Raw genomic sequence first — 72,089 nt, 5'->3', positions numbered from 1 at the left:
AATTTGCTGTAATTTGAATTTTTAAGGAGTTTAAGCAATTTCCACTATAAATAAAGAACCCCTGCCTCAAACTCCACAAAAGTTGCTAGACATATTTTGCCGTTGTCATGCCATTGCTTCGTTTAATAACCAGTTAATCAAATGCCTAATTGACAGGAGAAATTCAAGACCATATTTAAATGGTAGTATATATTGTCCTCAAAATTACTCTATCACGGCCCAAGTACTCATTGCCTTCAGCAATACTGCTTGTTATTATTATTATTATTTTGTGGTTTCCAAAGCTTACATAAAACGAAAAGACTAACATTTTGACAAGACAGGAAACGCCAGCTGAAAGCAATATTTACAACGAAAACATCACGAGATTTCTAAAAGTTAACAGTATTTGCGAATAGAGGTCACTTTCGCATTTCCGAAGTTATTTTGTGAACACTTGTCAAGGAAGTGTTCGAAGATTAAAGAAAACTCCTCAGGGCTTTCATTTCATTCTCTCCATTGTACAACATACATTGTGACGCAAATAGATACCAACTTTCCGATGCTGCTCGTCGAATTATGAGATAAAAAAGTTACAACAAGAATACCCTCCATGAATTGAAAAGATTACAGTAGCGTGTAGTTGTGACACGAAAATAGTTTGCAGCAATCTGTACTATCTGACCGCACCAGCTATGCGTGTAACAAAATTATTTAATTGTCTCAAAACTGAGTAACCAGCACTATAGCGTTAAACTCCTATTTTGTTAAGAAACGACGAAATCATCTCAATTCCAAGCATTCTTCAATATGCTCACGGCTATCTATTGTCTTCAGTTTCACTTTGCTGCAATCTGCAAATATCCGACAATCTATGACTCGGCTCCGAGTAAGGCTTCACTAACGTTAAAACCCCGTCTAGGCTAAAAAAATACCAATCCGTTTCAGTCTGCAGCATCCTCCAATACACTCAGGACTCTATGAAAGTCCACACATAAGAAAAGTCAGCACTTTGCAGCTATCTGCAATATCCAACATGTTAAGTGTAGGTACAAAAATTATTAAAGTCTCAGCTCGGAGCAAACTGCACTGACGTTAAACTCCGTCAAGGCTGAGAAATTACTGATCTATCTCAGGCCGTAGCATTCTCCAATACACTCAGGACTCTATCAAAGTCCACAGATATGAAAGTCAATCACTTTGCAGCCATCTGCAATATCTGACAAGCTATGTATAGTACAAAATGAAATAATGTCTCAGCTCAGAGCAAACTGCACCAAGGTTAAAACTCCGACAATGAAAACAAATTTCAAATCTATCGCAGTCTGTTGCATCCACAATAAACTCAGAACTCTATCTACAGTCCATGGATACGAAAAGTCAATAGTTTGCAGCAATCTGCAATATGCAATACGCAGTGTGTATGGAGAAACGGTCAAAATGTCTCAGCTCGGAGCAAATTGCAGTAACGTTAAAACTCCGTCCAGGCTACGATATTACAATTCTATCTCAGTCTGTAGCATTCTCCAATACACTCAGGACTCTATCAAAGTCCACAGATACGAAAAGTCATTCACTTTGCACCAATCTGCAATATCCGACACACTATGTGTAGGTACAAAAATTAGTAAAGTCTCAGCTCGGAGCAAACTGCACTGACGTTAAAACTGTCCAGATTAGGAAATTCCTAAAATATCTCGGTCCGTAGCATTCTCTAATAAACTCAGGAATCTATTTAATGTGCACCGTTAAGAAAAATCTTTAACTTTGCAGCTATCTGCAATATCCGACACACTATGTATAGGTACAAAAATTAGTAAAGTCTCAGCTCGGAGCAAACTGCACTGACGTTAAACTCCGTCAAGGCTGAGAAATTACTGATCTATCTCAGTTCGTAGCATTCTCCAGATACACTCAGGACTCTATCAAAGTCCACAGATATGAAAAGTCAATCACTTTGCAGCAATCTGAAATATATGTGTAGTACAAAAATTATCAATGTCTCAGCTCAGAGCAAACTGCACTGACACTAAAATTCCGTCAAGGCTGAGAAATTACTATGTATCTCAGTCCGTAGCATTCTCCAATAAACTCAGGACTCTGTCAAAGTCCACGGATATGAAAAGTCATTCACTTTACACATTCACAATACCCAATACGTAAAGTGTAGGTACAAAAGTCTCAGCTCGGAGCAAACTGCACTGACGTTAAAACTCCGTCCGGGCAAGGACATGACTAATCTATCTCATTTCGTAGCATTCTCCAATAAACTCAAGACTCTATCAAAGTCCACATATATGAAAAGTCAATCACTTTGCAGCCATCTGCAATATCCGACACGCTATGTATAGTACAAAATTATCAATTGTCTCAGCTCGGAGCAAACTGCACTACGTTAAAACTCTAACAATATTAACAAATTTCAAATCTGTTTCAGTCCTATGCATACACAATAAACTCAAAACTCTATCTACAGTCCATGGATACGTAAAGTCAATAGTTTGCAGCAATCTGTAATATGCAATACGCAATGTGTACGAGGAAACGGTCAGAATGTCTCAGCACGGAGCAAATTGCCGACTACGAAATTACCATTCTATCTCAGTCTGCAGCATCCTCCAATACACTCAGGACTCTATCAAAATCCACAGATACGAAAAGTCATTCACTTTGCAGCCATCTGCAATATCCGACACATTATGTGTAGGTACAAAATTATCAAAGTCTCAGCTCGGAGCAAACTGCGCTAACATTAAAACTCTATCCGGGTTAGAAATTACTAATCTATCCCAGTCCGTAGCATTCTCTAATAAACTCAGGACTCTATTATATGTCCACCGTTACGAAAAATATTTCACTGTGCAGCAATCTGCAATATCCGACTGTCATGAAGTTGGATTATTGGTAATGCCAGTGAATGTTTATACAAATATTAATCAATGTTTGATTGTACCAGGTGTATGAGTAATACTTTGGCAACTTATGATTATCTTAAAAACCCAAAAGCTTCTTAAGGTAAACACCTGGTAATATTTTAATCCTTTAATTAAGGTGCATTGTTTCATGATTTCTTAGAAGTGATCTGATGATCAGCTTAGATAATTGCAAGCTGCTTAATGATGTTATCGCAATCTTTTAATTATACAACTTAGAAGACAAAAGAAGCCAAAGAGATTCTACTAGAATGTAATGTTAATGTTTAACTTATACAATTATATTTGAATATTTTGTATCTCTGACGAATCCATGGCAATTATTGTGTCATATGACTATGGCTAGCCAATTAGACTAGCCTTTGAACTTATTAGGAGGAGCTTCTGTGTTTTGGCATTATAAATTTAGTAGTTTTCTGTGGAATTGTTAGATCTCTGGTTAGACGCAAGTGCGGCGTAATAAACAAGTCTCCTTCTCAAGAAGTACTGTCTCTGCATGAGTCTGTGTTGCTGCTGTGTGTTAAAGTTACGTCCAAGTCCAGCCTGAGCTACAAGTCCTACAGAGTTAGTAGAAGTCCCGACTTCTGACTTCGTTACATGGTGGCAGCGTGTTGGATCCTCTACTAAGCTACTCAGCACCTGAGCTCATCGAAAGCAGTGGGTCTGATAACAGAAGAGCAGCTGGAAGAACAGCACAGAGGAACTGGGAGGAGACAGCTTGAGAAGTAAGTCAGCACGATTGGTAGTATTTGACAGAGGTGAAGTGAACCTGCTGTATCAGACTACAGAAGCTGACAGGAAGGACGCTTGGAGAAGTGTTGGAAATCAGCGTGATTGGTAGTATTCGACAGAGGTGAAGAGGACCTGCTGTATCAGACTACAGAAGCTGAAAGGACAGACACTCGGAGAAGTGTTGGAAGTCAGCGTGATTGGTAGTATTCGACAGAGGTGAAGAGGACCTGCTGTATCAGACTACAGAAGCTGACAGGGCAGACGCCTGGAGAAGTGTTGGAAGTCAGCGCGATTGGTAGTATTCGACAGAGGTGAAGAGTCACCTGCTGTATCAGACTACAGAAGCTGACAGGAAGGACGCCTGGAGAAGTGCTGGGAACAGAACCGGTGGTGGAAATCAGCACAAGTGGCACGGCAAGAGGTTGTGGTGAAGATCAAAGTCAAAGAACAGAAGCGGTGAGTGATCACATATAGAGTCAGTAAGAGATTTTGACGTGTGATTTATTGCTTGTATTGTTAAATTGTGGGAAAATGTCTATGGCCTTAAGAAGTAGTACAGCTAATGTTTCAGCTGACAGGGATGAAAGTACAAGGACAGAAACACTAGAAGACCAAACTAGCCCAAAACTTACAGCCGACCAATTATTTCAATTGGAATTGAAAAAGTTAGAGATAGAAGAAAAGCGGGCTCAGAGGGAATGGGAGAGGGAAGAAAAGGCAGCACAAAGGGAACATGAAAGGCATATGGCAGAACGCACTGAGACTAGGTTTGTCAATTTGCCAGCTCAACGTATAGATAGTAATATCAAAATATTACCTCTCGATGAGAAGGATGATATTGATGTGTATTTACGTACATTTGAACAAATAGCTAGGACGAGTATGTGGGCTGAAGATACTTGGGTGGTTAGATTAGCCCCATCCTTGACTGGGAAAGCCAGGGAGGCATACATTGGGTTATCCCCAGACGATGCTACAAATTATCCAAAACTGAAAGAGGCCATATATAAGCGATATGAATTGAATGCAGAAGCCTATAGGCTTAAATTTAGAACACTGTATCCCATGTCCCAAGAGACATACACAGAATGGGGAACAAAATTAAGGGCCATAAGTAATCGCTGGTTGGAAATAGAAGAAGTTAAAAGCTTAGATGATTTGAAAGGAGTTCTGCTGAAAGAACAAATTTATGCTATGCTACCTAAAGATCTGTGCCTCTGGATAAAAGACAAAAAGCCAGCATCAGTTCAGGAAGTTCTTGGCCTTGCTGACGATTATGTTACAAATAGAGGAGGCATCAAACTAAATTCTAAGCCTGAAACCAGTTCTTATAAACAGGGTTTGAAATTCAGCAACCAAAATAGTTATTCGGAACCAAAAGTGGGAGAGAGGGATAATTGCCAGGATAATGGAAATTTCTCTGGTAAGTGTTTTAACTGTGGGAAAACTGGGCATAAATCGGTACAGTGCCCCGATAAAACTACTAGAGCTGAAGCAAAACCTGTCCTAATGTGTAAAGATTCTAATGCCAATGGTAAGGTCCAGCTTAGCCCGTACGAAACATTTGGTACAATAAATGGACAGAAAGTTCGAATCTTACGTGATACAGGCTGCACCCAGACAATTGTTAATAAAAATTTGTAACCCCTGAATCTTATACAGGTAACTCAGTTCCAATCAGTGGAATTGATGGTATTCCCAGGGAATATCCATTAGCTAGAGTTTTCTTGGACTGTGAATACTTTTCAGGTTGGATATGTGTAGCTGTTCACTCAAAGTTAGGGAGGGATATTTTGTTGGGCAACGAGATAGGTAGTGCATGGGATGACTATTTCTGCGCTCAACATACTAGAAACATACAGGATACAAATGAAGCTTTAATAGTTACACCTAGCAGGCAAAAGAGGCCAGATGAACAAGCTAAACAGAAAGAACAAGATATAAAAAGCACCAGAGTCAAGAGTATACAAATTATAAATGATCAGGAGATAAAAGAGGAAGTTCCTTTGAATACACATAAAATAAGCTCAACAGCTGTCACTAACTGTCAGAAGACAGCACATGCTCACAGAGGAGATAGAGCCCCACGTAATATACTACCAACTATCAATGCCCACTTCAGTAGAATATGCATGGATATTTTAGGTCCCCTTCCCGGAGACGAGTCAGGGAATGGCTAGAGAAAATGAAAGATAATTACAGCCATTTGTTACCCTTCAGTGTTCAGCACAGGCAAGGAGTTTACAATAAGAATGCAGATGCATTGTCAAGAATATAAGTGATGTTTAGCTACAAGAAGTTAGTAGATACATGTATTAGTCTGTTCTTTTTTTTACTAGAATTTTGTGACACACGTCAATCTCCTTGTTGATCTATTTGTGGTTCACTCATGTGTTGTACCATGGTTGAGTGTAATAACTTTGAAATGTGTACAAGTTTACTTTTAGAGACAGTAGCGGTGGACGATGCCTGCTTGCTGATATTGTCATCATCGATAAGAATAAGAAAAAGCGAACAATCAACCAAAGCACCACTTTGATTATTGAAGCGGAGAGATGTCACAGTATTTGACACTAACTCAGGACCACATTATTGTATCATACATGAACACTGACTTTTACCATCATTGATTGCAATAACATACACGATCACTGACTGACTTTTATCATCACAGATTGCAATATTAAAAACAAAAAAGCACCGCTTTTTCTAGAGGAAGAATGGAGATGTCATGAAGTTGGATTATTGTGTAATGCCAGTGAATGTTTATACAAATATTAATCAATGTTTGATTGTACCAGGTGTATAAGTAATACTTTGGCAACTTATGATTATCTTAAAAACCCAAAAGCTTCTTAAGGTAAACACCTGGTAATATTTTAATCCTTTAATTAAGGTGCATTGTTTCATGATTTCTTAGAAGTTGATCTGATGATCAGCTTAGATAATTGCAAGCTGCTTAATGATGTTATCGCAATCTTTTAATTATACAACTTAGAAGACAAAAGAAGCCAAAGAGATTCTACTAGAATGTAATGTTAATGTTTAACTTATACAATGATATTTGAATATTTTGTATCTCTGACGAATCCATGGCAATTATTGTGTCATATGACTATGGCTAGCCAATTAGACTAGCCTTTGAACTTGTTTAGGACGAGCTTCTAAGGTTTGCCATTATAAATAGGGTAGTTTTGTGTAGAATTGTCAGATCTCTGATTAGACGCAAGTGAGGCGTAATAAACAAGTCTCCTTCTCAAGAAGTACTGTCTCTGCATGAGTCTGTGTTTGCTGCTGTGTGTTAAAGTTACGTCCAAGTCCAGCCTGAGCTACAAGTCCTACAGAGTTAGTAGAAGTCCCGACTTCTGACTTCGTTACACCGACACACTATGTATAGGTACAAAAATTAGTAAAGTCTAAGCTCGTAGCAAAATGCACTTACGTTAAAACTCTGTCCAGGCCCAAGAAATGACCAGTCTATCTCAGTCCGTTGCATCTACAATAAATTCAGGACTCTATATCGAAAGTCCACGGATACAAAAAGTCAATTGTTTGCAGCAATCTGCAACATGCAATACGCAGTGTGTATGAGGAACGGTCAAAATGTCTCAGCTCGGAGCAAAATTGCAGTAACGTTAAAACTCCGTACAGGCTACGAAATTACCATTCTATCTTGGTCTGCAACATCATTTAATAAACTCCGGACTCTGTGAAATTCCACGGATACGAAAAGTCATTCACTTTGCAGCAATCTGCAATATTCGACACTCTATGAATAGTACAAAAACACTAAATTCAGGACTATCTAAAGTCCACGGATACGAAAAGTCAATTATTTGCAGTAATCTGCAACATGCAATACGCTATGCATATTACTAAACGGTCAAATGTCTCATCTCGGAACAAACTGCACTAACGTTAAAACTCCATCCATGTTAAGAAATTACTAATCTATCTCCGAGTCAGTAAGTTGCACCATCCAATATGCTCGGCACCCTATCTATAGTCAACATTTAAGAAAAATGCTAAGTTTCCAACAAACTGCAAAATCCATACACTGTATAGGCCTAGGACGACTTAAATGTCTCAGCTCCGAGTCTGAGCAAACTGTAGATAAACTACGTCCAGGCTTAGAAATTTAAAATCTATCTCAGTCCGTTATATCCTCCAATAAGTTCACATCTCTCTCTAAAGGCCAGTGATACGAAAATTCAACCATTATTGCAGCAATGTGCAAGATCAAATTCGCTGTATATATGACGAAACGAGAATTGTCCCCGAGGTTATCGTTCGCCCAGTTAAAGCGATGAAATTCGTTTCTTCGCTTCGATAAAGTGTGTATGTGCGATGTATGATAGTGAGCATGCGTGCGTGAGTGCTTCACGAACTCTACAACGTGTTGAGCAGTCTCAGTCAGAAAAATGTAACAACTTAGCCGGCTATTGAATCACTCTTTTTTGGGAGTGGAGATTTAGCCGAGTGGTTCTGTCTGTGGCCTCTCAGCTAGGCGACTGATGCCGTATGTTGTGGGTTCGAATCCGATTGAAAACTATCCGTATTTTCTACCTGGGTTGGTAACACTGCTGGTGGACAGAATTGTCCCCGAGGTTATCGTTCGCCCAGTTAAAGCGATGAAATTTGTTTCTTCGCTTCGATAAAGTGTGTATGTGCGATGTATGATAGTGAGCATGCGTGCGTGAGTGCTTCATGAACTCTACAACGTGTTGAGCGGTCTCAGTCAGAAAAATGTAACAACTTAGCCGGCTATTGAACCACTCTTTTTTGGAGTGGAGATTTAGCCGAGTGGTTCTGTCTGTGGCCTCTCAGCTAGGCGACTGATGCCGTATGTTGTGGGTTCGAATCCGATTGAAAACTATCCGTATTTTCTACCCTGGGTTGGTAACACTGCTGGTGGACAGAATTGTCCCCGAGGTTATCATTCGCCCAGTTAAAGCGATGAAATTCGTTTCTTCGCTTCGATAAAGTGTGTATGTGCGATGTATGATAGTGAGCATGCGTGCTGAGTGCTTCATGAACTCTACAACGTGTTGAGCGGTCTCAGTCAGAAAAATGTAACAACTTAGCCGCTATTGACCACTCTTTTTTGGAGTGGAGATTTAGCTGAGTGGTTCTGTCTGTGGCCTCTCAGCTAGGCGACAGATGCCGTATAATGTGGGTTCGAATCCGATTGAAAACTATTCGAATTTTCTACCTGGGTAGGTAACACTGCTGGTGGACAGAATTGTCCCCGAGGTTATCGTTCGCCCAGTTAAAGCGATGAAATTCGTTTCTTCGCTTCGATAAAGTGTGTATGTGCGATGTATGATAGTGAGCATGCGTGCGTGAGTGCTTCACGAACTCTACAACGTGTTGAGCGGTCTCAGTCAGAAAAATGTAACAACTTAGCCGGCTATTGAACCACTCTTTTTGGGAGTGGAGATTTAGCCGATGGTTCTGTCTCTGGCCTCTCAGCTAGGCGACTGATGCCGTATGTTGTGGGTTCGAATCCGATTGAAAACTATCCGAATTTTCTACCCTGGGTAGGTAACACTGCTGGTGGACAGAATTGTCCCCGAGGTTATCGTTCGCCCAGTTAAAGCGATGAAATTCGTTTCTTCGCTTCGATAAAGTGTGTATGTGCGATGTATGATAGTGAGCATGCGTGCGTGAGTGCTTCACGAACTCTACAACGTGTTGAGCGGGGGTCTCAATCAGAAAAATGTAAAAACTTAGCCGGCTATTGAACCACTCTTTTTTGGGAGTGGAGATTTAGCCGAGTGGTTCTGTCTGTGGCCTCTCAGCTAGGCGACTGATGCCGTATATTGTGGGTTCGAATCCGATTGAAAACTATCCGAATTATAATGTCTCAGCTCGGAGCATACTGCACTAACGTTAAAACTGTTAAAACTCCGTCCAGGCCAAAAAAAATGACAAATCACTCAATGCACGTTCGGTTGCATCCACAATAATCTCAGGACTATATCTAAAGTCCATGCTTACGAAAAATTTAATCACTTTAATCCGACATGCTATGTGTAATACATAAATTATCAAAATGTCTCAGCTCGGAGCAAACTGCACTAATGTAAAACTCCGTCCATGTCAAGAAATTACCAATCAATCTCAGTCCGTCGCATCCTCCAATATGCTCGAGTCGCCGTCTATAATCAACATTTAAGAAAACCCGCCGAGTTCCCAACAAACCTCAATATCCAATACGCTGTGAATATGACGAAACTTTAAAATATCTCAGCTCGGAGCAAACTGCACTAACGTTAAAAATATTTCCATGATAAGAAAATTCAAATCTATCTCAGTTCGTAGCATCCTCCATTTTGCTCGACACTCTATCTATAGTCAATATTTTAAAGAAAAAACGCTAAGTTTCTAACAAACTGCAATATCCAATACGCTGTGTAGGCCTATATGACGAGACTTTTAAAATGTCTCAACTCGGAGCAAAATGCAGATGAAAACTACATCCAGGCTTCGAAATTTAAAATCTATCTCAGTTCGTTGTATCCTCCTGTAAGCTCATAACTCTATCTTAAGGCCATGGATACGAAAAGTCAATCATTGGCAGCAATGTGCATGATCCTATACGCTGTGTATATGACGAAACGGTTATAATGTCTCAGCTCAGAGCATACTGCACTAACGTTAAAACTCCGTCCACGCCAAAAAATGACCAATCACTCACGTTTGGTTGCATCCACAATAATCTCAGGACTATATCTTGGCCCAAATTTACAGAGCAACTCACAATCTAACCCCTGATTATGTAGCCAGTATGTTCAATAATTATATCCCTTCCAGATCACTTCGTTCTTCCAATCAGAACCTCCTTAAAGTTCCCAAAGCACGTACACTTCTTTATCAAAACACTTTGTCTGTTGCGGGTGTGGATGAATATAACAATCTCCCCAAATCAATCATAGCTTTAAGAAATCTTGTAACAACTTTCTGTATTCTATTTACTTGTCTGATGCTTCTTCGTAGTTTTTTTGATATTTGTACTTCTGTGTTTTTTCGTGTTTTCAAGTTGGTGCTGTAATATGATTTTTCTTTGTCTATTCGACCTCATCTATGGAGTTATCGAGTTTAAATAAAGATTAATAATATTAATAATATCTAAAGTCCATGCTTACGAAAAATGTCATCACTTTGCCGGAATATCCGACACGCTATGTGTCTTGATTATCAAAATGTCTCAGCTCGGAGCAAACTGCAGTAAGATTAAAATTCCGTCCACGTCTTAGCTTAGTCCGTAGTATCGTCCAATATGCTCGAGTCTCCATCTATAGTCAACATTTAAGAAAAAAAAACGCTGAGTTTCCAACAAAATGCAATATCCAACACGCTGTGCATATGACGAAACTTTTAAAATGTCCCAGCTCGAAGCAAACAGCACTATCGTTAAAACTATGTCCACGATAAGAAATTTCAAATCTATCTCAGTCCGTAGCGTCCTCTATCGGGTGTTGCCAATGACTGGCGACGAGATGGCTTCTGACTTTTTGTAGCTTGTTTGGCCGGAAATCGTAGGCCGGGCAGATTGGACAGTGAATAACATTTATTTGTGTTAGTACAAGAGTCCCCACACAGTTTTAATTGGCTTGTCACATTGCCAAGACTGGGTAATGTCGTCTTACATAGATCGTCATATTGCTGATGTCTACCTTGCATGCACAATGAACTCTGCAAATTTTTGACCTTCTCCGCCACAGGATGGAGATAATGTCTGAGCTCGGAGGGAGGTCAGCGGACCCTTCTCAATCTCTGTGCAAGCATTACCACAGAACCCCTCATTTAGGGCTGTGTCTTGTACGAGCAATTTGATTGGACCGTGGGCAATGACGATAGTTCGCGGTACCTTTCATTACGGAAGGGCATGTTCCAATTTCGTGATATTAATGAAATGTTATAACATATCTCTATTAATGGTTAATTCTTTTTCTTGCGCTTTTTTTATCAAATGTCTGCAATTCAATCTTGAATATCGGAAATATTTGTGCAATTACGTGTCACCCGTATTTACATTTCACTGATCGAACCCCACGAAAAAGTGGTCTCAACCAGAGTTTATGCTGCATGTTCTGCCCTCAAACGTACGTGTCCGAGACCTTTTAAGAGAACTCCGCCACATCCCACTTATTAGCTGCTCCAAGTCCCACATCGCAACGTCCCTGAATAGGCCACATTTATTTGCGCAAGACTATCCTCAGCGCAGTTCTTGCAGATACAAACTGCCAGGAGCGATTCGCGCGCGGGTTAGTCAGTTGCCCGGGGTCAGTTGAGAGACTGTAGGACTGTGCTGTATATAGTCGAACTATTACTCGTGCGAGCGGACAATGGTTGTTGTGTGACGTTTCGTTCTTCACCCACCCACACCCGGCACCCCCACACGCTTATTAAATTCGACATAGACCGTCCGCTGTGGAAACCACACTTTGGTTGGCTACGTATACACTTTGAGAGGGTGACATTTTTAGCTCACGTGTCCACACATGGGAGCAAATGTCGCAACGATGTTTGTCTGCCTGTCTGACTGTCTATGGGCCCGATATCTCAAAAACGGCGTATCAGATCAAAATTAAATCAGGTACATAGGTTCTGTTTGAGAGCGGTAAGAACAAATTACTTTTTTGTGGGTGCGGCTTTCATATTTCGTGCTCATTTGCATAATTAGTAATTTTAGAAAATTCAGACGTACATTCAGAACGGCTGCACAGAATTGGATGAGATTTGCTACAGATGTTGATCACACAAGGACTTATCCGCCATGAAAGACATAAAGGGATAACGTGAAAGTTAATTGCTAATTTCCATATTTGGTGAACTTTCCTAATTAAGGATATATTTGAATTGATTCGACCAAAGCTGACGAAACTTAGCATGTAAATGGAAGATACTGTGATACAAAATTTTTGAAAGTCACTAAGCATTTTTATTTCAGCCAATTCTTATTTTGCATATTTAATGAACTTTCCTAATTAGGGTTATATATCTTGATTGACTTGACCAAGTTGACGAAATTTGCTATGTACATGGAAGATACTATGAAACAACATTATTGAAAGTCATGTATTTTTCCAAATTTGCATATTTAATGAATTTTCCTAATTAGGGATATGTACCTGAATTACCTTGATCAAAGTTGGCGGACATGCTATTTGCATTGATGATACTAAATTGAAACAATATTGAAAGCCATTTAGCATTTTCACTTCAGCTAATCACAAATTTGCGTATTTAACAAACTTTCCTTATTAGGGATATATATCTGGATTGACATGACCAAAGTTGACAAAACTTGCATGAACATTAAAGATACTAAGTTAAAAGATTATTGAAAGTCATTTAGCATTTTTACTACATGTGCAGCTAATTACTAATTTTCATATTGACGAATTTGTCTAATTAGGGATATATCTTGATTGACCACATCAAAATCCTCATAAGTCCTCATATCTCCTACAATGGTACCACTGCAAGGGATCCTTGTGGTAGTTGTTCAAAACCCGTCAAGTGCAATCAGAGGAATTTACTTTGTGAATGCTGTTATTTATATTGGCATCACAAATGCATTCCCACAGACTACATCATTTCAAGTTCTGATCCATGGATTTGCACACAGTGCTTATCACTTCCGTTTTCCAACTGCAATTCATCATTCTTTGACTCATCATCGTCTAGTTCACTTTCTTCAAGTGTGGACAATACTTCTGATGAATCGGTAAAGATGAACTTCAAGATGGACCAGCTAGCAGAAGTGGTCTACATACTATGTTATTAAATGCCCATTCACTTAAACGGGTTAGCAGAGCTGGCTGCAAATTAACTCAGTTTCAGTCACTTGTCTATTCACGAAGACCAGCAGTGATAGGTGTGACTGAAACCTGGCTTACTGGGGATATTTTGGACAGTGAAATCCTACCCAGTGGTTATTTAATTTATAGAAGAGACAGGCCTAATAGGAGAGGTGGTGGAGTATTGCTCGCCGTTCGTGATGACATCTTATCTCTCAGTCGCCAAGAACTGACACCTGGGAGTGAAATTGTTGTGTGTGAATTACGTCCATCAAGGTCATCAAAGATAGCACTTGTACTGTGTTATAGACCTCCTAGGGGTGACACTGATTTTATGAATAATTTAAGACTTACACTCGATTCTATCCTATCAAATGGCTTCGAAAAGGTCTGTATTATAGGTGATTTTAATGTACCCAAGTTAGACTGGTCGTCAGTCACTTCGACTGTCGGCTCAGGCATTGAAAATGATTTCTGTGATTTTGTTATCGATTTCTCTTTGGAGCAGTTAAACCACAATCCTACTTTTTCAAGTGGTAATATACTTGATCTTGTTTTAACTAATTTTCCAGAAGCTTTTAGTGATGTTATTACATATAATGATATTTTTGACTCTGATCACTGTATTGTTGAGTTCCATATTAACTGTAAACCTGACAGAAAACACAAAGTACCTAGAGATGTTTATAATTATAAGAAAGCTGACTTTGAGGGCCTCAGGCAGCACTTGTCTTATGTGCCCTGAAGTCAGCACTTTTAGAGAACGACATTGATTCCTCGTGGCAACGGTGGCTGGATTTGGTTTTATAACTGTCGATGAGTACATACCTAAAGTGAAAATCCGTAAAAATGCCTACCCACCACCCTGGATTGATGGAGAAGTAGTACACTTATCCAAATCTAAAGAGCGTGCCCGGAGAAAAGCAATCCTGTCTAACAAAGGTGTTCATTGGGCGAAATACCGCAAGCTAAGAAACAAGTTAAAAAATCTTATCTCACTGAAGTATGATAGTTTTCTTGACAACTTAGCAAGTGATATGCATAAAAATCCTAAGCGATTTTGGGGCTTTTATAGTGCTAAGACTAAATCACATAGTTTGCCTAGTATTTTAAAAGGTAACGGCAAAGATGTGTCAACGGCTTTTGACAAAGCTCAACTTTTTAATGATTTTTTTTATTCAACTTTTAATCATGATAGTACTTGTACTGATAGTGAATTTAATTTTAATAGCGATGCCCATTCAAATCCTGCCTTGGGTGATATTGTTTTTACAGTTGATGAAGTTTACAATGTTCTTAAAAATTTAGATCCCAATAAGGCTGTGGGCAATGACAAGTTATCTCCCCGTCTTCTTCGGGAATGTGCCAGGGAGTTATCCCCTTCTCTGTGTGACCTTTTTAACATGTCATTGAATGCGGGAAAGCTACCATCACAGTGGAAACATGCTAATGTTATTCCTGTGTATAAGAAAGGTCTGAGGGAAGACGTTTGTAATTATAGACCTGTTTCTTTGTTGAGCTCAGCCAGCAAAGTGATGGAAAGGTGTTTATTCAATAGAGTTTATCCAATCTTATCTGAAAAGATATATAGTTTACAACATGGTTTCTGCAAGGGGAAGTCATGTAGTACCCAACTTGTACAAATTGTTCATGACATCGGAGAAGTCTTAGATAAAGGAGGACAGGTGGATATGCTTTATCTGGACTTCTCAAAGGCATTTGACAAAGTACCTCATGACAAATTATTAAATAAGTTGCATTCTTTTGGTTTTAATGGTATGCTGCATAATTGGTTCTCTAATTATTTGTCACATCGAAGACAGAGAGCGGTAGTTGAAGGTGAATGCTCAGATTGGTTGCCTGTTCCTTCAGGAGTTCCCCAGGGATCCATTTTGGGTCCTTTTTTATTTTTATTATATGTCAATGATATGCCCGTCTGTGTATCTCCTAAGACTACCTTAGCTCTCTTTGCTGATGACTCCAAGTGTTTTCGTGTGATAAAAAATTCACAAGATTGTGAAGCTTTACAGAGAGATATTCATTCTCTTTATAGCTGGAGTGTCAAATGGGGTATGACTTTTAATACAGGAAAGTGCAATGTCTCCACTTTACACGATGTAAAATTTTCTGAATTTTGATTATATCATGAATGGTAATGACTTAGCATCAGTTAAAAAATACTGTGATTTAGGTGTTGATCTCACTTTCGACTTGAATTGGAATACTCACATTGATCGTATTTGCATGAAATCTCATAGATTGCTTGGCATGATCAAGCGCACTTGTGGCTACAAATGTGACTCTAAAACACTTAAAGCTCTTTACTGTTCACTAATGCGTAGTCATCTGGAGTACGGAAGTGTCGTTTGGGCAGCCCAGTCTAAGCGCAACTTAGTAAAAATTGAAAAAATCCAAAGAGCAGCAACAAGGTATATTCTTAATTATCCCACTGACATTGATTATAAACAAAGATTAGTTGCTGTAAACCTTTTACCGTTGTCATTTCGCAGGGAGATTCTTGATCTGATTTCTTTTATAAATGCACTACTGGGAAATACTCTTTAAATGTTCATAAGTATGTCAAAACTCACTCATCTAAAATTAATACACGTTCTAGTGCTGATACAAATGCACTGGATAGAAACCATTGTAAAACTGTCACTTTCCAACACCTTCTCTTTAATAGAATTGTCATTCTCTGGAACAATTTACCGGCGACAATTAGAACCACTGCTTCACTTTGTACATTTAGAGTAACATTGACGAAATGGTATTGGGATAAATTTTATAACTGTTTTGATCCAGACAACACTTGTACGTGGATTTCTCGTTGTCTGTGTAGCAGGTGTAGACCTATGTAGATTTTATTTGATTTGTTTTAGACTTTCTTCATTTTTTATCTCCTCTGTATGTTATTGTTGTTTGCTTTTTTCATTTGTACATATTTCATTTCATTAGGGTGACTGGCTTTGTATAGGTGGTTCGCACCTGTTTCAGTCATCCTATCCTATGTCGGTACACGTATCGTGTCCGCTGTGGATGAATATTATAAATAATAAATAAAATAAATAAATAAATAAATACATCAAAATCGATGAAACCTGCTATGTACACTGAAGAAATATGATAAAATATTAATGAAAGTTATTTTGCATTTTTACATTAGCAAGTTACTAATTTGCATATTTAACTGACTTTCCCAATTAGGGATATAAGACTGGAAGGACTTTTAAAATGTTTATGAAAATTACTATTTGTATTCATGAGACAATTGAATAAGTGAAAGATATTTTGCATTTTCATGTCAGCTAATTCATAATTTGTATATCTAATGAGCTTTCACAGTTTGGCATATGTAGCTTGAAGGACATGTCCAAAGGCTATTAAACTTGCTATATGAAGAGGTGATACAATGACAGCAGGCAAAGGCATTGTAATTTTTATTTCAGCTAATGACATAGATATATACTTAATGACCTTTGAATTAATCTATGGTAAATACTGTCATGATGTTGATCATAACACTTTCAATGAAGTTGCAAACATGTGGCAAAAGTTTAAATTCACATACAACTGCAATGTATACTGAAACACGTGAGCATTTTCAGTTCATATCTTGTTTTCAGGAGAGCAATATATCGTATAACGCCGGTTTTTGCATCAATTTCAGGAAAATTAAAAGAATCACAAACTTGATGGTTATTTATCTGTTTAATAATTAGTTCCCCGAGTCTTTTTCCCCATTACTAAAGTGATAATTTTATATTTATATTAAACAGAACGAGGTCGTTTCATCTTTTATGCTCTATGTAGCCATTAAAGGGATAATGGCTGTAACTTTTAATAAGAGTTTTGGTATAATTTTTCTCTAAAACAAGTAATTATTCGTCCCACAGCAAACAAATGCAGTTTTCACATGTACTCCCTTAACATGTGTACCGCGTTATAGGTTCGGATTTCGTTTTGTCGTCCTCACTAGCATGCCCTAACAGTATTATAATTACTTCAAGGTACCAGATATGAACTGAAAATGCTCGCGTGTTTCATTGTATATTGCATTTATGTGCATTTTTGGATCTTTGCCACATGTTTACAACTTAATTGAAAGTGTTCTGGTCAACATAATGGACAATATTCACCACAGATCAATTCTGAATGTCATTAAGTATTCAAATATGAAATTAGCTGAAATAAAAATAATTAATTTCTATGAGTACTGTCATTGTATCACCACTTAATATAGCACGTGTAATTACCTTTGGTCAAGTCCTTCATGCTATATACACCAAACTGTAAAAGCTTATTAGATATGCAAATTACAAATTAGCTGAAACGAAAATACGAAATGACTTTCAATATTGTTATAACCTGGTATAATCATCAATGTACATAGCATGTTTTGCCAACTGTGATCAAGTAAATCCTAGAATATATCCCTAATTAGGAAAATTCATTAAATATGCAAATTAGGAATTGACTGAAATGTTCTCATTAAATATGCAAATTAGGAATTGGCTGAAGTAAAAATATTAAATGACTTTCAATAATGCTGTATCATAGTATCTTTAACGTACATAACAAGTTTCGTCAACTTTGGCCCAGTCAATATGGATAAATATCCCTCATTAAGAAAGTTCATCAAATATGCAAATTAGAAATTAGCTGAAGTAAAAATGCTTAACGATTTTCAAAAATGTTGTATTATAGTATCTTAAATATATGTAGCAAAATTCATCAACCGGTCGAGTCAATTCAGATATATATCCCTATGTAGAAATGTTCATCACATATGCAAATAAGGAATTGGCTGAATTAAAAACTAATTAATGATTTTCAATAATGTTATATCATAGTATCTTTAATGTACATAGCAAGTTTCATTTATTTTGGTCGGGTCAATTCAAATATAAATCCCTTATTTCGAAATTTTATCTAATGTGCAAATTGGGAGTTGGATGAAGTAAAAATGCTTAATGACTTTCAAGAATATTGTATCATAGTATCTTCAAGATATGTAGCAAGTTTCATCAACTTTGGTCCAGTCAATCCGGATATATATTCCCAAATTAGGAAAGTTCATTAAATATGCATAATAGGAATGGGCTGCAGTAAAAATGCTTAATGACTTTCAATAATGTTAATATCATAGTATCTTTAATATACATACCAAGTTTCGTCAATTTTAATCTAGCCAATTCAGATATATATCCCTCATTAGGAAAGTTCATTAAATATGCAAATTAGCAATTATCTTTCATGTCAACCCTTAATATCTTTCATGGCTGATACATCTTGGTGTGATCAACGTTTGTAGCCAATCTCATCAGATTGCGTTCAGTCATTCTCAATGTATATCCCTTTTTTTTAAAATCATTAATTATGCAAATGAGCAAAAAGTAAGCAAGCCACACCCACCTGCCATTCGCAAAGTAAATCTATGTGACATATTTGATTCTAATCTGATGAGCCGTTTTTTAGATATCGAGCACACAGACAGACAGACAGACAGACAGACAGACACAGACACACAGACACAGACACAGACAGACATCGCTGCGACATAAGCTCACGTGTGCGTACTCACTGGGTATGAAAAGTCACACTTTGCCGTGAAAGTCTACCGACATTGACCTACAGCTCTCACTATTAGTCACCCTTTCCTCCTCGAAACCACGAATTCACGAACGCCAAGTACCTCAAAACGGTGCAAGGGCCTTCCGCATCTAGCTCTGAAGAGATATCCTACAAACAGTCCCTCAGCTGTTGTACATGGATGGTAGAGAGTACAAGGGTCAAGGAAATATAAGAGCTGCAGATTACCACGTGCCTTTGAACTATGCGGAAGTTCAGACATAGAGGTCGTAAGCCCACATACATATTTATGTATATCTATTGGGGCCGATAGCAGACGACAACAGACTTTGATGTATATTGAGCGCGAAGCGTGCAAAAGCATCGTCTTCTGCATGAGAGAGCTTGCTTTGTTATCCGCATGAAAAAGAACACCATGATTAAAATACAATTTAAACAAATGTATTGGTGGCTAAAGCTTCTGAGCTACACAGCGTGTTCAGACTATCACTTCAGAGTGGCTGGAAAAAAGGAAAAAGGGAGTGTGCCCTATACTGCATATGGACGAAGCCAAACAGACACAATACGCAAAAGTTCAGTCAATATGCAAGTTCCTAATACGATCAACACTTAATTACCGAATATCAGTACCTATGAACAGGTGACATCAATAAATCTACCTACTTTCACAAAAATCGGACTGGTGCTGTCATGCAAAATCCCTGTATCGTAAAATTTCTCAAATCAGTGATTATGTAAACTTGATTGGTGAGGATTGGGAGCAACGCCACACAAAAGCTTATTTCTGGATTCTTCCCTGAAAGTACCCTGTACTGAATATGATTATTGGCCGAGCACTGTTTATGGGTTAAAGTTATCAAAGTCGTAAAGTAACTGAATAACTATAGGAACATACGAAGGCACTTTAATCAACCACCTCTTTATCATATGAGAGGTCGCATTGAGTAGGAAATTAAACTGTCTGTGAAATTTTTATTAAATAATAATAATAATAATAATAATAATAATAATAATAATTATTATTATTATTATTATTATTATTATTATTATTATTATTATTACAAGTTTAGGGGCTATAAGTATTATATAGAAATCTAATAACAGTTCATTGAAGCTGTGGGAATTCTGAAAGAGAGGTGTTCGAATGCAGGCCCATCGTGGCAGTCGTGGGCGCGCACAAAACAAGGCACAGCGACTGTGGAGAGTCTATGCCAGTGTATTTGCTGCTTTGCTGCAAATATACCTTCACGCATGCGCACTCGTTTGCCAGTGTAGTCTGCCAATATGAGCATGCGCAATTGAGTTTACCTGCGCATGAATGTGTAGTCTGAACACTACGTCTCGTGCTATAATCTTGTTTGCATGTTGACAGAAACTGGAATTACTGCAGAGAATGAGCAGTGTTGAGCGGTCTCAGTCAGAAAAAAAGTGTAACAACTTAGCCGGCTATTGAACCACTCTTTTTTTGGGAGTGGAGATTTGCCGAGCGGTTCTCTCTGTGGCCTCTCCGCTAGGCGACTGATGCCGTATGTTGTGGGTTCGAACCCGATTGAAAACTAGCCGTATTTTCAGGACATCACAAGTGAGTCTCTAAGGTAACAAGTAGGACGTTTAGGAAATCCTTTCAGAAAGTTCACGCCGCCTGTGGCCATTTTGTGGAGTATAAGCTTATACGTACCTGGAGCGACGGTATACAGTATTTCTACTGTACATATTGCCAGATAATATGCGATGGAATTTTGCGTTTCACGTCGTTCAATCATTCAGATGGAAATGCCGGCCTTCTCCAAACTTTGAAAAAATCAGGGTGACAGACTTTGGAATGCTAACTCTTGTATAACAATGACGTTGAAGACATTTGTATTCGAGCTCGGCAACATTTTTTGATTTGAGAACTCTCATCATGGCTGATTCACTGAAACAGTGAGTATTCAACAACTTTTTCCTATGTCCATGTAGCACTTGAGCAAAAATAAGCAAGTTCACAGGCCTTTTGCGAATCAATAAATGCGTTTTTCACCAAGATGAAAGGTTGAAAGATGCGTCCGTCACTTTGGGACGAGCTAGATAAATGCAGTCAAACCCAGCTGGGCATAGAAATTTGCCATAGTATGACTTTGTTCTGGAGACGACCGGCCGTGCGGTGAACTTTGCAACAAAGTTTCCATATCTGAACTGACGTACTTGAATGACAGGCACAGGAAACGATGGCCAATAAAAACGCATTCTCGTTGCATTTTGATAATAATGTATCAATCTAAATGACACGGAAATTATGCCTCCTCCCAACAGAAGGGCCATGGTCTATTTTTAGCCCTGCTCCAGTATGTCTCAGTGCTGAAAAGGCCATATTGTTGTCATGTTGTCATGGCGACTTTTAAAATTTGCATACAACTTTTGAGTCCCACTGTCGTCCATTACAGTTACACCTGTTTCCTTGGGCATTAAGGTGTGCAAGTATACACATCAAAAGACTAGAAAATTCACTTCATGGGCAGAACCTTGTAAAATAGCCCTTTCTTGTCTGGTTAACGAAAAAGAGTACCCCTGATCTAAAATATGCATGGGCTACCAGCCAGTATCACTGAGCTACCAACTTCAGAATATGGTTGCCCAAGTGGACTACCAGGGGAAAAAAGTTTGTTTCGAGCCCTGGGCAATATTAAACATGAAACATTTAACTTGTAATATTTCCCCTTGTCTTGGCCTGCTGGGTTTAAAAAAATGTTTAAAGGTATACAGGGATCATGTTCAAATTTAGCCATTGCTACCATGGAAAGGGGAGATCTAGCTAATCATCAGAATCATAGACTTTATGGGGTCACGCCAGGTCACACAAAAATAATGCACCACTACATGGCCATAATTTTACTTTAGTTAAACAATCAGAAATATATAATTTGTCTTCATTATTCTTCCTGGAATGAGGCAAAGAGATCAAAATAAATTATTATAAAAAATGAACATTATTATACGTCGTATAATAATGTTCATTTTATAATTAATTCTAACACACTAAAATTAACGGAAAACATAATTTTGACCAAAATGGCCCCAATATACATTATCTTTATTATTCTTTCTAGAATGAAGGCAAAGAAATTACAATAATTATTATTATCATTATTATAAAACAAATGTTAAAAGTTCTTACTTAGAAATCCATAAAATAAATAAAAAACAGTGAATTATGCTTTAACATAGACCCTCTCGAGGGTCTATGGTTTTAAATAAACAAGCGACCTAGCGGCCGATATAGCTCCACTGTGTTTATGTAGAGAATAACTATTTTTGACACATGTTGATGAATAAGGTGGAAATTTTTGAAAGCTCAATGCAGTGGCCAGAAAAAAGTGGCTAAAATAGCTGCAAAAATACACAATCGAAGATTTCATCATACTTTGAATATATCACATTGGATCATCCCTAAGAACATGTCAACCAAAGCTATCTGATGAGTAGTTTTTCGGAGAATAAAATTTTCTGACCAAAAATGGCAACAATTGCCCCAAAAAATAAAATTTGAAGATTTCGTCATAATTTCAAATGATCAAATTTAGTTCATCTATAGAAATCTGTATACGAAATTTCAAAGCAGTTAGACCAGTACTTTTTGATAAACACATTTTTCAACCAAAATGGAAAAAATTGACCCAAAAATTCAAAATTACAGATTTCATCATAATTTCAGTAAATATTATTTAGTTTATCTATAGAAACCTATATACCAAATTTCAAAGCTGTCAGATGAGTAGTTTTGGAAATACACATTTTTTGACCAAAAGTGGCAAAAATTGCCCCAAAAATACAAAATTGCAGATTTCATCAGAAATTCAATATATATTACTTAGTTCATCTGTAGGAACCTGTATACCAAGTTTCAAAGCTATCAGATGAGTAGTTTTGAAAATACACATTTTTTGACCAAAAATGGCAAAAATTGCCCCAAAATATACAAAATTACAGATTTCATCAGAAATTCAATATATATTACTTAGTTCATCTATAAAAACCTGTATCCCAAAATTTCAAAACTATCAGACCAGTACTTTTTAGAGAAATACATTTTTTGACCAAAAATGGCAAAAATTGCCTTAAAAATGCAAATTTGCATATTTTTTGCACAATTTGAACAAATCTGAAATAGATCATCCCTAGGGACATATGTACCAAATATCAAAGCTATCTGACTGATAGTTTTGCAGAAGAAGATTTTTAAAGATTTTTTACCAAAAATGACAAAAATTGCCTTAAAAATACAAATATGCAAATTTCACCACGATTTGAACAAATCTGACTGAAGTCACCCTAAGTAAACTGCATATCAAATTTCAAAGCAATCGGACAAGCGGTTTCAGAGAAGAAGATTTTTTTACCAAAAACACCAAAAAATGCCCCAAAAATACGAATATGCAAATTTCACCACGATTTGAACAAACTGAAGTGAGGTCACCCAAAGTGAGCTGCATATAAAATTTCAAAGCAATTGGACTTGCGGTTTCAGAGGAGAAGGCAATTGTTGACGGACGACGACGGACGACGGACGACGACGGACGACGACGGAAAATCAACCTATTTGATAAGCTCCGCATTGCTGACAGCGGAGCTAAAAAACTGTGGTTAACGAAATGGTTGCTATGGCAACATATAACAAAAATGAACATGGAGTTCATGCTGTTATAAATACACTTAGGAGAGCATTTGCATAGTAACTGGGATTACTTTTAATGGACTTAGGAAAAAAATTGAAATTTTAAAACGCAAATAGGTTACTATGGAAACACAGGGCAGTAAAAATGGATATCATATTTTGTCTTTCTTACCCGAAATAACCCTTTAGTATAATATTTCTGTTGATTACTGGATTTTTACACTGGATATTTGGTCTTTCTAACCCAAAATATCCCTTTGATATAACACATTCTGTTGATTCCTTGATTTTAGATGGAATCTTTGAAAAACTGGTAATTTTTACTCCTGAATGGTTGCCATGGAAACATCTCACATTAAAATGAGTGTGATTTTTTTGGTGTGCTAACCAGAAAAACCCTTATTATCAATTTTTTACATCAATCAATAGTTCTTTAATAGGAATTAGGGAAAAAGTAACATTTTCAATCCCAAACTGGTTACCATGGCAACTCGAAACATTAAAATAAGTCTGATTTTTGTGTTGTCTGACCCGAACTCCCCCACTAGATAATTTTCATAACAATCAAAGTAACTTTTCATGGGATATTAGAAAAACTGGAATTTTCAACCCCTAAAATGGTTACCATGGAAACATGGGGCAGTGAAATCGATATCATATTTGGTCTTTTCGACCAAAAATACCCTTATGATGAAATTTTCACGGAAATTGAACCTATTATTATTCGCGTTATTATTTCTATATAATACTTATATTAATTATTATTATTATTATTCCCTAATAGTTTCTTCGTTCAGCTCGGAAAATACTCGTGACGTAATGACAGTCGGATATTAGAAAAAAATATACGTATCACATGCACAAGCCAAGAATTCATTATTTTTGCAAAGTACAAGAAGTTTTCTATAACGATTCCACGTTTAAACTTTTGAACTACTTTGGGAATAATACCCATACGCCTTGGGCAAGTTGTCAATCATCTCTATAATAATCGTCCCTCTCGTGAGCGAGGAACACGGCGTTCGCGTTCGTGTATGGAGCAAATTCCAGACGACCTCTAGGTCTACACGTACCTTCCGCAAAGATATACACTATTCCAAAGATAGCATTGTCCTAGAAATTTACGTCAGACAAAGTTACGCTATTTTTCGGGAACAAAAATCAACTGAATCTCAACGGCGCGAACACTGTGTAACGTAACATGACCCTGGTACCCACGATGTCATGCGACCAGCTGCAGCTTCGAGTTCGTTGTTTCCACAAATTATTCACAACACGATTGGAACTAATTTGGGATAATTGGGTGGTGAAGTACTGTCGATTTAATCTACAAATGCAATCTCTTCTGCTTTTCTTTTTAGGTTACACACTTGTTTTGATGGGTAATTTGCAATGTTGCAACATTCAGCTACAGGGCACCTAAAACTTTCTGAAATATTTGAAAAATATGAAAATCTAATTATCCCATATTAGTTCGACTTGTGTTTAATTCCTTAGGATTATACAGGCGGTATATATTTGTGTTTTCATTGTTCAGATTATTACGGTATAAGTCCATGTAAATATCAATTTCATTCCATGACTTTTGAAGGCCTGGACACCGTACTTGACCCCCTTGTTGCATTGGAAACCATATGTCAACCGCATGAAAGCACACAGTGCGTCGAAAGTTCAGGCGTCGGCGGGGTCTATACGAATATTGGCGACAAAACTAAAACACAATGACTCAAATTTGCAAAGTAGATGAATTTTGTCAGAATCTAATAATCATAATTAATTTTTACGATATTTTCACGTCGTCAAACACGTTGCGATCATGGGAGAATTACATCACGGAAACTGATTTTCCCAGACTACTAAGTTAATCTCGTTAATCTCACTTTGATTTTATTATTAGTAAAACTTGCATGAGAACAATCGAGAATAGGATATTCCATGATGTGAACAAGCAAAGACTGACGGAAATTTTCATGAGATGACCGTTGTATATTATGTGAAGATAGATTTGTACTTATGTGAGCTCAGCAAAGTGTATAAATTTGTAGAAGCAAGACAATCACGGAAACCATCTTAGAGACTGATGACGACCGTGACCTGTAGGCAATTGTGTAGTAACACGCCCGAGTCATAGAAACTTCACCGGGTAACCGGAGTGTTAATATGATACGAAGACTAAGAGCATCCCTGTGTAGCTGACGCTATAAGTGTAGTATTGGTCACCCTTAACCCCGCTCGGCTACGTGGCACTACTGATATTAATTAGATTAGAAATTAGCTCTGGCTTTACAATAGTTTACAATAGTTTACAATAGTTTCCTCCGGCCCATATACAAATTTCGGAAAAAAATCATATATGCAATAGGTCCTAAGTTGAAGTCATACATAAATATAGCGATACACTATTCAACATATACTGTCTTCCTCTTGGAAAAAGCTTTGAAAATAAATTTACCAAGATTGAGTTAAGTTTCCGGCTGTTTTGTCTGCACAAGTCTTGGAAAATTTAAGAATATTCATTTCTGTCTGAAAAGTACACTGGTAAGTACTCCTGTCTCAGTTCTGTATTAAAGGGGCATACCAAAAGAAAACGGAACTCCTCCGTCTTCATCCCTCTTCAATAGCTGATGGCAAAGTTCCACAACGAAAACGCGCAAAAGCTTGAATGTATTGAATATTACAGTCCAGTGAAAGGTATCTTTCTGGCTCTAGTAAAGTTTGGAAATAAGCGTAGATACGAAGTTTTGGTTTTTTTGAGTTATTATAAATTGCCATTGTTGTTTACACACTTCTCACACTCGTGACACGAATTCCAACAAAAACTTAATTTTATCACCAATCTCCTGGAATATCCAGGCATACCTAAAGCCCTAGGAAAATATTTAAAAAAAAAAACATTTTTCAGGGACGTTGCCCAGGTGTGCCTGCCCATACTATCCAATGTCTACAACATTAAGGATGCTTGTTTTAGTATTCTGTCACCTGGCATTTCAATTAATTTCACCCAGTATTTTACACATCGTTTTATTGTTGAAACGATCACAGGCAAACGTCAACATTCACAAGGAACTGCCTCATTAGTTGTGTTACTTGGAACACCCATTAATCTTGTACACCATCTTCTCTCACTGGATTTTTTCAAGACAATTATGAACCTGATATCCCTAAAGCTCATCACCGTAACAAAAAATTGGTGTAATCATAGCATCGAAAAGTTTAAAATGACATTTCTTTTGAAAGTTTCCGATACTATAAGATGCCGTCAAGATAACATTTATAGCTTTACTGGCTTGGTCTTATAAATTTTCTGGGCGATAACAGTAAACCTAAGTACTTATAGTACGAAACTACTTCTATCTCAGTATTGCCCAATACCCATCGTTCATACACGAGACCTGTGACCTCCCTTACGAAAAATGACTATTTTGTTTTATCAAGGTTTACTTTCATATGCCATTTGTTGCAAACTTTAAAGAGAACATTCACAAGTTATTTTAGATTTCTGACTGAGAGCTTTGGCTTTAAAATATATATATGTTAAAAACCACATTTTGTTACCTTAGTCAGCGCCTTCTAAAGGATGGGGTCTAAACTATACTCAGATCGGATTCTTGTAAACCGCCTTCGTCCCTGCGATCTCGAGGATCTTTAACGACAAATCCACCTCGTCAATGTTATGGTATCCACATTGTTAGAGCTGCGAATATGTTGATAGAACAGGGGCTAATAACAGACCAAATACCCGTTTACGTATAAAGTGAAGGCAGGGAGCTCTTCCACGTTTCAATTCACAGGAGCACTCGTATTTTAACCTTTACTTGACCCTTTTACTGCAAGGCAATAATACATATCCAATCGCTTACAATGGGATTGATTACAGAGAAAACGGGCTAAAGGATTCACAATGTGTGAGTCAGTCGACTTTGGTCGATTGTTCAATCACTTACTTCTCATGAAGTCGGTTTATCTAAGAGTTCTTTTCCGAACCACCAGTTTTTTCAACATATCAGCCTTAGCCGTTTAAACTCATTCAAAATACCTTCATCATCATAAGCTATAGACAAGTGTCTCCTGAGAATGCACCTCTCTATATATGTTTAACTTCACAATCTGCAAGTAAGCTCGATCGGTAATTCCCCAGTTAAAGTTACACGCCAATCAATATCAGAAAGAATTAGGTTTATTGATAGGAGTCGAGACACCTTATAATAGATTGTCCTCAGAGATAGAAACTCTGATAGTGGTGTTGTACAAGTCTTGTCTGTTCAGTGGCAGTCCTTCAACTCCACTCCACTTTACTTAACTGAGTGTTCCTAAGAACAGACAAAGTCTTTTGCAAAACATTCCCTTCAAATTTTGTCTAATGAGAACGGTCAAGGTACAATTCTGCTACACAGCTTCATAGCAGTCCAAAAGAATGCAATAATTCACGTTCAGTCTTATTTCATGTGTCCATTATTGTCTGATAAATATCGATAATTGTCGACTCATACGATGGCCGAGAGAGGTCTTCAAAATTCAAAATTCAGAACTCAAATTCAAAATTCAAAATTCAGTTACTTAAAAACGAGGTTTGACAAGCGCCATCTTGGTAGGATATTTATGATGGCTAGTTTTCGTAATTATTTTGAGTTCTTCAGCAAAGATTGTTTCTCATTTCGTAGTTTCGATCTCAAGCATTTGTTTGTGATCTTGGCTGTTAAATCTTGGCTGTTGAAGGTATTAATCTTGCGACCACATAGTTAAAGCAGCATGGTTATTTTGCAAATGTACAGAGGCTTTTGGGTTGTCTACAGAGGGCGAAATATACTTTCTTTCAATATTATGATCTTCTCGGAATACACGTGCTAGGGATATGACATGCCTTCGCAACCTCAACGGAAAAATAGTGGGTATTTTTTCACTTGACAATTTTGACCTAATATTGTATATGTAGACCTATTGATCAGGGAAGTAAGGTTTCATAGAGCTTGTTATCAAACAAATAATGTCAGAACAAGTAATTCACACTGCCTGCATTCTTCTTATCTCTGCTAAATGGCGACAATTGAATGTTAACTCAAATATGAATGCAGTAAGATTCCCGAAAAATAAGGTAATGACAGATACCCACGAGAAAGCTACGCCAAGTCAAGATTGAGTATACATTCTTCCGAAACATACCCAGTAACGAATCTATCATTGGCCAAGCGATTCTGAAGTTATCACAATCTGAACGAATCTGAATAAGGACATTCATAGGGTTCTACACAGCAATATACATGCAGTTAGCTTTTCGATCATCTTGGCGTCTTTCGTCACGTGTCACGTGACAAAAAGATACATTCATTTTGCCTTCAATTTGGGAATCTGTAATTTCGCAATTAATCATACCGGAAAAAGCCTTTAAAAATAACTTCTCATGTAACTTCACTTTCTGATATCACAATTTTCATTTGTTTGCTCTTTTTTTTAAACTTTGGACATAAACACAAGGAACGCTTTAGCAATTTTTAAAAAGGCTTTGGTCATCAATAATATCTTTAACAGATTTATGTCAGGAGGTCTTTACGCCAACACTTTCAGAGAGTACATGAAACCGCCTATGTATTCCTCGGTTTTATGGTCCCACGCAAAACGGTCAATAGACTGTCTCTTGACCAATTCCATCCTCTTGTCTGCAATTAACATTTTATATGTGTCGCCTTCGCAGAGACCAATGTATCTCGCATTGACCGCAATGACAATGTAGCCCCCTGTTTAGGATAAATGCATGACATGAATGCGTTAATTCAAAGTAATAAAATTCAAAGATTAAATTAAAATTAAAATAGACGATAGGTATATCTTAAAGGCACATGAGCTGCAACTTTTGGAATTATTTTCATGATTTTATATTTAGATTAAAATTAGTTCATAGAAATGTTCTTACTCAAAGATGTTTACTCAAGTATAATTATCCACTGAGTTGGACTGCATGGGGAGGTTTCAGAAAGACAAATAATAAACGGGTGCCGCACCCAAATATGGCAGCCTCCATACAACTACATGATAAACAGCGTAAATGGTACATGTACACATTTGAATCTTTACAAATACAACATGGAGCAACCCACTGAAAGGACGGGAAAGGGATTAACTCCACTTTGACAAAAAGTTCTCCATTTTTCACATAACATGGCAAGATTTTGAAAATGGTGGGAAATTAAAATGAACAAAAATCCGTTCAATTTCTTGCCTATTCTGCCACAAGCAAACGCTGTTGAGGCCTAGATAATGACTATATGGTTTAAATTGTAGATCGAATACCTAAGGAAATTGGAGGTACCTTGAGGGTGGATAAATTTCTCAGAGTTGCAGCTCATGGGCCTTTATATATATTAAGGGGACAGCAGGGGAATAAAAGGAAGCCTGCAGCACCAATGGTCAATGGGATGAGTCATTTCATTCACCTAAGTGAAGATTCTGCAAAACGTTAATTTTCCAGCCTTAAAATGAATAGAGTCTGCACAATTTCACTTATCTCACCGTGAATAGTCTTCCAATGCAGTGCCTGGCTTTATTTCGGGGTAGCATTTGAAAATGATATGCCTTTTTATTTAAATTGCGGGCAGAATTTGGTCAGAAGTCTGTGGCTCGTAGTGGCCAAAAAGTTCAGTAAATTAAAAATATCGTCAATATCTGGCCATACAAACGAAAAGACAAACTCGAATTCACATGAGCTTACTTGTGGTAATTTTATTGGTGTGCAATTACTACCATGGCATGCCTCTCCCTGGGATTGAATTTCCACTTTCAAAAGTATGGATGTCTTTTGAAAATCACATTTTTTAAAGATCTACTCCCCCGAAGAGATACTAAAGGAATATCGTGGAATTTTTCAGAACGAGCCGATCGAGATTCAATATTGTAAGAAAAGCACTTCTGCATTACTTCGGTCACATGAGAAAATCCCCATGATTTATTTTCCCCATGATATATTTATTTTTCAAATGAACCATACCTGGTTTTACAATTCTCGTCCACTCTTTGAGAACAGAATCATTCAAATGTCCATCGCAGACAAAACATCCACTGCTGACGATTGCATCGTATGAGTCTTTATGAGAAATAATTTCCGAAAATGAAAAATAAAAGCGTTCATATGAGACCGATGTTGTTTCGCCTGTACATTTCGGATAATGAGAGACCGCTGAAAATTGAAAGCGATATCACACTGAACACATACATAGTCTTGTTACACCCTCATATTCACATCGGTCTCGTACTTGCACACCAGCTTCCAAACTTAGACAGCGTTGAAAGCGGCGCCAGTAACCACTCGGTAAACTTTCCCATTTCTACATATCTGTGATCCAATAACTGACAAAACTAACAAAACTGAGCGGGTACCCTTTACTTAAAACGCGGCTTCCATGCAAACACAATCGAGTATAAATTCAAGCGAACATTATAAATACGCAAATACATTTAGAATGATATTATCATGTTTAATCTCGATTGTTGTCGTCACGATAACTATTCCCTTATTCCCATATGTTTTACAACATACAATGGGATATAATCTGGCACAGTTAGCTCTGGCTGCTTCCACAGGCACATGCACTTCAAAAATATATTCAGATATATCGTTTGCAAGATACCTGGAAATTGCTTTTTAATTTCTTTCATATTTTCCGTGTGTCGATCGATTGATCGATCTTTCCATCAATCCATACACCCATCCATCCAAAATGTATGCGTTTCCGTCAACATAACTCCAGACAATAGTGATACTTTTTTTATTCAAATGGGGTACGAACCATAACAAGAAGCAAAATTGGTTAAAATAATTTGTAATTTTATAAATAACCACAAAAAGTTTTAGAGTCGGGGGATATGAAATGGGCTAGTTCTGGTTACTGGAAATACCCTTGCCGTGGGTACAACGCTATCGCCTAGCACCAACTTTGTTTCGATGGTAATGATAATGACTATGATCATCATCATCATCATTGAAACTCTCGTCACAATGAACTCTGGCTGCTTCAACGGGCAGGTGCACTTCAAAATATATTCAGAGATATATTGTTTGCAAGATACCTCGAAATTGTTTGTTGGTTTATTTATTTCATGTTTTCTATCTATTTATCAATCAATTCATTCATACATCCATCCATCCGGATCCTTCCATCAGTCCATCAATCCATCCACCCGGAAAAACTGTATGGGTTTCTGTTAACATACCTTCAGGCAACCGTTATAATATTTTTTATTTGTAATAGGGCACGAACCACAACAAGAAGCAAAAATGGCCAAAATAAATCGACTTTGTAAATTACAAAGAAAAAAGGTTTAGGTCCGGGGATATTAAATGGGCTAGTTCTGGTTACCGGAAATACACTTAGTCTTATCCATCTCTCTCTCTCTCTCTCTCTCTCTCTCTTTAGAAACATATCATTATTCCTACAATATTTTGACGGTCACTCAACAAACGTGTGACGATTAACGGGAGCACTACAGAACTTGACTATATAAACTCAACTAATTACAAAGAACGTTTGTTACCTTCTATAACGCCTTCAAGCCGATTGGGTCCTAATACTGCACAGGTCATATTCTTGTAAACCGCCTTCTTCCGTGCGATTTCGAGGCTTTTTTCCGACAAATCCACCCCGTCAATATTATGGTAGCCGAGTTTTTGAAGCTGTGAATATATTGACAAAAGGGGAAAATAAAAAATTACAAACTTCAAAACAAAGTCATGCTCAGTTAAGTAAATATGAGGGTGGGGATTGGGAGCTCTGCAACATTTCTTCCCATGCATATGAACCGAAAAACTTGCTGTCCTTGACCATTCCACTGCGAGACGAAGTCTGTTCTCCCGCCCCATTTCTACTGCTGGCTGCGCTGCTCACGAAAATACGAGCAGCGCAGCGGTGGAAATGGACAGGGGATCAGAGAACTGCAAGAGGTTGAGATGCTTCGATTGTTTTGTAACAGCGTCACCAGGGAGAAAGAATGCGATGCATGTCCGTTGTTACAGTATGAGAACAGTGGAAACGCATTGAAATGGTGTACGAAGTTGGAGATAGTCTTCCTACCTCTTCTCCAAGCAACCCAGTACCACTTCCACAGTCTAAAATCCGCGCGCCTCTATCCGTGACAGATTCTGAGAGAGACCTAGAGGTGTGAATCGGGGTAAAGTAGATACCATGCAAGTCCTGCGAAAAATAAAAAAGTGATTTTAATTGACGAAATCAATCGTTTTCAATATGGACATCACTTCAAACATTATCGCGAAGGTCAGGGGTTTGCCGCTATCATCCTAGAATTAATATCCATGCTGATATTCAAAGTTAGGACTTTTAGGACTTCTGTTAGGACTTCTATACGTCACCAGCCTTTTCTGAGATACCTATGAAGCAATTTTTTAAAAACTTGGCATAAGTAAAGTACCCTATGGTCTCTCGATGCAAGCCACTATCTTTCACAAAACAATAAAATTTGGCCCCAACGGATTCACTTTGTTGAATATTCAGAGTTACATCCCCTGAATCTGAATCCAAATTACCCTTGGTTTGTAGTATTCGGATTTGTATTGTCTGTATTTGAATCTGAAATTACTTTTTTATCTTCCCAAGGTGAAAGAAAGTGTACAGACAGTCAAGTCATTCTTGATATTTCAAGAAAATACTGACTGAAATCTGATGAAACTTGGTACAGAGATTGATACACCAGAGCTGTAATAGGGTGCAAAGATATTTCGAGGTGTTGTGTCAAATAATTGCTAATTTGCACATTTGATGAACTTTCCTAATTAGTGTACTATGCCCAGAAAGACTGCATCAAATTAATGAAACGTGGTACAGATGTTGAACTCTCAGTACTGTAACAGTGTACAAAGACATGTAGCAGCATCATGTCAGTCAATTGCTGATTTGAATATTTGATAACCTTTTCAAATTAGTGTGATATGTCTAGAAATACTGTATCAAATTTGATGAAACTTTGTACAGATGTTGATCTCATAGTGTTGTAAGAGCATGCAAAGACATTTAGCCATATCATGTCAATTAATTGATGATTTACATATTTAATGAATTTTCATAATTAAGGTGATATGTCGAAAAATAATGCAGCAAATTCAATGAAATATGGCACAAATTTTGAACACACAGTGCTTAAGATGAAACACAGTGTGGAGTGACCGTGGATGAAAGTACACATATGAGTTCAGAACACCCGTGTCACTTTTCATTGGTGTTAAGGGACAGGACATAAATTACTGGGGGGGGGGCGATGTTTTTCGAAACACCGCTGCGTCATGCACAAAAATTAGTGACTCTCCCCCTTATCCGTGCATGAAATAATAAGTGACCCTCCCCTCTTACTCAACACCCCTCCCCCCAACAAACCCGAAATGTGTTCAAGACCTCCATCTGACTTGCTATACTTTTTAAGTCACCCTCCCAAAAGGAAGGCAAAATGTGGCCGATATAACGCTTTGTCCAAAAATATCAAATCATATGTGTGTGATAATTCATGTAAATGTACTTTGCTTGAAGTGGCAGGTAAAAAGTGCATGCCTGTACAAAAAATGTAATTTTTAGATTTCATCGATAATGTTGATTCACTATACATGGTAGTCGACTATAAGAAAACTATGAACGTGTATTTTCCAGTATAAAACTAGCAATATCTGTTCATATATAGATGTTTAATAACTGATATAGATATACTTGATTAGCATGGGTTGTTTACAAGTGCACATGTTAACAAGATATTTGATTTTGGAATTTCGCTCAAAATGTTGATCCACTATACATGGGAGTCTATGACAAAACTATACATGGGAGTCTATGACAAAACTGTAAAAAAATTTCAGAATTAAATTTGCAGTATTTGTTCATATATGGACCCTGAATAATTGACATAATTGTGCTTGATTAGAAGAGGGTGGTAACACGTGCATCTGTGTACAATAACTTTGATTTTGGAATTTTGCCGAAAATGTTGATCCATTATACATCGTAGTCTATGGGGAAACTATGAATATTTTCTTTAAAATACAAAACTTGGAACATCTGTGTATTTATGTATGCTTGATTATTGATATTTATGTTCTTGATTAGACTAGAGTGGTTACAAGTCTGTGTGTGTGCAAGAAATTTTATTTTGGAATTTCACCGAAATGTTGATTCACTATACATGGCAGTCTATGATGAAACTCTATAAATAATTTTTTTCAAATACAAAAATAGGAAAATCTGTGCATTTATGTACACTCAATTATTGGTACTAATGTTTATGATTAGACTAGAGTGGTTTCAAGTCAATGGTTGTGCAAAAAATTTGATTTTGGCATATCACTTAAATGTCGATTCACCATACATGGCAGTCTATGATGAAACTATGAATCATTTTTTCCAAAAAAAAACTAGGTAATATGACATCAAATCGATTCCAGCAATCATTATCATTCAAGGCAAATAAATTACCAGGTCCAATAAACAGTAAAAACAAACACACAAAGAAACATAAGATCACTGACAAAATCGTAGTACAATCTTGAACCACTATATAAGTGGTGGTACCAGGTGTCCGGAATGGGTAAGCGTACCTGCTAGCATGCTACACCCGTCAAGATTGAACTAGTGTGACAAAGTTATTGTACGGTAATTCAGCTATCTGCTAAATTACTGTTCTGAGTCAAAGTCGGGAATACTGTCTTTCATCATCTGAGTGACAGATTTGCCATATTTAGATATAAGATCTCCATATCTACCATAGAACTTCTTAAAAGATCTAACCAACCTACTTTGTGAAAATCCTTGTCTCACCAGCTTTAAGACTAATAAGCTGTGTCTCTCTTGAAAATCTCCATATGAATCACAAGCTCTACAGTATCTCAGTAGTTGTGAATGTACACACCATAAGCTGGACTCAACGGAATATTACTGGTCAAGTAGGGAAAGTTAATGATTTCAAAATTAAAATCATCCCTTTTATCATACAACTTGGTGTGTATTGTATTGTGTCTAATTTCAATAAATAGATCAAGATACGATGCTGAGTTCATGCTCTCCGTTGTTTCTTTAATTCTAATTCATCTGGATATATGTGATGGAGGTAATTAGAAATTCCAGGATTGTTCAAACTGATGAGATCATCAATATTCTATAGGTATTATTAAAGGACTTTGCAACTCTTTTAGATCCTGAACTATGAAGAGTAACTCAGTGCATTACTGTACACTTGATTATTGGTATTAATGTTCATGATTAGACTAGAGTGGTTTCAAGTCAATGGGTGTGCAAGAAATTGGATTTTGGAATTTCACTGAAATGTCGATTCACTATACATGGCAGTCTATGATGAAACTATGAATATTTTTTTTCAAAACAAAACTAGGTAACTCAGTGCATTAATGTACACTTGATTATTGGTATTAATTTTCATGATTAGACTAGAATGCTTTCAAGTCAATGGTTGTGCAAGAGCTTTGATTTGGGAATTTCACCAAAATGTTGATTAATTATACATGGCAGTCTATGATGAAACTATGAATAATTGTTTTCCAATACAAAACTAGGTAAATCTGTGCATTTATGTACACTTGATTATTGGTATTAATGTTCATGATTAGACTAGAGTGGTTTAAAGTCAATGGTTGTGCAAGAAATTTGATTTTGGAATTTCACCAAAATGTTGATTCACTGTACATGGCATTCTATGGGAAAATCTGTGCATTTATGTAAACTCGATTATTGGTATTAATGTTCATGATTAGACTAGAGTGGTTTAAAGTCAATGGGTATGCCAGACATTTGATTTGGAATTTCACTGAAATGTCCATTCACTATACATGGCAGTTAGTCTATGATGAAACTACGAATAATTTTTTTACAATACAAAACTAGGTAAATCTGTGCATTTATGTACACTTGATTATTGGTATTAATGTTCATGATTAGACTAGAGTGGTTTCAAGTCAATGGGTGTGCAAGAAATTTCATTTTGGAATTTCATTGAAATGTCCATTCACTATACATGGCAGTCTATGATGAAACTATGAATAATTTTTTTCCAATACAAAACTAGGTAAACCTGTGCATTTATGTACACCTAATTATTAGTATGAATATTCATGATTAGACTAGAGTGTTTCAAGTCAATTGTTGTACAAGAAACTTGATTTTGTAATTTCACCTAAAATGTTGATTCACAATACATTGTAGGCTATGAGGAAACTATAACTCATAACTCAAATAACTCATAGGTTATCTGATCCTAAATTGTTATTCAAAAGTTGTTCGACCTGCAGCTTCCAGTTGTTATTGATGACACTATGCACTCTTTTGAATAGTTTGTAATCTGTCAATGTCCTCAAAAAATAAAAAATGTACATACAGCAACATGAACGTTTGACACCGACCTATACCCAATGTATTGTCAATGGGAGAATGATGTCAAATAAGTGATCTCCCAAATTGTTATTGAAAGAGTCATTATAGGGGACAGTTATGCACAATAGAGGAGTTGAATAAGTAGAAATCATGACAACTTAAATCAATGTGGCTGCTTGGATCATCAATACATTGTTTATTATACCTGAAATTTGCGCCCGAAGGGCGCGCCAAAAATGGTAATGGCAGAAAATGAAAGTGCCAGGAGGTATTTTTTCTTTTTTCAGTATTCCATATTCTTCAATACGTGCACATGCAATTTCAGCTTTGATGCATGAAAAAAGGTGACCCTTCCCCATAGGCTTGCACAAAATTTTATGACCCTTCAAAAATGCTTGCGCGAAAAATGGCGACCCATCCCCAAAAAACACCGCCCCCCCCTGTAATTTATGTCCAGTCCCTAATGATACCTAAAAGTGGAAGGCGGTTGTTGTTGAAATGGGTCATCGGAGGTTACCGGTCACGACGGCTACTAGACGTGGCAATGATCCACACGATGACCTCATTTCAAACGACAACTAAGCGCAAGTGCCGAAATTATTTACCTTGTCGTAAGTAGCACTCCATTTGTCGTAGATGTCTTTAATATCCTTGGTCTTTATTCCAGGTGTAAACGTCTGATCGAGATACTTATACCGCTCTTCTCCTTTGATGTCCGCCATTGCATCACTGTACACTCTATTTCTCAAATGTATAAGAACGTCGCAGTGCACGCTGGTTGTCTGCGCGTCTTGAAGTTCATGACCTTTCATGACTCGAAGTTCACATGGGTCGTTAGTTCGACCGAACGGTATTGCAGGCAATGTTCGTCTAGCCGTTATGATCAATAAATGTCATGTATTAAACTTTTTTTTTATTACACAGATCTTATGGCCCTGTCACACCTTGACGATTTAGCCAACATATGAAAAATTTGGCGAATGCGCTGGGCGTACGTCGAATACGTTATGGGTAAGTTTTGTATAAGCTATTTTGGTTAACAGCAGGATAAAGCACGCTCGTATACGTCGTAGTACAGCGAGGTCGTCGAAAACTTTTGCGCATGCACAAAACTTTTCGACGTGTGCCAGAGTATGGCTCATACGTTGCACACACATGGGTCATAAGTTGTAGGTAGGTTACACGCTCGTCGACACGTTCACACATGTTACTTGTAAGTTACTTATAAGTCGAAATGCAAATTCATGTAAATCAGCTACCCGCCCTTGAACATGTACAACGCCCTAGAATCAATGGGGCGACTCATTGTTGCGCATAAAAATTTGGGATGGTCCCTTTTTTTTTCTTTGCAAACACTTTTGAAAGGTCACTATTTTACGGGCAGTGTCAATTTGAAAAACACATGGCCTCCGTCCCTGTAATTTCTGTCCAATCCCTTAGCCACATTGAGGTAATACATGTTATTAATTAATAAGAGAGCAATGAGAGAGCAAGTTGCACGAGTAATATACCGAATCGACCGTCTGTTTGCTGTTTGTTGGATTTATTTCTCTCTACACATTTGAGGATGATAAATACCTTTTAGACACTTTCAGATTTTTATTTTTTCTCAATTGAACACGTCCCAAACCCAATAAAGTATATATTTTCTGAAAGCCCTGATATAGAGCTATCCGACCAAGCACAGTACAACGGTCATTATTTGCATAATAATCACGTGACAAACGTTTTGCTGAACCTTCCAAAAACCGGTTTTTCCCGCCTTATGCGAACACGCTGCAAGATTTCCGGTTGGAATTTCTTCATTGACAAGCCTTGACGATATCCTTTAAAACCGCGTCTGCGATTTTTTCTCGGAGGCTCCATTCAAATTATATGGCGTGATAATTAAAATTCCATGAAAAGCACCTTCGTCCAACACCTTTAAGAGCGCATTAAAAAAAAAAGGCATATAAAGGAAATCCCAGACACTGATTTTGAGTTCATTATGTTTCCAATGGACGGTGTGAATTTGGTATTTATCTACCTTAACTTTATTTCTTTATCAATATATGAATTTCTCTGTTTTCAGTTTCTCTATTTCTTCATTTTCCGATTTCGTCTATTATAATCAGCCTCCAATCTGGCTTTGATTCACAGTGAGAGCTGGAAATGTTCAGAATGTGCCGAGCGTCCGAAATGAATTCATCGAATACAACGTTGAACTGGTGCAGTGCAATCTCCTACGCTGCACCTGACGGTTACAATACCGCCGCCACTGCGCTATGCCGATGTGGCGAACTTTGTTGGTGCAAGTGCCGGCATTGCTTACACTACTGTATGTTACAATAACATCGACAAGAGCTGAATGTGAATGTCTTTGTGAATCTGGGCTGCGTTTCGATAGTCACTGCTTCACCTCCTGCGACCTCGATTGAATATTGGGACGTGGATCTTTGTCCGTTTTGAATGTGCTGTTCTGGATGAAAAGTATGCGTGTCAGGGACAGACTTAAAATTCTTAGAATACCTTTCCAGTCCACAACTTGTGCGGTTTCATTTTGAAGCTCTTGGAGAAATAAAGTTTTCTACTTCTTGCTTGTATTAAGATAGAAAACTTATTTTTTTCCTCGTAGAGTTAACATGGGGATAACAGCTATTTTGCATTTCACAAATACCCGTATAATTCAGCACCAAAATTTGCACGGTGACCCCTAACTTTGAATTTTGATTTTGAAAGAGAATAGTTGCAAGTTTTCTTGAGACAAGCTCCAGCAAAAAGTCTGCAAATTATCTTAATTGTAACTCAAGACCATCTAGTCAAAATGTTGTAAGGTCACAGCCGGCATAGCACCAAGGGCAAATGTAACGATCTTATCGCTGTTTCCATCAAAAGGCGTTCCACAAGTCTCGGGTTGTATCTATTTCAAAGGGGCTTTCATGCTTGTGCTTATAGGCTTTCATAGTAAGGTTTCAAAATTCCTGATTCAGTCTGCACGACGACCGGGCTTTTCCGGTACCATTGCATGACGGGTAATATAGGCAAGAATGGCGTCTTTCAGTGGCGTCATTGAAAGTAAACAAAAGCCAGCAATATCGCCAAAATAAAGACGCGGTTTTCTCATAAACTAAGGTATATTTTCACAGTTTTTGAGATGGTAAGTGTCGGCTATAGCTCTGAAGAATATTGTCGACAAATGTTTTGGCAATATACATATTTTAAAATATAATTTTATCAATTTTCAATTGGGTAGCTAAAATTACTTGATTTTGAACGAACTCAACTTTCAAAACTTGTAATTTTTGGTCTAAAGAGACAATCGCCAAACTATACCGATTAAACGTACCCCATTGTCAATGTAAACGTAAAATAAAGTCATCTGGGTCACTAGGCACGTGATCCTTGACAGAAATGGAGCGAATTCACGTGTGTGAATATAGGGCAAAATATGAAAATTTTGTCAATTTTGTGGCATAATCCTGCTGTTGAGCACGACGCTGCTTGAAAGAGGCTACAAGTGTCACTTTTGGCATAGCTTCCACAATACGGTAAACGGGTGCTAAAGTCCCGCCCACTCGGATGGTGACCTCACTGCACGAAGAAATGGAGGGTACATTTTCTATGGGGTTGACAGGACCTCTCTTTGAAACTTTGTAATTTTTGGTCTAAAAATCATGTAGACAATTTAGTATGAAAAATAAGGCCTTTGGGTATTACTAATTGTTTAAAAATGATTAATCATTTCTGTGGCTCATTAAAATGTGTTCTAGGCACTGTTAACTTTTGAGCGAAACAATGAAAAACCCTAAAATTTTCAAGCCGATTATGTTCCACCTTAGGTACCGTCAGACTAATGCAAACCTCTCCAATCGGCAATGGTTTACTCCTGGCAACATACAGCTTCATGTTACTCATCGGGGGCTTGCCCCCTCGTCGGTAATTGCTCTGATTGACACGATTTCGAGTAACTTGCAGTGAAAACCATTGATTGACACATGTCAAATCCCAGTCGTAAGGGCGCGAAGCGCGGTACTAGCCAATCCCTTACCACTTTCTTGAATGCAGCTTAGCTGAATATTATTGTCCTCAAAGTATGACTCATCAGCTATGCCTTAATAAGGTAAAATAGGCGTAGATAATCAAGAAAACCCAGGCTAACGACGTGGCGGGAAAATCGCATATGTTGTAAACAAATGCTCATGAATAGTATCACATGACATCTCAAAGCTGCGCCTATTGGTTGAGAGGCTACACATAATGAGGTCATGCATAATGAGCTGTCGTGTATTACTCGCTCTTGCGTGCTCATTCATAGGTTCACCGGCGAGCCACTCGAAATGCACGAAACTTGCACAATACGGAATAACTCGTCGGTGTATGAGCACATTTTCTGTATTAATGTAATGTAGTAGAGGTTGCTAATTACAACTGCATTCAGAGGTAAACTTGTGGTAGCCCGTATTTGTTGAAAAAAATCCCAACAACTAAAATTTCTGTCGATCTCACAACTGGTCTGCTATCGCAGGCAGTGTTGCAAGTGTTCGATCAAAGGGTCATACTGCTGCCCGTCACTGCCCGACAGACAATTTACCTTCCAATATCTGTAATCAGTTGATATCTCTGTACCAGAGCCCATTACACTCTGTAAAACCAAACAAAATAATAATCCCAGCCGTCGATTTTCCAGCGAGTGTCACGATCATCTGTGGTATGCCCATGCAACGATGATTATATCCGGTATCCACACACTGCCCGTCAGGAAATTATATTGATGACAGCTTTGAGACAGGATTCAGTCATTGTGAGTAAAAACAGACGCATATTTTGTAGCTTTCTATAAATGTGGGAGTACTCTTTGGGGGCTGGTACACATCAGCAGGGGCTAAACAGCAGCTCTTTGGTGTTTAGACATCGAATCTTGACAGTACGGCGCGCGGCAGTCGACGGGTAGTTGGACATGTCGGGATGTTAATGTGATCGCCACATTTAGACCTTTCAATGTAGGTTCGTTCCAGCAAAGCCATTTTTGTTCCTATTTTTACTTCTACTCTAGAAAGATAATTAGCTTTAAATTTGATCCGTAACTTTAAGAACCATGTGAGTTTCTTGTTCTAATGTTTTGATGTTATAGCATCGACAGCGGTCAACTCTCGTCGAAGTGTCAACCATTTATGCGGAGGGTGGGAAATTTAACTGTCATAGAAGACGTGCATACTGAGGTTGTCAACGTCTTCAAATCATCAAGAAAATAATTATTTTAATTGAATAAATTACAAACAATATCAAATTACTGTAAAATATCTTCATATGATAACAAATATTAATTGTTATTTATACCTTAGCGATTGAACCCACCCATGAAAGAAAATGGTTTCTAACATGATGTCACACATGCCAATCACCCTACAATACCCAATCAAATCGCTGGTACCGGCCACACCTCAAAAGCCGGGTTATCGTGCAGAATTCCTGATTGGTCATTCATTGTTTCTTGTGCAATTGACAACAAATGATGACGTCATGCTGCCACTGAACCACATTTCCACCGTTCTGCATGGACAGCATCCATCGTGCTCCGCGTTCTTCCGCTTGGTGTTACCATTTCCAGCCAAGCCCGTGCTCTGCATATTCGGAACTCACATTCCAAAAAAATCATTTTGGTTTACCAATTCTGGAGGCTCATTTGGAACCTAGAGGAGTAACTAAGGTTTTCACTGGCTTACTTTTGTGAAATGGATGATTTAATTGTTCGCAAAAGAATTAACACAGGAATATGAATTTCAAGTGTTAGTAAGGGTGGCGTGCATGAGTTCATTCAGACAGAAGGGCAAGTGTTCTGCAGGACACTAGGATGAAAATCTTAGTCTGGTCCCTGCATATTTATGTTGCTGGCCGCACTGTGCAAAGGGACTATACTGGACAGAAATTACAGGTTGAGGATCGGTGTTTTCAAAATGACGCTGCGGGAAAAAAGAAGTGACCCTTCAACGGTGGTTGCAACAATGTTCTCCCACTTTCATGCGCAAGAAACATATATCCTCCCCCTGCGTGTCAAAGGCCATATCAATAATATAATTTCTCATTTGACATTCGAACTTTCAGCTACTGCTTTTTAACCCTAACAAATGATCACTTTTATGCAAGGTTTTTAAGTAATTTTATGACAAAAGAATAAATGATTCCATCAACAACTTGCAGTACAATTGGCTACTCAAAATCAAAAGGGACACTGGCTGTGTCATAGTTTGGCTTGTAATTGTACAGAGAGCGCTATCGTTTGCCAAGAACCTAATTACAGCCTATAAGTTTCTATTAAACAACATTTACCCATAAATGCACAGATAAGGCAAAGTTTTGTCATGGGCAAATGTTTAATGGTTTACCCCTAGACATCCAGGAGAAGTGAAGCGATATTTTCGGGTGAAATTCCAATATCATATTTTCTGTTCACATCTGCACTTTCAAACATTCGTATCAACTGCCAAACACTTACAAAAATAAAGATTTACTTAGTTTAGTATTGGAAAAAATATTCATAGTTTTCTCACAAACTTCCATGTATAGTGAATCAACATTTTCGCTGAAATTCCAATATCAAATTTCTTGTAAACATATGCACTTGTTACCACCCTATTGTAATGAAGTGCATTATGTCAATATACAATGTCTATAAATGCACAAATATTGCCAGTTTTATATTTGAAAAATATTGTTCATAGGTTTCTCATTTCTAATGTCGAAATTAATCATAGCGGCAAAACCATAGAAATAACATCTCATGTAACTTCACTTTTCTGATGAGATATTACAATTTTCATAGTTTCGTCATAAACTCCAATGTATAGTGGATCCACATTTTCGGTGAATTTCCAAAATAAAATTTCTTGTGCACATATGCACTTGTAACCACCCTAGTCTAATAAGTACATTTATATCAATTATAAAAACCGTTTGAATGAGCAAATATTGCTAATTTTGTATTGGAAAAATAGGTTTCTCATTTCTAATTTTCCAAATTAATCATAACGGCAAAACCTTAGAAATAACATTTCATGTAACTTCACTTTTCTCAGATGAGATATTACAATTTTCATTTCTTTGCACCTTTTCACCTTTTGAACATAGGAACAAGGAACGCTTTCGTATTTTAAAAAGCTTTAGGATATCAATATTGCAATAATATCTGTCAACAGATATATCTCAGGAGGTCTTTACGCCAACACTTTCAGAGAGTACACGAAACCGCTCATGTATTGCTGGGTCTTATGGTCCCACGTAAAACGGTCAATAGACTGTCTCTTGACCAATTCCATCCTCTTGTCTGCAATTAACATTTTATATGTGTCACCTTCGCAGAGACCAATGTATCTCGCATTGACCGCTATGACAATGTAGCCCCCTGTTTAGGATAAATGCATGATATGGATGCGTTAATTCAAAGTAATAAAATTCAAAAATTCGAAGCCTGTAGCACCAATGGTGAATGGGATGAATCATTTCATGCGCCTACGTTAAGCTTCTGCGAAACTTTAATTTTCCAACCTTCAAGTGAACAAAATCTTTATAATTTCACCTATCTCGCTGTGACTAGTCTTCCAATGCAGTGCCTGGCTTTGTTTCAGGGGTAAAGTTGAAAATGATTGGCCTTTGTGATTTAAACTGCGGGCAAAAGTTGGTCACAAGTCTGTGGCTTGTGGTGGCCAAATTCAAAATGTTGTTATAAATCTTGACATACAAAAGAAAAGACAAGGCTTAGCTTACTCGTAGTAATTTTTGAGAGGTGCAACTACGTCCATGGCACGCTTCCGACGATTGAATTTTCACTTTCAAACGTATGCATTGCTTTTGAAAATCACATTTTAAAGATCTATTCCCCCGCCGCGATGCTCACGGAATATCGTGGAATGATTCAGAACGAGTCGATCGAGATTGAATATTGTGAGAAAAGCACTTCTGCATTACTTCAGTCAAATAAGAAAATCCCCATTATTTATTTTAAATGAAGCATACCTGGTTTTACAATTCTCGTCCACTCTTTGAGAACAGAATCATTCAAATGTCCATCGCAGACAAAACATCCACTGCTGACGATTGCATCGTATGAGTCTTTATGAGAAATAGTTTCCGAAAATGAAAATAAAAGCGTCCAATGTTATTTCACTTGTATGTTTGGTTAAAGAGAGACCGCTGAAAATGGAAAGAGATATCACAATAAAAAATACTTCGGACATGCGTATTCACATACATAGTATTGCAACACTCTAGTTTCGGTCTCGTACTCGTAAACCAACTTCAGAACCTCAGGAAGCGTTGGAAGCGGCGCCTTAGCCACTCGGTGACATTATCCATTTCTACATACATGTGATCAAATAACTGACAAAACTCACACAAAACTGAGCGGGTCGCCTGAACACAATGCGGGTTCCATGCAAGCACAAACGTGTACATACAAGCAGGCGAACATTACACACACGCAAACACATTTAGGATGATCTTGTCATGTTTAATCTAGACTTCGGAGGACAGTCGTTGCCCAAGGTACAACGCTCTCGACTAGCACCAAGTTCGTTTCGATGGTGATGATAATGACGATGATCATCATCACCCTATTTAACCATCGATCCATCGATCCATCCCTCCATCCACCCGGGGAAAATGCATGTGTTTCCGTTGACATAACCTTCAGGAAACTGTTATCATATTTTTTTTATTTGTAATAGGATACGAACCATAACTAGAAGCAAAAATGGCCAAAATAATTCGTAATTTTTACAAATTACCAGGAAAAAAAAACTAGGCTCGGGGATTAAATGGGCTAGTTCTGGTTACCGGAAATACACTTAGTCTTATCCATCTCTCTCTCTCTCTCTCTCTCTCTCTCTCTCTCTCTCTCTCTCTCTCTCTCTCTTAAGAAACATATCATTATTCCGACAATATTTTGACAGTCACTCAAACAAACGTGTGACGATTTAACGGGTGCACTATAGAACTTGACTATATAAACTGAACTAATTACAAAGAAACGTTTGTTACTTTCGCCAACGCCTTCAAGTCGATGCGGTCCTAATACTGCACAGGTCAGATACTTGTAAACCGCCTTCTTCCGTGCGATCTCGAGGCTCTTTTCCGACAAATCCACCCCGTCAATGTTATGGTAGCCAAGTTTTTGAAGCTGTGAATATGTTGACAAAAGAAAAGGGAAAAATTACAAACTTCAAAAACAAAGTCATGCTAAATTTAGTTGGGGAGCTCTGCGACATTTTTCCCCTCAAGTATGACCATTCTACTACAAGACGTTGGGCGGTTCCATTGTTTTGTATCGAACTCACAAGAGAGAGAGAGAGAGAGAGAGAGAGAGAGAGAGAGAGAGAGAGAGAGAGAGAGAGAGAATGCGATGCATGTCCGTTGTTACAGTATAATGAGAATAGTGGAAACGCATTGAAATAGTGTACGATGTTGGAGATCGTCTTCCTACCTCTTCTCCAACCAACCCAGTACCACATCCACAGTCTAAAACCCGCGCGCCTTTATCCGTGACAGATTCTGAGAGAGACCTAGCGGCGTGAATTTGGGTAAAGCAGACACCATGCAAGTCCTGCGAAAAATAGAAGAGGATTTTGATTGGCTAATTTTTTTTTTTCAATATATACATCACTTTATACAGTATTGCAAAGGTTTGCCGCTATCATTCTAGAATCAATATCCATGCTGATATTCAACGCTTGATGGCTTGTTTAATCCATTCAATGACAGCCAAGGGGCAATATACAGTAAATGGCATACATGGAACATTAGGAAAACAAGTACAACACAAAACCGACTGTACCTGGATATACTTTTTGTCTGGAAATTTCACTCAATTAAATGGGAAGATACAAGACCGTTGGCGCACAATGAGGGATTACTAATGACGTAGCTATTTGCGTACACTTAAGCTTGGTGGGAGTTTTTAAAATCTCATGTAAACTATAATTTATCAGGGGGTAAACACTATCTGTTATACACTAGGGGGATTTGGAGCATTCAATTATTGCCTTCAGGCTGAATATCAAAATTAGAGTCTCCGCTGCCAGTGAATATGATCACATTCCGTGGCTGGGGGAACCTACCTCCACCGTCGCGTTTGCCTACCACTCCGTGAGAACACAGAGTGGAAATACAGCTCCGTTATGATAACAGTTATTTTAGTTGCTACATTGAATGAATGAATCGTAGACGACATTTCCGCCTACTATTCGACAACATAGACCATAGGGGATATAGTTTACATGTCCGTCCCCGGGAGCGGAGGGGGGAGGGAGATGCGTCTTCGTCTCAGCACAGGTTTCTTGTTGCTATTGTTCATTTTATTTTAATACGTTTGACTGTGATATATATATTGCCAATAAAGATGTATACTGCCAACCTTTGGTGTCCTAGTATTGTGTTAGGACTGGTTTTGCTAAAGATTTTTAAATTACCCTTGCTAGCTTTGGCGCATTAGGCAATAAAACGCATCAGATAATAAACGCAACACACAGTGATAAAACGTAAGATTGTCAAAGGACAAATAAATGACACACGGGAGGAGTAATATAATAGAGTGATCATACTGCTATACATGTATATCTACATGTATATCGTAACCTGCGCTAAAAATGCCGTCCTTCGCGTAATTACGTACAGAAAATACGTTTCACAAAAAATTCGGCTTTTCTGTTAGGCCGCCTTTGTCCTTCGCCGCCCTTCGAGTCTGTCCTCGCTATTAGTGTTTGCTGAATAATCATGATTGGCACTTTCGTGACATATGCACAAAGGGGTCAAATGATCTACAGGGAACACACTTTAGAAACATATAAACAAAAAAAGAACATTTTCAATGTATTTCCGACTCAAGTTTATTCGTGATATACTCACAGACATCATATGCAAGATTCAATGATAGTGAACGTCGAAACATGAAAAAATAATGGGATTCTGGGACCAAACACGACACTTCCGGCGACGTTTTAACATTGAATAGACTTACAATATATAATCCGGCTTTTATGGGGAATTTCCTGTTTGAGATGAAACACGGTGTGGAGTGACCGTGGATGAAAGTACACATATGAGTGAGAAAACCCATGGCACTTTTTATTGGTTTTCATAATACCTCTAAAAAGTGGAAGGCAGTTGTTGTTGTTGAAACGGGTCATCGGAGGGTCACGACGGCTGCAAGACGTGGTAGTTACGACCCATGATGCGATGACCTCGATTCAAACGACAACTAAGCGCAAGTGCCGAAATGTTTTACCTTGTCATAAGTAGCACTCCATTTGTCGTAGATGTCTTTAACATCGCTTGTCTTTTTCCCAGGTGTAAACACCTGATCGAGATACTTATACCGCTCTACTTCTTTGATGTCCGCCATCGCACACTGTTCACCCTATTTTTTCAAGTGTACATGCGCGTGTAGCGTGCGCATCTCTGAGTTCATCGTTCAAATGCAAATAAAACCCCACTTAAATACAACACTCGAATGAAAAAAGCAAAACTCTTACAACAGATAACAAAAAAAAAATTGATTACTTACAGATCCACAGTGATTCAAAAATCTTAGGAATATTTGTAAACTCGAGCAACAGTATTGTTACTACCAAGAAAAAAGTGCACAGAACGTAAATTGCAACTCACGTTGAAGTGAAGTAAAATTCACGCTTTTCCTAATTACAGTGATTGAGATTGATACCGACATCTTAATTAACAGCTTCAATGGTAAGTCACTTTCAAGACTGATTTTCCTTCAGTACTGTATACATAGTTACACGGCACATTTATGCATACATATTACAAAGGAAACTTTTAAAGAGGGTACACTTCACATTGGGTGCGAGCAATTGACAATACATGCCCGTCATTTCAAACATAGTGTTTAGTGTTCCAAAAAGAAATCGGTCCAATCTACAACTATTGAAGATTTAGATGGAGCTAGGGAGATCACTGTAAAATAAGTCTTAACTAATGGATGCTATAAAAATGAGGCTGCAACTGGGAGATCAATTTTGAGCATTCATTGATATGATAAAACACCGATGTTTCAGCAATTGACTGGTTGCCTCCAGGATGACAGCTTTGACAAGAGTTTTATAGGCCTAAATCACTCGTAAAAAGTTGTAAATCCTGAACTGTCAAAATGAAAGGCATGCAAAATTCATGTAAATCAGCTATCGGCCCTTTAACATGTAGAAAGCCCAAGAATCAATGGCTGTTGCCATAACTATATCCACAGCGCTCCATAGACGTGTGTACACATGCCTGAGAAAAAAAACCCACGTCTATGGAGCGCATAGTCCGAGAGCGGAATAGATCACACGTGACTGTGCTATATCGTCCGATCCAAACGTCTTGGATTGGTCGACTTTGAACGGTCTCCCTAACTTACCCGTCATGTGAAAACCCGTCGGTTTTGTTGGCAATATTCTTAACAACAGCACAAAAACCGTGTTGAACAATCTGAATAAGAACATTCACAGGGACCTACATAGCCATAAGGTTGCGTTCACAAAAAAACAGTTAGGGGAGGGGTGGAGGAATTCAGGGGGATTCGAAAATTTTGGGGGTAGTAGAGGAGGGACTTGAAAATTTTTTGGTTCCCTTTTATGTTTTACATTTTCCAATACCAAGTTTTTTGTAGATAATTTAATGAAAAATGAATACCATTTTTATGTCATCCAAATGTTGTAATGTTAGTAATAATTTAACAAAATCTAGAACCATTTTGTCACATTCCATGACTTTTATCTCGAAAAAATCTAAACATGTGTGATTTGTCGTAAAAAATACAAACTTGAACCTAGTAACAGGGCAGAAGCTTCAACTGTTGATGATTTTTGCAATATTTCTATGCAGTATATCAACTACTGTTTCTTGCTGTCTCCCTACAGCATGCACAAACACACAATGTTCAGTTTGTCGACAAAGCCTGTATTTCAATAATAACATACGCCAGCAAGGGCAAGATCACGATTTGTTGCCCGCCCAAGGGATGGTGCTCATGACGGTAATATTGATGATGCCCGAGCCGAAGGCGAGGGTATCATCAATATTGCCGTCATGAGCACCAGCTAGAGGGCAGGCAACAAATCGTGATCTTGCCCGTGCTAGCGTGTGTTATTAATTTTTTCACACCGAACAAACATTTTTGTTTTCGAAACTTAGCTTTAATAGCATGCTGCCATGCAGTAAAGTGTCGATCGTGACTCGCCACAGTGAAACGTCACGGTTCTATTTGTTGCTCGATCGCAATGCTACATGAAGTTGAAGGTCAACTTAAATTGTCTAAAATCGAAGACTGTGTTGTTTCATGTACTAAATGTCGTCTACTTCAGGTCGAGCTAATTTCTTGTATCTTTTCAAAAGCTATTGCTTTACAGAAAATACCCAGCAAATGTACGCGATTATGTGGTACGCGCAGAAAGTACGTGCGATATTCCAGAACGTGGTGGCGGGCTATATCAGTGCATGCGACAGGGCCATATCACCTAAGCCATGTTCTATCACTTTTTGTTTTATATCACGTGAGTGAGGCTTAGCCAATCACAGTACCTGGAAAATACGTGAGGTGTTATAAATATAAATACAATGTATGTATTAGGTGATAGTTTAATTAGAGTCAAGACTGACAGTCAGTTGTCAGTGATACAAATGCACGGTATACACTAGACTCTCCACAGTCGCTGTGCCTTGTTTTGTGCGCGCCCACGGTGCCTGCATTCGAAGGCTACGCTGTGCAGCTGTGAGCACGCGCTGCCAGACACAGCGACTGTCCGTTCTTGCAAGGGTATGAATATTCATAAGGGTAGTGACCTCAAAAGAAACACCTATCTAACTGGGCGGAGAGAATATATACTAGTAGCCGGTAGACCTATATACGTGATATGTTTTTATTTTTCATTTTTCATTTTATTTTGCTATGCTACTTGTCATTTTTGTTTTGATTAACGGGTGTGTGGAGTTCTATAAAGTACCCGGATCAGGCAGAAATCCGACCGGTCGCTTGCAAGAACGTCCAGACCCTGGGATTCGCGTCGCGTCTCTGAAGGGCTCGCGCGTGTTCCAACAGGGAAGAACGCGAATCGCAGGGTCTCTGCCAGACTAGGTATACACATACACAGGCTGTGATAGCAAGCTGAATAATGGACAGTTCAACATGCTGTAGGGAGTAGAACAAGAACGCAGTTGTATAAACTGAACAAAAATATTGTCAAAATTATCAAAGTTAATACAGCTACTGCCTACGGGCAACTGTCACCATCAGATACTGCCCTGCTACTGTAGTGTCACTGTTACTGCATACCTGAGCAATGATAGAGATAGACTCTGATGAACATGGTAGTTGAAAAAGAGTTTGTGTCAAATGACGCTCATGACAGTGAAACATTACTAGACAAGATCAGGCCAGAGAGCAACACATGGAAGAACACATGGAAATATTTGAATTCTTGCATATGAGAATAGTCAAATATTAAAGAAAAAGATGGGGTCACCACGCTTGATTTTCTAAATTTTCACATTCTCTTCATAAAAATAATACAAATTTAAAGTAAAACTTTGAACAGTAAGAACGAAATGAAAAAAAAATATGTGACTAAATGGAATTATTTATTTTTTAACCAAATTTGCAATTATTACACCCAAATTTCAGAGATTACAACATTTATTTGATGGAATATTTTAACCTTCCAGTATTGTCAATTTTGAGTAGCATCTAATTCACATATGTCTTGTATTTTTGAAACAAATTTTTGGTAGGTCACTGTGCTCAGTTTTTTACAATATAGCATTTAGCCAGAATTCACAATTTGTCTACTCTCTCATGATCGTCCTCTTGTGTGCTCTTCAGCAGGAGCAGTTGACCTTGCAAGAGTAGCTCAAGTTGGCTTAGACCAATAAATCCAAAAAGTTCACTGATGTGTTTAAAGAACTTGCCTTGGGAATATGACTATAGAAAGTGCTAATAACAGGTAGTGTTGAACACCTGTAAGCAGAACGGCTCAGTACGTGTTAATTATTTCTGCGCGCACATCATTTACAAATATGCGAGCCTGTGATAGTTGGGGGAACTTGAAAAAAATTAATCATATAGAGGGAGCATTTGAAAATTTGTTAGTGCATTGAGGGGGTATCTGAAAAAAATAAGATTTCAATCGTGATTCCTCCACCCCCAATTGTTATTTGTGAACGCAGCCTAATATATGTCATAACCCTAAAATGAGGGGGACGGAAAAGTGTCAAGATTCCGCTATTTCCTTCATTGTTATGGAGTAGACTTCGCAAAATTCTCAAAAGTCGATATCCACGCTGGGTGTGAAAGATTCGATACATTCCCACACACGCATAAAAATCATTCAAAATTGGTGCTAACATCTAATGCCAGGTTTTATTGTTGTAGTTTTAATGACGACACTATATAGGTAAAAGCATAGCTTGGAAAGTCTACTACAGCTGCAGCAAGAAGGGCCATTAAAGCCCCAATAGCTGCGAGTGTTATGCATTATTTTAATGATTTTATTTTCAAACCGAAGTTGGTTCGTGTAAATGTGCTTAATGAAGGACGTGTCTAGTGATATCACTGCTCGCTGATTTGGACCATGTCAACTCGTTTTAACAGGCAGAATAATAAACTGGTGCCGCACTCATAAAATAGCACCCCAGCGGAAAAGTACAAAAACACAGTATTTCCTGTACATACACATCGTGATCATACCAGAAACAAGCATGATGGCATTTACTTGAATGCACAACACACGATGGCCAACATTCTGTTGTTTTATTCTGCATTTTCTCTGTCATATGATTAGTTTTTGAAAATGGCGGAAAGTCTAAAACGATGTTAAAACGTTTGAATTTAGATGTCACTTATGTCACCTTTTCAGTCTCTAATGAGTCTTATTCAAAGAAAACTCTTGGAAAACTTGGGTATTCTGAGATCGGTGTTATTACACATTCGCAGCTACTGGGGGCTGCAAGACCAGATTCTTCCCTAAGTAAAGATTCCTAATCAGAACTCCTACCTTGTTCCCTCTGAAAATTTTACCAAATTTGGCGATGAAGATATTTCGCGTCAGATTCAAGGTCGGCTGTTCTGTGGCCAGATCATCAAAAGTCTTCAACGCGGGCATAGTTCACATATACCAAATCCCCTGTTGAATTATTAGTAACATCATGTGGAGGTTCAGATTTTTTTAAATCTTTCGATGAAGGCATTTCTATATGTGCCGGTAAAATACGCCAAGAGGTACCTACTGGTGTGCAAGAAAGACTTCAAACATTTCAGTGAAAAAAGTTGAACTTCAAAAGTACTAATTTCTTTACTTATTTTGTTCCAAGGAAATAGTCTGAGCATATATGCATATTTAATACATATTGATATCAAATTTACTCCAGCAGAACATACGTATTTTATTTTTTCTCTGTGACAAATGAGATGACTGATTATCGACAGTACAGTATCCGGTAAATATGGCACACACACTTCGTTAGCTAACGTGTTCACATACGTCAGCTTATGTCGCAGCGATGTCTGTGTGTCTGTGTGTCTGTCTGTGTGTCTGTGTGTCTTTCTGTCTGTCTGTGTGCCCGATATCTCAAAAACAGCTCATTAGATCAGAATCAAATCTGGTATATAGATTCAGTTTGCAAATGGCAAGGACTGATTACTTTTTGGTGGATGTAGCTTGCTTAATTTTTGCTCGTTTGCATAATTAATGATTTTTGAAAAAAACGGATATACATGGAGAACGACTGTACACAATTTGATGAGATTTGCTACAAATATTGGTCCCACCAAGATATATCAGCCGTGAAAGGTATGAAGGGGTGACATGAAAGATAAATGCTAATTTGTTTCATATTTCATGAACTTTCCTAATTAGGGATATATATATCTGAATTGACCTGATCAAAATTAACGAAACTTGGTATGTATATTGAAGATACTATGACTTAACGTTAAAGGGGATTATATATTTGATTTGACTTGACCAAAAATTGATGAAACTTGCATTGTACATTGAAGACACTATGATACAACATTCTTGAAACTAACTAAGCATTTTAAGTTCAGTTAATTCCTTATTTGCATATTCAATGAACTTTCCGAATTAGGAATATAACTGAATTCACTTTATCAAGGTTGATGAGATTTGCTACGTCCATTGAAGATACTATGATACAACATTATTGAAAGTCATTAGCATTTCAACTTCAGCCAATTCCTTATTTGCATATTTAATGAACTTTCTTAATTAGGGATATATATCTTATTGACTTGACCAAAGTTGACGAAACTTGCTACATATATTGAAGATACTATGATACAACATTATTGAAAGTCATTACAAATTTTTACTTCAGCCAATTCCTAATTTGCACATTTAATGAGATCATTTCTGTCAATTTCTTTATTTGCACATTTAATGAATTTTCCTAGTTAGGGATATATACTGGGATTTACTTTATCAAAGTTGGCAAAATATGCTATGTACATTGATGATTACACCAGGTTGAAACAATATTGAAAGTCATTTCCCATTTTCGTGTCAGCTAATTTATAATTTGCATATCTAATGAGCTTTCACAGTTTGGCATATATAGCTTGAAGGACTTGACCAAAGGCAATTATGCTTGCTATATAAAGTGGTGATACAATGACAGCAGTCAAAGAAATTAGTATTTTTATTTCAGCTAATTACATATTTGTATACTTAATGACCTTTAGAAATAATCTGTGGTGCATATTGTTTATTATGTTGATCATAAAACTTTCAGTGAAGTTGCAAACATGTGACAAAAGTTTAAATTTACACACAACTACAATATATAATGAAACACGTGAGCATTTTCAGTTCATATCTGGTTATATATATTGCAGTTATGTGTAAATTTGAACCTTTGCCACATGTTTGTAACTTCATTGAAAGTGTTATGATCAACATAACACACAATATTCACCACAGATTAATTGCAAATCCAAGTATATATTCGAAATTAGGAAAGTTCATTAAATATGCAAATTAGGAATTGACTGAAATGTTCTTATTAAATATGCAAATTAGGAATTGGCTGAAGTAAAACTGTTAAATGACTTTCAATAATGTGGTATCATAGTAGCTTTAATATACAAAGCAAGTTTCGTCAACTTTGGTCTAGTCAATACAGGTAAATATCCTTAATCAGGAAAGTTCAGTAAATATGCAAATAAGGAATTGGCCAAAGTAACAATGCTTAATGTATTCCCACTGAGGACTGGTATGAACATTTTTATAATTTATTTAATGCACAACCAGATACTAGTATTCAAGAGTCTGACCCATTTTTTGATGATGTGAAACGTTTTGTTGATGATTTTGATCCATTAGGCGACTCTGATTGTGAACATGTCGATTGTGAAGATTTGGATAAGGAAATTACGTTTGAAGAAGTCGAAAAAGCATAAATGATTTGAAAAAAGGCAAATCTCCCGGGCATGACGGCATCCCTGCCGAAATACTTAAAGATGCACCAAGAAAGTTTAAAGAAATTTTGGTAGTGTTGTTTAATAATCTACTTCACTCTGGTAATTTTCCAAGTGATTGGGCTATGGGTTTAATTGTTCCTTTGCATAAGAAAGGTGATAGAAATGAGGTCAATAATTACAGAGGAATCACACTGCTTTCATTGATTGGGAAGACATTTTCCTCAGTTATTTATAATTGTCTTACTAGATGGGTGGAGAAAAATTGTCCTCTGAGCGAAAACCAGTCTGGTTTTCGTAAAAAATATAGTACAATTGATAATATGTTTGTATTGAATACTATTGTTAACAGATATTTTTCGTTGAAAAGTCGCCTGTACTGTGTTTTTGTTGATTTCGAAAAAGCATTTGATAGCATTAACCATTATATGTTGTATTATAAATTGTTAAAAAAGGGTTTACATGGTAATTTATACAGAATATTACATTCTATGTATCAAAATATAAAAGCAAAAGTCAGAACACCGTATGGTATTACACAAACATTCAAATGTTTGTGTGGAGTACAACAAGGTTCAATTTTATCACCCCTACTTTTCGCATTGTTCATAGATGATATAGAACAGCATTTAGAACAAAGATTTGTAGGAATTCATGTTGGAATCTTGAGACTATTTCACCTTTTGTTTGCCGACGATTTGATTCTTTTTAGTTACAATGCCATAGGTCTTCAACGTCTTTTGAACGACCTATCAAGCTATGCGGCGAAATGGAAATTAAAAGTCAATATTGACAAAACCAAAGTAATGGTGTTCAGAAAAGCAGGCCGTCTGAGACGCTATGAAAAATGGTTTTATAATGGTAAAAAACTTTCAGTGGTATCAAATTTTAGTTATCTAGGTATTAAGTTTTCAAGTAGTGGCCAATGGGGCATTGCTCAAAAGACAATTGCCGAACAAGCTTGTAAAGCCATCTTTTCTTTAAAAAGAGTTCTGTCTAAATATAGTTCTGTTGACATTGTAATTTCTATGAAAATCTTTGATTGTAAAATTTTACCGATACTTATGTACGGTAGTGAAATTTGGGGTTTTCACAAAGCAGAAAACGTGGAAAGAGTACACCGTAAATTTTGCAGATATGTACTGGGATTATGTAAAAACTCATCAAATCCAACCATATACGGTGAATTGGGTAGGATTCCTTTAATTTATGGAAGATATGTTCGTATTGTAAAATATTGGTTAAAGATTTTAAAAATGGATATAAATCGTCTTGTTTACAAATGTTATATGTATGAACATGCACAAGCAGAGCTGGGACGTAACTGTCTGGCTTTACAAGTGAAACAGCTTTTATTTTCTCATGGTTTTGGTTTTGTCTGGCTTAATCCAAGTGTTGAAGACGAATTAGCTTTTATTAATACTTTAAAACAAAGATTTACTGATGTTTATATTCAGGTATGGAGGTCTGACATGGTTAGTTATTCCAAACTAGATAAGTACTGTGAATTCAAGATTAATTTTAATTGTATATCATATTTGTCAACTTTAGAGGATAATAAGTTAAGAATTGCACTTTGCAGACTTAGAACTTCTTCGCATCAGTTGAGAATTGAGACTGATCGCAAGTATGGTGTTGCAAGAAACGAGCGAATATGTTTATTTTGTAAGTTAAATGTCATCGAAGACGAATATCATTTTTGTTTAGTTTGCCCTTTTTACGATGATCTGCGCCAGAAATACATTCCTGTTTATTTTTATACAAACCATACCTATGAGAAATTCCTTCAACTTATGCAACTGGAAAGTAAACGGGTTATTTATTTTGCAAAGTATGTGTTTTTCGCAAACAAACGAAGAGAAAGATTTGTAACTAATGAATAGATTAATAGTGTTATCTTGTTCGTGTATCAAGATTTTGTATTGTAGATTTATTTATCCTCTGTGTTCCTGTGGCGATGTATACGTATTCTTTATTTATTACTGTACCATAGGCTGGAGGCCAAAGTACGAAATAAACATTATTATTATTATAACAATGCTCAATGACTTTCAATAATGTTGTATCATCGTATCTGTTGTATTCATTGTGAGTATTCTGTTGCATTCATAGAGCATTAAACCCTTGTACAACTACTTACACTCATTATCTCACAACGTGAAAATATTTTAGACATCACTCCTCAGTAAGATTTCTGTGCCCACACACTGCATCAAATCTTGAAAGGTTTATAGCCCTAGTAGAGCCCTATTTATGCACTATTCCACATTCTGTCACACATCTTTAGATTTTCTATCAATGTCTGTAAATTACACCACTGAACTGTGATGGCGCTGCATGTTTTATTGTACAGTGGTTCTTAAAATTCTGTTTGTCGTCCGCGTCCTGATAGCTTTTCAGAGAAGATTAAGAAAACAAACACAATGTTAACACAATTACAATTAAAAGTATTATTTTTTCTAAAAGAAAACAAATTAAAATTGAGCTTATGCTATTACAATTGTGTTTTTTGTCTGTGTTTGGTTTTTTCCCTGGCTAGCTGGTGGGTTTTTCAAAAATCCGAGGACGGCAAACAAAAAATTTCTTTAATTTGTATAATAACTGTGAAGATTTTTCAGTACACAGTCTTTTGATTGATTGGCAGATTAACCAGTGGACAATACATTTGAAACGAAATGTGTTGTCTCTGCCACTGCCAGTACTGCTTGTAATGAACACCTCACTGCCAATTACATTTTTTGTAACAACTTTGTGTGTTTTAAATTTTTGTATTTTTCAAAGACGAAGTATATTGGTATTAATAATAATTTCACGTACAGGCAAGATGCCAGGGTTTACAAAGGAAAGCATAGGGAAGAAACTGGGATTCTTGTACAAGTTGCCCTGGAAAGGGGGAAGAGTGATGTATAGATCACAGGGCTATTTTGTACATATGGAAAGAAGTACACGGAAAGCTAACTGCTCTCAAAATTATTGGTTTATTCAAAAGCAAGCGCTGGTATTGCAAAGAGGTTTACAAAAGCATAGGCCAATGTTTAAATCCATGGTCCTATACGCAACAGTCATGAAGTGTGGTACCTCAGCCTGGAAGGGCCTCAACGAGGAAAGTGCGAGTTCAATGTGTACCTGCATAGTGATATTTTCTTTGTCCAGGTTTGCCAGTGACCATGTACTCATGGCACATCTGACTGTAACATCAGATGATGAAACTAATCTCTTTGGATTGAGCTTCACCATAAATAATAAATGTAGGTAAGAAAATATATATGTCTCTGTACAAATAGTTTAAATGTAAACTTGTATATTAAAAGAAAGCTTTGATGGCTAGCGATTGTATTTAAAAGAGATCTGTATTGGTGTTATTAAATCCATGGTCCTACAAAACTATAATGAAATTTGGCACCTCACCCTAGAAGGGCCTCTACGAGGAAAGTACGAGTTCAATGTGTACCTGTATTCTAGTGATGGGCATAGTGATATTTTCTTTGTCCAGGTTTGCCAGTGACCATGTACTAATGGCACATCTGACTGTAACATCAGATGATGAAACTAATCTCTTTGTATTGAGCTTCACCATAAATAATAAATGTAGGTAAGAAAATATATATCTCTGCACAATACTGATCAAATGTAAACTTTAGAAATGTTCATACGTAAAAAATGTAAGATTTTGTCATGTTGCTCAATTATGTGATTTTCCAAGAGAGTTAGAATAAACGGTTGTCACTGTTTCTATAACTGGTAATCTTTTATAGTGGAAGCTGCAGACTGGATGGTGAAAGCGGCAACCGACATATGTTCAGCCACAAGTTTCCATCTCTTGTCTGGGTTCGGATCTTCATCGATTTTGAACATGGCATCCACGATGCCCGGGAAAGATGCGCTGGCGTAGCTGTTGGTGCTGCTTGGAGAATAGATAATGTGTCTGTAGAGAGAAAGATACGACTATAAACTACAATAGAATAAATGATTCGGTGTCGGTCAATTTACAGTCAGTCTAGTCACGGTCAACAAAACCTGATGTATTTTGAGATAGTCTGAAAAGTTGATTGATGTTAACTTGGATGATGTTAAGAAAGAATTCCAGTACACCTAAGGTATATTAAGTCTGAAATTGAAGACTTTTAAGTGTCAAATATTTGTTCTTCTTACCGCAAGAAGGGTCGACTTGGCAGTCCGAGCGGATCAATAAACGCCCTTTCCAATCCTATCTACTGATCATTGACAGCCCTTAGTGCTTGGGGACTGAAATAACAATACAAACGAAAATTTTAATTGGCATCTTTTCTCTGTATTATTTAATAATGAATGACTAGTATCCCTTAGTTCCCGTATCATTTTCATCCTCCCTTTGTTTTTTTATGATGAAAGCTGAATTAAACCTCATATCACGAGACAGCCTTTCTTGTCGATTCAAAGTTCTTACATTGTTTTAAAAGTAAAGCCTTTGTGGTTTCTTTTCAAACAGTACAAGTATACGGTTTCCAGATACACCATAACTGTACAGGCTGAAAACCACACTGGACTGGCTGGCAGGCTAGCGACTTTGAATATTGTAGAGGTTAAAGATCTCTCCCGTAGATAAAAGTATGTATTAAATGAAAAAATGTCAATTTAATCAGTATATGCTCTACAGGCCATTACGTGACATCTTTGCAAACGTTTTTTGACCTCTTGTTAGACCTACGATTATCCTCTGCGAATTATGTTTGCTCACATATCTGTCCCACAATTCATTCCTCACGAAATATGGTTAATTAGTTCTACAAACTTCCTTCTGTCGTGTGTATAATCTACAACGTAGTCAATTTCCTTACCTTTCCCTGTCTACTTCATCAATTCGTTCGTGTATTTCCTGCGCACTGGCGGTGAAGTTTACCACAGCAGAATCCAGAGACTCTGAAAAAGAAGTCGAATTCTCTCATCGTTACGAGAAAGTGCCTTATTCCTTTTTAAGTCGTCTACCCTTCGAACTTACGAACAAATAAACAAAATGTATTTCAAAACTTACATATATGAGCTAAGAAAATAATGCTCTTCTTTAATATAGCTGATCACAATCGTAAATTTGTTACTAGGCAAGGGTTGGATTCGAACAGATTATGTCTGTTTTTCGATGTGTTTATTACCGGAGTTTTGTGGTTCTGGATTGTAAAACACTCCAATGTCATTATTCTTATATAAGTAAATTCTGAAAGCTTTGTCACAATTTTGGAACATATTGATTTTTTGCATATTAATGTATTAATGATAAAAAAGACAAATTGAAATCTGCCCTTTTGTTATCATTCTCACCAAATGTAATCCCTTTTTTCGCCATGTCTTGTTCGTAAGCAGTCTTCAGATCATCCACAGCGTATTTCAATTGATCCGCATAGTCTTGGCAGCTGAACGGGATGATCAAGGCATCCGAGAGATCTCGCGTGATTTCAGCCAAGACACGAGACACAGCCAAGTGATAGGTGAACTCGGGGTCCATGAACTGCTCCACGATGTAAAAGGTGTCATAGGCCGTATGGTATAGCGGGTAGCTGGCTATACCTAACGCCTGCAAGAACAGAATTTCGTAAGTCTCCTTATAACATTTGTTAATCCAATCCCAACAAAGAAACACTGGCACTAGAAGTTCCATCCAAGAAGTCTTTTTTCCATCAACGAAATAAAAATGTTCTTAGTCCTTTCCACTTAATAGTCGCACAGGCTTCACCTCGTATGATTGGCATACCACTCACTCATCCCAAGCATAGATTGTCATTGTCCATTACTAAAGTTAAGAAAGTCCCTATACCCCTATTGAAAAAAAATACGAATGAGAGAACGGCTTGAGTCAGCCAAGGTTTCTTACGCACTGATTTCCATTAAAAATGGTTACATTTACAAAACTCGTGAATTCCCATTTAAACGTTTTCTGACAACTTTATACACAAGCTATACTGTCTACAGGAGCATGGATAACGGGAAGGCCAGAAACCCGGTTGTTGTTTTTGTTTATATTGCTGTTTATATTTATATCAGTCGTGTTGTTGTTGTTGTTGACCAATAAAACTAAACGAACATAACTATTGTGTTGTAAGTTGTCGTTTCAAACATAATATAGATATACAAGAAAACACTACAAGGACATTATCATTATTTGATCCGATGCAACTCTCTCTAAACGTACACTTTCTGCCCATAATCAGTCCAATTATAGGCAGAAAGTGTATCTTCTGCCCATCATTAGTCTAATTATAGGCAGAAAGTGTATCTTCTGCCCATCATTAGTCCAATTATGGGCAGAGAGTGTACGTTTGGAGAGAGTTGCATGGGGAGTTATAAACTGGAAACACACTGTCAGTGTTTTTCAAGTGGATTAAAATGCCGCAACAATTACTGATAATTGAGCAATGTACCGCCACATATTTTAGACAAGCATCGGAACACTTCACTAAATTGAACCCTTCTGAAGTATATAAAAGTTTAAACACTTTGAGATAACCAGCCCTGAACTTATATTGCCGTTCACGACCCATCTTCATAGAAAGACCATGATATGTTATGTTATGATAAATGACAATGTCGGCCAATTCCGAACTCTCTGTAGAGGCTCGCTAGCTTCTCAATCTACTCTACCATTATGTTTCCCGGTCGACCTTACCGAAATGAGCTAGTAACCAAAATCAAGGGAACGCCGCCTTAGTAACAGGCCCCGAGAAACTGCCCCCACCCAACTTGAGGTAAAGCTTTTTCGTAAAAGTATCTTCCATGTACACGACACGTCTTGGGCTTCAACTGGGCCTTACCGAGTTATAGGTGTAGCTAAGGTCCACACAAGGCACGCCGATGCGGTACATAAAAGGCGCAAAATCACTTCCAGAACCTAGGCCACTCACACTGACGATACAAAAAAATAATAGCGACGTTACTTTTTTAACCATTGAAAATATCGTCAGAAGCCACCAGGGATTACGACGCTAAATTTGCAGTGACAGACTCGAATAGTTTAAGAAGAGAGGTTGGCAGAAATTGTGTTGAAATCGCTTGAACATTCTGTGCACACTGTCGACAATGTGGCAAATTTGAGATGTGAGAGAAGCATACACGAAAAAATGGTTAACTTTTATATCTGCAATCCTTCGATACAGGGATATCTTGTATCTCTTATACATCCGGATTTTAAAACTTGGGTTTCACTCACTATGGCTTTTCAGGGTCATGAGGGTCAGCACTTCTTTCAACCATCACATCGTAAACAGTCTTCTCTGCATCGTTTGGGTCAGTCACCTAGACAGAGAGAGAATTACAGTTGACGAAAATTGGATCCGATACTTTCAATCTCACACTGTCATGAAGGGCACGCTAACTCGAGCACTGCAAGTAGTACATCAAAGACATTGGAGAAGACGTAAAAAAGTCGTAATATTTTATTCATTTTATACTATCTCGTAGAGTTCTCGAGATCAGTAATCCCGTGTCAAATCACAAAACTCTAGTAATTTAAAGTCATCTTTGTAAGTCTGTCGCTGTATTAAAATAGACTTTTCGACACCAGCTGTGTAATAGCTCTGACAACCATCACGATCCGCTGCGTCAACAGTCGTGGTAATCTGGTGCCCTACTCTCCTAAAACTCTGGTAAGGCTCACCTTTTTAGCTGCATTAAAGATTGCCTGGTAGAGAAGGGGCGATGACTTGGCTTGCAGGTACCAGTTACCAGCGAGTGCTATGTCCACGTTCAGGTAAGCTATGCTCCGAGCACCAAGGTTCTTGGCAAAATCCTACAAATACATACATATATATATATATATATATATATATATATATATATATATATATATATATATATATATATATATATATATATATATATATATATATATATATATCTGTGTGTGTGTGTTTGCGTGTGTGTGTGTGTGTGCGTGCGCGCACGTGTATGTATATATATGTGTGTACATGTATCCGTCTGTATGTCGGTCTGCATGTATGTCTGTCTGTATGTATGTTTGTGTATATGTATGTATGTATGTATGCATGTACGTATGTATTCATCTTGGGCCGTGAATGTCTCTTTCTTTACTTTCTCAACCGGCTAATTATTTATTCTTTGAGCAAATTTATCTTTCTGTAAAATTCCTTACTACCCTGATCACAAAATGTAATGGCTTTAAAATAGCTTGTCAACGAATTCAAACCTCTATCTTTAAACCAGCTGATAACAGCACACAGTTATTCCGTCAAGCTCATGGCCATATTAAAATATTGTTCCTTTCCATGCAAAGGTTAGCAAGTATGCCTCTTTCTTTGTCACGTGAAGAGACCAAAATTGCTTGAATGTTTCATGATTTGATATGATTGATTCACAGTGACTAGAATCCGCGCTGATCAAGCCATAAATATACACAAAAACCTATGTCGTCTTCTTAATTGAGGAAATATATAGGAACAGACGTAAAGCACTTCACCAGAACGACTCTCTCGAAGAGTATCGATCTTTACCTCAACCCATTCTGTGGAGCCAACCAAACCATACTCTTCTGCTCCCCATGCACAGAACAATACAGAACGTCGAGGGCGCCATTCTGTAAAAAAGACAACAAGTCAACGTTCTCACTCTTGATATCGCAATACAGCAAAAACAACCATATACTTTTTCGAACGAGGTACCCAAGTTTTCCTTCTCGCACGTTCACTGATCAGATTGCTACGGACACATATCTTGATAACTAATTAATTGCACACTATTATATCAACATGTACACGAACAATTCTTTATCCCGACAACTTTTTAGAAATGGACGTGTTATAGTAACCTCCAGACTTGACTAGTTGACCAAAAGCGCTGCTGACTTCTAACATGGTGGCAGATCCACTGGTGGCGTCGACTGCTCCGTGGACCCACGCATCGCGATGATTTCCCACAATCACGTATCGATCTGTAAGCAAATGCGCACGATACAGGAGACATTGAATCAGTTTTAAAGACGTGTACATACGAATCTAATATATATAAGAGGGTTTAGGACGGTTGTCCCAGATAACTCTTTCTTTCGTTAAAAAATAATTTGCCCATACTTCCACCGGCTTGTTGTAGAGTAACGAACATTTTATCAAAGGTGAATGCTCTTTATGATTTTTATCTCAAAACGTATTGATTTATATTTACAATTTCGCAAACAAAATAAATGACTAACATCGTGTTTGTGGTCAATGTCAATAAAAACTTTTGAAAACATGAGGGGTTGAAAGTCGTTGCTGTAGAACAAGTACTAATCCCTTTGTGTTCTCAAAGAATGATACAATTCTGAGACAAGTTCAAATCTACCTGGTTCAATAGCACCACGGATAAATCCTACGATGTTGTAAGTCCACTTCCTTTCTCTCGTTGTGTGTACATCCATCTTGACTTTTCTGAAACAGTGGTAGAATCCCAGGTAAATTGAAGGGATTGACTGTAGACCTTACCACATCTCATTGTATCTTGTGCATTACAAGCATCCACACATACATGCATCATGCATGCATACATACATACACAAAATCATGCATGCATGCATAAATGTATACACACTGACATACATGCATGAAATATGAAATAGTATAGAATCCCAGGTAAGTTGAAGGGATCGACTGTCGACCTTACCACATCTCATTGTATCTTGTGCATTACAAGCATCCACACATACATGCATTCATGCATGCATACATACATACACACAATCATGCATGCATGCATAAATGTATACACACTGACATACATGCATGCATAAATGTATAAACACTAAAATACATACATACATACATACATACATACATACATACATACATACATACATACATACATACATACATACATACATACATGCATGCATGCATGCATGCATGCATGCGTGCGTACGTACGTACGTACGTACGTACGTACGTACGTACGTATGTATTGTATTGTATTGTATTGTATTGTGTACATATTCATATCGTAGTCACACCTTTGTGTATGTATATTACCCGTGTGCCTTGTGAAAATTGACACCATCCATACCTTCCAATGTCAGCGAATCCTGGTCCAAGCTTATATTTAATGTCAAGCCCACCTTGCCAACCACTCGGCGCATCGGGACCCCTCAGTTCTCTGTGAAAGCAATCGCGAAAGTTTGTTCGTTAAAAGGCCATTAATTTTTTTGTCGCGAAAGTAGGCATCATCACAAGAAGATTAATAGAATCTCACACCCCCAAGGACCTGGGATCAGATTTCTCACACTCGTTGGGGATATTTTGTCTCACACTCGCCTGCGGCTCGTGTGAGACAAAATATCCCCAACTCGTGTGACAAATCTGATCCCAGGTCCTTGGTGTGTGAGATTCTTTTTCTCACATGACCACAAAATGCGTTAAATTCACATTGGACATGTACAACATTATCCAAAATCATGACAAGTCTGTCGTCTGCCACTGTACTTTGACCTGCTTACTTTGTAGTTCTGGTCTGTGTGTTACTCGTCGTGCCATTGGATAACATTTTTGCGCGTGGAACGATACAGTTCAGTTCAGGTGCACACATATATTGCTTTTCAAGGCCTCCAGCCCATAAGCAAGGGGGTACAACAAAGAGATACAGGTGAGAAGTATACATACAGTGTTAAGTCATACAGTACAGTAAATACACTAGTTTCTCGTAAAAAAAAGGAAAAAGAAAATCAGTTCATAGTACTGAAAAAATCGTACTGAAAACTAAACTATGGCATTTCAGTATTTTTCATAACTGATTCTCTGAGTTTGAAAGCTTTATATACAAAGTTACATAGTGATAAGATCATTGATGGATCCTTGTCACTCATAATTCTCAAAAACATTTGGAAGTGAGGATGGTTAATATCTTCTCGTGGAAAATATTGCTTTCTCAAATTCGCATATACAGGACACACAAGTAGAAAATGATACTCATCTTCTACATGAGCATACCTTACAATGCCTTGCTGAGACATCTATGTTCTGATGCCTTCCTTCCTCTATCGCGAGAGGAAGAACAGAACATCGAAAGCAAGCAAAGACCTGTCGAACATTTTGTGTACAATTTGAATAGAGATACATTTCAGGTTCAAGGAGAGACTTGAACTGTGAATAAGTACGTAGTTTGCTTTTTGATGAACAGTAACCTTTCCATTGCTGTTTCAAAATATCTGCAATTCGTGTTTCAAATGTTAAAAAGAACAACTGTTTGTCACCTATCTCTTGAGATATCCATACTTGGCCAAATCCATACGAAAATAGAATATGTTTGACTGACGTTGCCCATGTGTGTCGACCTAAACGGTCAAGATTGCACAGCATTAAATACGCTTGCCTAGGGAGTCTCCTTTGTGACATTTCAGTGAGTTTTACCCAGTAACGGATACATCGTTTTAAGGTGTGAAAAAAGACTGGCAAACGCCCACACTCTCCAACTACAGCTTCATTTGCTGTACTATTAGGTACACCCAATAGCTTTTTACACCATGCTCGTTGAACTTTTTCAATGATGTCGTAAAATTGAAATCCCCATATCTCTGATCCATAACAAAGAATTGGTAAGATCATAGCATCAAATAACTTAAAATGACATTCAAATGAAATGTATTCCAGTTTCCACCTGGCCACTGACAATAAATTCAGTGCCTTGTTAGCTTGGTTGGCAAATGTATGTACAGCTTTAGACCAGGTGTTACGTGTAGAGAGTAGAAGACCAAGATATTTGTAATACGATACAATATCGATTTCTGTATTCCCAATGTGCCATTTTTCCCAACGAGCTTTATGGCCACCTTTGCGAAATATAACAATTTTTGTCTTTTCCAGGTTAACTTTCATGCGCCATTTGATACAATATTTATGAAGAATGTCAATTAAGAACTGTAAGTTTCGTACAGAATCAGAAAAAATTACAATATCATCTGCATACAGTAAGGAGAAAAGATCGAAAATATTAACTGAATGCCCATTTGACCTGACTCCATAAACATGGAGTTTAATTCTTCGATGAATATGCTGAATAATAATGGGCTAAGAACACACCCCTGTCGTACACCAGCTGGACAATTAAAATATTCTGAAGTTAAAGTGCCAGCTCTGACACAAGACTTAATGTTATTGTACATGGAGTGAAGAATATTGAACATATTTCCCTTGACACCCAGAGTCATGGAACGATACAGACTGTTTATTATCCAATCAGAGCTCGTGTAATATTTACTGCAGAGTGTGGGACGGTTTCTGAGAGTGTGGGATCGATTTTTCCCACACTGTCGATCCCGCACTCCCAGCGGCCAGGAATGTGAGAACTGCTTGTCCCATTTATAGGTCGACAGAACAAAATTTCGATCACATTTAAAATTGCAATGATCAAATGGGACGGAAAGGCGAACGTTGCGGAGATAAGTGTGATTGATACCTTAGGAATGCAACTGCGTCGTCGTATCCGATTGGCTGAACAGGTATATCAGGTAGGTAGGTGTCTTCCATGTCTATACGTGACATATAATCTGTAAAAACAAGACGTGAAAGGTAAAGGAAACAACCCCTTCGTTGAAAAAGGTTGGGAAACAGCCGCGACAGTAAGCTCACGCTGGTATCTGTTTATTTGTTTATCTGAATAAACACCTGCCGGGAAAGCAAGTACATTTGTCATGGATTACCGTTTGAGGGATATCCTGGCGTGAGAGGGTCCCCTTTGTAGTCACTGGCGTGCAAGTTTCCACGCTGTGCGCCAGTACCCGGCAACCACCAACCATCTGGGTAGACTTTAGCCGTTGGGTCGTCACTACCGTAGTCGGCGGGATCAGAATACAGTATCAACCCGATCGCACCTCTTCCCTGAGAGTTCAGTGCCTGCAATGATCGAACGAGATAGTTGAATGCATGGTCCTTTTCTTGAAACAAGAATCCAGATTGAACCCTTTGAGCGACAAAGTCGAATTATGTCCCCTCTATAAAATAAACAGCAGTCAATTTTTCTCAGATTTTTGCCAAAATTTTTAGAAAAAAACTTAGTCAATGAAATGTGATGTCCATTTGGTCCAAAATTATCAAAAAATTACAGAAAAATTCATAAAAATTGGTAAAATTTTGCACTAAAATTTTGGCAGGAGATAATTACAGCCCTCAAAGCGGGGTTAATAAAGGTTGCGGTATAGGTACCAGATATTCGTCTTCCGAGACCACTTGTCTCTTTACGGCAACAGCTACAAGTGTTACGGCGAGTTTTTGGTCGCGTCATGGAGTGATAATAGAATTCAGGCTCGCGAGAATGCACATGATATTGCAGTGTTCGTCATTTTTGTCCCGACGATTCGAAATACAAACAGCAACTTAACAATCACCCAACTTCAATGCACTATCAATGTAATTACTGGCCTTCACTGAACCCACGACCAAAGGCGATTGTTCAGCGTGTACAATGCGGCCACTCTGACACTATACACAAATAACGGGATAGAAAGAGATTCCGTATCGAAAATCTCACCTTGTTTCCTCTGAAGATTTCACCGTATCGGGCGATGAAGATCTTTCCCGTCAGATCCAAGGGCGGTTGAAGGCTGGCCAGATAATCGAAGTCTTCAATCCTTGCGTAGTTCACATATACCAGATCCCCCTGTTGAAGGATTATGATATTTTGCATAAGTTGACAGGTGCATTTATCTTAATCGATATGAACCTAAGCAATACCTTTAGCGTTCTTCCAATAGAATTGTTTTTGATTAAACACAGTAGATAAACATAGTAAACAATAAATTTCAAAAACTAAAGGGGGTCTTCAACATTTTCTCAGTCGAAAATTGTCAAAAGATTATTGAATCGAACGTCGAAGACACAGCTGTGACTAGATCTACGCATGAAATTTCTCGGTCTTCTCATTAACAGTCGATTGCGTATCAATTGTGGTGCCGTTTCTAGTTATAGCATTCATACATCGTGGACATATATATACTTGGCGCAACCTACAGCCAAACACTCCCGACGTACACATGCAGGGCACACTCGAGATGAAGGGCCACACACAACACTTTACCTGAGCCGTTCCGATGGCTGAATACGCATTAAACTGCTTTACTATGTTCGGATTTTGATCTTCCGGTCTGAGGTTTTCCTCCATGTCAACACAGGTATAGTTATCACTGCCATCACCGTTGAGTATTTGAACCTATACATCCAATACAGAAGTTAACGAGACAAGTCATAACACATTGAGAGTAAAAAATACCTCTCTCTCTCTCTCTCTCTCTCTCTCTCTCTCTCTCTCTCTATATATATATATATATATATATATATACATATATATATATATATATATATATATATACATATATATATATACCCGTCTGCCCGGTGAGAATAAATTTTCGGGCGAGCAGGTAATATTTCACACTTCTCTTTCCGATGAACAGGTGGAAATAATTTTCGATTTATGCTTTTCTGAAATTAGAAATATTGTGTTAACTCTAATATATGCGGCTGTGCGAGAGTTACCACAGACTGATCCAATGGATAAGAATTGTGAATTTAGTTTTAGTGTGTCAGATAATTTCAACTCTTGATCTCGCTTGACTAAAGGGGTCTTCAGAAATAGTCGCACCTAGAAAGTATATTCTCAGCGGAGGACGTGCGAAAGGCGTGCTTCCTGTGCAAAATCACTTTTGTCGGTACACTGAATATAAACAGGTAAAATGCGCATAATCTTCGAAATATTTTTATTTCCGAGAGTAATTTTGTTCATGTTGTCTGTATTTTGTCCCTCTGTGAAGTTTGATTTTTCCTTTTAATGGGGAGCCCTGCCATGCCCAAGCTTCAAAAACATGATGTCTCTCAGAGCACCCGAAGACGACAATCGAACGCAACCCTGGCGGGGGGAGAGGATGATTGTGATCGCGTACATGCACAGAATAGAATGTCTTGCACACGTTCATTCAGTCCTGCGTCTGATAAACTAAGCCGGGAGCAATATTGTCGGGAGTCAGGCTACTACTAAAGTTATCATTCACCTTATTTGGGTTTGTGTCGTCTGGATAGGATAGCAGGACGTGGTACGGGTATATTGTAGCCGAGTCTAAGCCTTGGTCTAGCCATTTCTGTTGGATGTACTCGGCCGTTTCAAAATCTTCTGGTGTGCCCGCAAGGTGAGGTTTGCTCGATATATCACTGAGATAAGATAGGTAAATGTTATTAATGCCATAATGGACCCCCTCCCCCGGACCACAATGGATGGAACGAAACTTTGCAAAGCAAATAAAATAAAATACGAAGATTGCTTGAGTCCTTTATGGGCCCGGAGGGGGTACATGTCGGGGGTACATGATTGCTATTATTTTATAGTTTTGGCTATGTCAGGGACTTTGTAGATGAAGAAAATATCCGAGGCCACAATACAGGAAAATCGGATATATTATAAGTAATGAGTTGGAGATGACGTCACAAAATTCACTGGTATTGACAAAGGTCACATATACCTATGAAGGTTATACTAATGCATGTGGCGCGCTGCAAAAGATAGAAGGGTGACATACAAAAGTTTGAAACACTGGTAAAAAGATTCCATCACGATCGCTCGATGGACTTTGAGTGAGAACTGATGAGCGCGTTAAAGGTCCACAACACTAAACAATAAGTAAAGCATCTTTATCACATCTTTTCCTGACTAACGATGTCGAATCATCTACAATAATATGCTGCCACACCCTAATCCTGCCGGTTACTATGATACGAGTACTTTGTGACGTCACGGTGTTTCTTCGGTGTACATGTCGTACACTTTACTAATGTTAATATTTGATACCTGTTGAAGGATAAATGCAAATGTTTCAGCGAGCAGAAGATTGGCGACGTGAACAACTCTTCAGCACTTCCTTTTAACCCTTTGAGCGCCAAAGTCAATTTTTGTCACCTTGATAAAATATACCCCAGTCAATTTTTTCAGATTTTTGCCAAAATTTTGATTAAAAAAAGTAGCCAACGAAATGTGTTGTCGACTTCGTTAAAAATTATTAAAAAAATTACAGGAAAATTCATAAAAAATTGTAAAATGTTGCACTAAAATTTTGGTGGGAAAAAATATGGCACTCAAAAGGTTAAAATACGTCCCTAACTTGAAGGCTAGAGCGCGTGATAGCTACTGATTGCAATATAGTCTGGTTCCCTGACCCATTTCCCCGGTAGAGGGCGTGGGGAAATCTCTACCGGGGAAATGGGTCAGGGAACCAGACTAATTGCAATACAGTCTTACGTGCACATGCGCGAATCTGAAACCGAAGTATATATGAAAAAATACTTGTTATAGGGTATTTGAACTTTTGCTATAGCTTTCCTTAAAGTTCAGGACTCGAAATTAGCGGTAGTCCCGCGTCCACAGACTACCAACTTTCCCTGGGGCTACCAAAACGAATGAAATGGTAGCCCACACGGACTACCAAAGCCTGGGGCATGAAATTACTTAGTGGGCGACATGATGTTGATCGCTGTGAGATGACCAACGCTCATACAGTCAACCACGGTTTTGTGGAGGGACCGTGAGTCAACCCAGATGGACACAGAAAGGACATGTCGACTTTGTTGCGTCAAACTTTCAATAATA

The 72,089-nt window shown here is 37.7% G+C and overlaps 3 protein-coding genes across 4 annotated transcripts in view; all 3 read right to left on the bottom strand.

The window, feature by feature from the left end:
- Positions 1-27,857: 27,857 nt before the first annotated feature.
- Positions 27,858-37,828, bottom strand: LOC139149744 (methyltransferase-like protein 27). Its single transcript, XM_070721694.1, has 5 exons — positions 37,666-37,828; positions 32,756-32,875; positions 32,220-32,358; positions 30,676-30,771; positions 27,858-29,428 (listed from the first exon to the last, which is right to left on the bottom strand). Exons 1-5 carry the CDS (start codon positions 37,780-37,782, stop codon positions 29,241-29,243), a joined length of 660 nt encoding a protein of 219 aa, XP_070577795.1. The 5' UTR covers positions 37,783-37,828; the 3' UTR covers positions 27,858-29,240.
- Positions 37,829-43,391: 5,563 nt separating this feature from the next.
- On the bottom strand, positions 43,392-48,463 carry LOC139149743 (methyltransferase-like protein 27). Of its 2 annotated transcripts, XM_070721692.1 has the most exons (5): positions 48,315-48,463; positions 46,515-46,634; positions 46,073-46,211; positions 45,050-45,145; positions 43,392-44,438 (listed from the first exon to the last, which is right to left on the bottom strand). In XM_070721692.1, the coding sequence occupies exons 1-5, from the start codon at positions 48,429-48,431 to the stop codon at positions 44,251-44,253; spliced, it is 660 nt and encodes a 219-aa protein (XP_070577793.1). In that variant the 5' UTR covers positions 48,432-48,463; the 3' UTR covers positions 43,392-44,250. The 2 variants fall into 2 exon arrangements, with proteins under 2 accessions (XP_070577793.1, XP_070577794.1); XM_070721693.1 differs by lacking the exon at positions 46,515-46,634 and having other exon boundaries at positions 44,146-44,438.
- Positions 48,464-58,473: 10,010 nt separating this feature from the next.
- The window catches only part of LOC139149742 (N-acetylated-alpha-linked acidic dipeptidase 2-like), a 15,396-nt gene continuing 1,780 nt past the window's right edge, over positions 58,474-72,089 (bottom strand). The window contains exons 2-17 of the mRNA XM_070721691.1: positions 70,504-70,660; positions 69,534-69,665; positions 68,988-69,116; positions 68,161-68,353; positions 67,917-68,007; positions 65,532-65,621; positions 64,818-64,903; positions 64,306-64,428; positions 63,992-64,074; positions 63,139-63,270; positions 62,692-62,777; positions 62,297-62,387; positions 60,810-61,062; positions 60,332-60,413; positions 59,667-59,759; positions 58,474-59,439 (exon numbers count right to left, since the gene is read on the bottom strand). Coding sequence (XP_070577792.1) covers positions 59,726-59,759; positions 60,332-60,413; positions 60,810-61,062; positions 62,297-62,387; positions 62,692-62,777; positions 63,139-63,270; positions 63,992-64,074; positions 64,306-64,428; positions 64,818-64,903; positions 65,532-65,621; positions 67,917-68,007; positions 68,161-68,353; positions 68,988-69,116; positions 69,534-69,665; positions 70,504-70,660 — 1,762 coding nt within the window. The 3' untranslated portion in view covers positions 58,474-59,439; positions 59,667-59,725. The remainder of the gene's footprint in view (positions 59,440-59,666; positions 59,760-60,331; positions 60,414-60,809; positions 61,063-62,296; positions 62,388-62,691; positions 62,778-63,138; positions 63,271-63,991; positions 64,075-64,305; positions 64,429-64,817; positions 64,904-65,531; positions 65,622-67,916; positions 68,008-68,160; positions 68,354-68,987; positions 69,117-69,533; positions 69,666-70,503; positions 70,661-72,089) is intronic.

This window comes from Ptychodera flava, chromosome 14 (genome assembly GCF_041260155.1).
Source record: "Ptychodera flava strain L36383 chromosome 14, AS_Pfla_20210202, whole genome shotgun sequence".
NCBI lineage: Eukaryota > Metazoa > Hemichordata > Enteropneusta > Ptychoderidae > Ptychodera > Ptychodera flava.
Note: the sequence above shows the minus strand (reverse complement) of the source record. Positions and strands in the feature narration are given on the sequence as shown.

Coding starts and splice junctions, on each gene's coding strand:
- LOC139149744 (XM_070721694.1), bottom strand. CDS start 37,782: ATGGCGGACATCAAAGGAGAAGAGCGGTATAAGTATCTCGATCAGACG. Junction 32,876..37,665: donor GGAGTGCTACTTACGACAAG/GTAAATAATTTC, acceptor TATTTTTCGCAG/GACTTGCATGGTATCTACTT. Junction 30,772..32,219: donor GCTTGAAGGCGTTATAGAAG/GTAACAAACGTT, acceptor TTTCTCATAAAG/ACTCATACGATGCAATCGTC.
- LOC139149743 (XM_070721692.1), bottom strand. CDS start 48,431: ATGGCGGACATCAAAGAAGTAGAGCGGTATAAGTATCTCGATCAGGTG. Junction 46,635..48,314: donor GGAGTGCTACTTATGACAAG/GTAAAACATTTC, acceptor TATTTTTCGCAG/GACTTGCATGGTGTCTGCTT. Junction 44,439..45,049: donor GACGAGAATTGTAAAACCAG/GTATGCTTCATT, acceptor TATCCTAAACAG/GGGGCTACATTGTCATAGCG.